Below are 72,089 nucleotides of genomic sequence, written 5' to 3' on the forward strand. Positions count from 1 at the left end.
CTTGTAGATTACAGTGCTGAATTCGACGCGGTAGATTGCGCAAGACTTTGGGGGAATTTAGCCAGTTGGAGGATTCCAGAAGGCTCATTAAAAATGATAATAATGCTGCACGAGGAGACTTGTGTCAAGGTATGATGAGAGGGTAACAGGGGTAACATGGGGTGGATTTACACCAATATGGCCTCGGGCAAGGTTGCATTCTAGCCCCTTTGTTATTTGGCCTTTATCTATCTGACATGGGAAATGCCCTGGCCGATCCGAAGGCTATTCCACCTAAACTCAGCGATCAAGTAGCCTTGTGGATGGGGTATGCTGATGACATTGTCATCCTCGATCTTACCCCTCATCCAAACTACGCTGGATAACCTAGATTCATATTCGGGGCTGAACTCTCTTAGAGTGAACATCTCCATAACCAAGATCATGGTGTTTGATTCTCACTCTAAATGAGCGGCACAAGCTGATTGGAATTTGAGGGGAGTCTCAATTGAAATCATAACTATGTATGTTTATCTTGGGATTGTCTTGGACAATAAACTAAGGAGCGCTCCTCACTTAAACAAACCTAAAGTGTGCTCTGTTTGAACCCTAGGAGCGATATGTTCTTTTGACATCAAGGGAGCAGGCTATTCAGTGGGTACACTTGTCAAATTGCATTCTATGAAAATTGCCCCTATCATCAGTTATGCTGCAGAGGTGTGGGCCTTGGGATCTCTGGGGGTTGCCTCCAAGCTTGGAACTGGAATCTTAAAGAGGCTACTTAGACTTACATCTTTTGTTTCCTCTGAAATGCTTTATTTGGAGTTGGGACTACGGTATCAGGTAATATTATCCCCACCAAAAATATTGCCGTACATATGGTCGTCGGGAACGGCCATAGGCGCTATTTTTGGTGGGAATAATTTATAGGGTAAATGGGTTGGGCGGTTGTGGGGGTGTCCCCCGCTCCCTTTGAAAATATACAGGGGTTGCGGGGGTGTCCCCCGCAGGTTCCATGGGATAATATCCCCGCAAAAATATGGAGAAATTTTTGTATGGCGAAATTTTTGCGGGGATATTATCCCATGGAACCGGGACTACATCCCATCTGAGAGCATATAATATTGAATTGTCTGACTCTCTACTGGAAGTTTGACAATGCTCAGAGGAATACACTTATGGGGTGCCTGTTTGAGGTGTTTACCACCAAAGTTTATTTTATGAAGTGTTCCACCATGGCAACTATTAATCAGTTAGCTGCTCGATGGATTAAGATCTCCCAGGGTGACCCCTTGATGTTGAGCCTTAGTCATTTAAAAAGAAATCATGAAAACATCTCTGGAGAGCTTCATTCATGATCAATTGATTACCACCTTGGCCTCAAAGTCTACAGCAGAAGGATTTGTCCCGTACATATTAGATAAGCAGGCGATTGCCTCTAATAGTTGCCCCTTTATTGGGAATTATTATGTTTGGGGCTATGTGCGTCTAAAATTCAATAGTGCTCTATAACAGAGCTGGATTTCCAAAATGGAAATCTGCCAATTTGAACCTCCTCCATCAAGGTGCAGGTAAACGCTGTAGCATGGCCCCAGAAGTCTTTTAACGTTATTTTTATTTTTCAGAAGGAAAGCACAAGCATGTCCTTTCAATTCGGGGAGCACACTTTTTAATAGGGACAGAGTAAGGGCTACGGGTGAAAAGGTGGGCTTCTCTAAAGCCCACCCTCTAACAACATAGATGCGGTCACAAAGGTATTAAAAATGATCAGCTAAGTGTCCCTGCATGAGGGGCTCTTGAAATCATCAAATACAACACTACGCAATCTTTCCGAAGAGATTGCGCTATAGATCATCGAAAGCACTAATTGCCACCTGTAATCCAACTGGTTAGTGGAACACGAGAATAGGGTTTTGAATGACTGAATCGAATGGGTAGTGGCATATGACTTTGAAGTTGTCAAAGCAGTGCAGGAAAGGATTTGGGCACAACGATTGACACCACAGGGCACAAAGGGGGTGACTCTGTGTCTACTGATGCATGGGAGAAAGGTCCAATGGAAAATGAGACTGCAATGTTTGATTGCCATTTGTCATGCAAGGGAAGAGCAGGCAATTAACAATGGAATCATGACAGGCATAAGGGAAAAGGTAAGGCTAGACTTTATTTAGACAACAGGAAATGTGTGGGGGTGGCATATTTCACAGCGAAAAACGTGCCCAGGCTAAGCAAAGCAGGTAATGTGTAAAAGGAATGTGCACGTTTTTGAGCTGGCAAGGATATTTGGAGGTGGGCTAAAACAGTGTAAAGGTTGACAGTGATACAAAGGGGAATGGATTTTGGGTGGTAAAAGGGAAAGGAGAGAGGTAGGTAACACAACAGGTGTTGATCTGGGTTATACAGGTGTACTGGAGCAAAGTCCAAGAAGTTGTCACAGTGGAAGAGTGTCTCGCCGGTGATGAGGCAGAGGGAGTTCAGTTGACTCAGTAACATCCACTTCTGACGTTTTGCAAGAGTGTAGTTTGGTTGAGATATGGAGGGATGAGTGTGTAAGCTGAAGAGAGGTTACAGGAGACCAAAGAGTGGCATAGATATACAGTCATTCATGGTGAGGCTGAGAAAGATGGTTCATCTGATTTTGTTGTTCATGAGGTGACCCATAGTGTTTTTTGTGAATGGACGATAAAGATGGATATTCATGTGGGGAATACAAATGTTCTGATAGGAGAGGTTTCCTGCTTGTAGATTTAGAGATTGGTAATCGGAATGGTGCTCAGCCAATAAGGTGGCTAGAAACACTGGTGAGAACTGCCAGTGTCCCGCCTGTGTTCCACCAGCCACTCGAGCCTCTTACCCAGGGGCCACCATTTTCTTATTAGGTGCGTTGACACCCAGCCCCTACGCCAGCCCCCGTCCCAGGTTGGTGTTGTTGAAAGATTCAAAATAGTGTGGTTAGTGTTAACCTAAGTATGCGTCAATGGAAATGGGGGTGAGTGTGGCGATAGTCTGATAGAATACAGTGCTTATGTGGGTGTGGGCGGGTATGTGCATGTGTTGAGCAGGGTATGTGTGTTTTGAAATATGCAGTGTATGCTTGTGATTGCTGCCTTTTGGCCATTGGAGATGAGTGCTCTGTGAGAAGGTTGTTGCACCCTTCTGTCTTGTGTTGAATAAAGTATATTTCTTGATAACCCTGCACAACCTAGCCACCAGCTCGAACACCACCATGCAACGTAGCCCAAACCACACAACTGCAACACCACATCACCCATCCATATTCCGCACAACCCTGTGCAGCCACAACATGCCCCTGTGAAGAAGTTGTACCACCTGCAGGTACATTCAATGCGTGGGTGGCATGTGTGGTCTGGCAAGGTCCTTCTCTGCTCTTGGGGGCCTCATTTGTGGAACGGACAGCCACTCCAAAATAACATGAAGAAGTTGCAGTTCAGGAATTTCACGGGAAGAAGGACAAGCGTAGTTATGGCGGGCACACAGGAGGGACTGCATGTCTCCTGATGCCAATCTCTGGATGGTCCTGACAAAGCCAGCTCTGCCCTCAGATGCACACACAATATTAGCAAATTATGAAGGGGGTGAAACTTTCCTTTCAACTCATTAGGCCCTCTCCCCACCCCCCATAGCAACATGCCTTCAGAAGGGAACAAAACCAAAGGATTTGAAATAAGGGTACTAGTGCATAATAACTAGTGCCCAGGATTAGAGCACAGAACCATCAGTAATGGAATACATTCCTAAAACGAATTTCTAACGGCTGTCTTCTGTATTTATTAGGTATGAGGATTACTACATGTTGGTGGACTGTAGGCAGAACTGTGATAACAACAGTGGTTTGGCAAAGAATTTGTGAGCCTCCATAACTGTGGTGGCGGGGAACAAGGAGAGTGCTATAGATGAGTGGCATAAAAACAGAGCAGCAATGCACGGTACCAAAAGCCAAGGGTCAATTACGTTCTTCCCATATTCCCAATGCAACAAAAACCTAATCCTCTTCCCCATCACTCCATTCTGATCCAACCAGCTATACCATAAGCAACACCCATTCTTGGTGTCACACTTAGTGTAGGTAAACTGTTGACATCACCACTTCGTGAACAGGGGCATAGTGCATGCTACTTCTATCAAGACTCCGTGAAGAGACAGTGCTAAGCAAATGTGTAATTGCCTTACATTTATGTGCTTGATGATAACCAGTAAATATCACCTGACACTCACAAATTGAGGCAGGTAAGAAAACCAGTTTATTTTTTTTAACGAAGGATAACTATGCAAGGAGGTTTTAACGAGGTCTAACCTTTTCTTCCAGGAGTGCCTTGCTTTTTTTTTTTTAAATCACATTTTGTTGGCATTTCGATTATAACAACACAGAATAGCAATTATGCTGTTCTCATTAACCCCAAAAATAAAGCACCCCCCCAACCATGGGTTATTCAAATTTAACTCCACCTAAAGTTGGACACATGTTAATGTCTCTTCTCCAAATCAGAGTATTCCTTCTGGGTACGCTAGTATGTTGGGTGCATTTGCCCCCTCCTCTGGTCCCCGACTTAGGCAAGAGGTTCGTCAAACACACTCTCCAATGTGGAAAATTTCTCTGTTCATTCCATCCTCCAACTGTCTCCCAGCGTCACTAAACCAACCTTCCATATTTCTCAAAGAACGGGAGCCACATTACCTCAAGGTGGGTTAAATATTCCATATCATATATTGCACACATTTCGGAGGTCCACTCCTTCTCCCTTGGCATTCGCGGACCTTTACATCATTGGGCCAAACAACACTTAGCTGCCACTAACATAATCTGCAACATGTGACCCTGTTCCACCTCAGACTCCCCTTCCACATTTACACCAAAGAGGATGAACCACAGGGAGGGGTCCCGCTGAATCCCATCCACCCCCTTTATCCGCAATAGGACCTCTCTCCAATACGTCTGAACCTTGGGGCAGTTCCACCACATGTGTATGTAATCCCCCTTTGCACAGTGACACTTCCAGCAGTGGGGGTCATATTCCTCCCTCATCCTGGCTATCATCATTCGGGGGTAATGCCACCTATGCCATAGTTTCAGGGCTTAGTGTCTATATTGAAGCAATCTAGTGGAGCAGTTAGCCTCTCTACACATGCAAGCCCACAACGGGTCCTCGATATCACTGCCCAGGTCCTGTCCCCACCTCACTCTTGCAGGAGGGGGTTCCCTTGGGGCTGCCAGGAGAAGCAGTCTATATAATCTAGCTATCAGTCCCTTGGTTCCCTTCTGCATGAACAGGAACCTTTTTCGAGGTCTGTCAGCCCCCTCTGTAGATTCTCCCCCCATCTATCCTCATTCATTACCCCCTTCAATTGCAGGAAACGAAAGGGTGACAGCTTGCTAAGACCCAGGGCCTCCTCCAGTCCCTTCAAGGATACAAAGGTTACCCCATCCCATAACAGTCCCGCCCTACTGAGTCCACCTTCGCACCAAGGCTGGAACGCCAAAGGCTCCTCGATCCCATCCCACAGTGGGGGGGCCAAATACAACTCAATGGCGATGGCCAAGTCGTAGGCCACCTATTATCACCTCCATCCTTTCCAACAGACCACAGGACCTCGAACACTGGGTGCAGCATGACATTCCGCAGGAGGCGGGTTCTGGGAACCCACAGCCACTCGTCTAACATTACCGGGCACAGTACCTCATTATCCATAGCTGCCGATTGTTTGCCTGAGCCCGGAGTAAAATGGTCCACCAGGACTCTCAGCTGGGATGCCCTGTAATACGTTGCCAGGTCCGGGAAGCCGCCCCCCCTCCTCCTTTGGCCTTGTTAGTATCTCATATGAGATCCTATGTTTCTTCCCAGCCCAAAGAAACCTCAACATAGCTTGCTTCACCTTCATTAAGAAAGACCTGGGGACTGGCACCGGTAGCATCTGGAACAGAAATAATAATGGGGAGAATCACCATCTTTACAGAGTTCAGACGCGCCATCCAGGATAAGCCCAACCCATGTCTCGTTTCACTGCTGACCAGAGGGGGAGAAAGTTGCCCTTGAAGAGATCCCTCAGGCTTTGTGTCACCTGAATCCCCAAGAAGCGAAACATTTGCCTCTGCACCTTAAAAGGAAGCCCTGACACAAAATATCTTTCTCGATCAGATAGCCCCCCCGCTATGAAGCCACTGATTTCCCCAGGTTGATCTTGAAGACTGACAGCTTCTCATAACGTTCTAGACTTTGCAACATATGGGGGATCGATTGGGATGGCTTGGAAATATAGAGTAGTGCATCATCCGCAAATAGAGTTATCTTGCAAAGTATCCCACCCACCGTGACACCTCCTATTTCACTGTTGTACCGGATTGATGCCGCCCATGGTTCCATCACTAGTGCATATATGAGCGGGGATAGGGGGCATCCCTGACACAAGCCCCTCCCTAATGGAAAGGGCCCTGATTAATTTCCATTGACCACAACTCTGGCCATAGGCTTTGAGTACAAGGCCGATATCCACCCCATCCACCTTGGGCCCATTCCCAGGGACTAAAAAAACTCCCTCATGAAGGCCCAACTCACCTTCTCAGTGTCTAGGGATAGCGAGAGTGCTCCTTCCTCCCGGACTGCCCTTGCGCATAGCACGTGGAGAGTTTTCAGCATACTGTCCACTCTCTGCCTGTTTAACACAAACCCCACCTGGTCTTGGTGACTCAATCGAGGGAGACATGTCTCTAACTGCATTGCTAGGATCCTGGTGAAAAACTTTGCGTCAACAATTAGAAGGGAGATGGGCCTGTAAGAGGTGCATTCTGCACTGTCTTTTTCTTGTTTCGGTATAACCGCAATCAGGCCCTGAAGAAACGTTGGTGGTATTGTATCTTGCCCTATTATTCAATTAAACAACTTGCCAGAGGTTTCGCCAGCAAAGTTTGGTATTGCTTGTAAAAATCGGCCGTGAAGCCGTCTCCTCCCGGGGCGTTCCCTATCTTCAGCCTTTTAATGGCTTCCAGGACCTCCTCCCCAGTTATCTCCGCCTCCAAGGCATCTCTCTCTGCCCCCATAAGTTTCGGGAAGGTTTGCCCAACCATGTATTTCTGCATGTCCTCCACCGACTCCTCCTTCTGCCTAGTATATAACTCCCTATAGAAACTTGCGAAGCGTTCCGTTATATCCGCCCCACATTTCCGCATCCGTCTCCAAGTGTCCTGAATACCTTCAACCCTCCTATCCGCACTACAACCAGAAGAGTCCCCACCTATTCTCCCCTTTCATAGTATCTCTGCCGGGTGTATCTCATCTTCTTGACGACCTCTCCAATTAGAATCGAGTGAAGTGCTTGTCTCTTGTCTCTCATTTGCCCCAAAAGGGCCTCCCTGTTTATCCTGCTCTGGTTCAACTGTACTCTCATAGCTCTGAGTTCCTCTCAGAGTTTACCTTCAATCAGGGTCCTCTCGCGTTTCCTTTGGGAACCCTCTGCAATGAGCAGACCCCGAAAAGTGGCTTTGGTTGCCTCACACACTATAGCCATACATGTCTCCCCATCATCATTCATTTCAAAATAGGCCTGTATCTCCTTCCTCAGGAACTCCCTGAACACTTGGTCCCTCAGGAGGGTCTAATTGCACCACCACCCGCAGCTCCGCAAGGCCGTCGGTAGCCACCAGTCTACTACCACAAGTTTGTGGTCTGACCACATATTGGCCTCCACCCTTGGCACTCCAATCTCCCCTTCCACCTCCCTCGGTGTAAGCAGGATGTCAATTCTAATGTATGATTGATGCAGGTGAGAAAAGAAGGTATAGCCCCCCGGCCCAGCCATGATCTACGTCACACATCCACACAAAAGTGGTTTTGCAAAAGGTCTCTCAAGGGAAGGTTATACCTCGTCGACCATCTCACCCCCGTCCCCTTCGCTGACCACCAGTCCAGCTTGGGGTCCAGTATCAAGTTGAAATCTCTGCTTAGCAGCATTGCACCCTTTGCCCACTCATCCATACCTGATGTAGAAATTCCACCTGACCCACATTGGATGCATAAAGGGTGGCGAGTGTGATCCGCATTCCCTCGCACGTGCTCTTTATTCCCAAGAATCTTCCCCCCGAAACCCCTCTTGATCTCAATCCCCATTAGACTAAACGATTTGCCCAGGAGGCTGCTCACCCCTTCCTTTTTAGAGGACTTGTGAGAAGTCCAAAAATTCCTTCCTATCTCTTTATCTTTTATCAGTGACTCTGCCCGTTGTCGATAATGTGTCTACTGTAGGAAGAGGACTGCTGGTTTCTGTTTATGGAAAATATTACTAGTCAGGGACCTTTTGTTTGGAGAATTCAAGCCCTTCACATTTAGCGTACCCACCGTCCCTTCAACCATTTCCCCTCTTAACCCATCACCCTTTACACCTTGCGTATCCAACTAGGCTCCACGTCGTCCCAATCTGCTGATCCCATGCATGCGCTGTCCGCACTCCCTCCTTACCCCTATCCCTCTCCTTCTCCACACTCCTCTCCCCCTCCCTTCTACTTGAAGTTGAGGCGTCCGGATCCATGCACAACTTTGCCGGGATGTTAACCCCCTGTATTCAAACTAAACCCAAAACCAAATCTCCCAACTCCCGGGTCCCCTCCACACCAACCTTTCAGTTTGCCTTGAAAACTTGTTCTCATTCCGTCAACCCTTAGCATTATCAGGCTACTCATTGAGTCCCCCTCCCACTACCCTTAAAGAAGCAAACAAGAGCTGAGCACAGCCGGAACTCAGGCCCCCCATCCTGGACAGAGTGGCGCACACAGGAGGTGAGTGCTCTATGTGAGAGCATAAGTGTTCCCTTCAGGTATCAGCATTCTGATAGGGAGGGGTGTTCATCTTTTGATATTTTGGACCCCCTTTAGCACTTCTCTTTCCACGCATCGATTCCGGGCCTCGAGGTCCCCCTTTGGGATCCACTCCCTGGCCGCCTCGCTCCGAGGACGGGCCCTCTTGATTGCCCACCATGTCCTCCGTGACCTTTTGTATGTTGGCATCTGCCACCAAGTGATGTCTCTCACCGTCCTACTCAAAAATCAGTGAGAAGGGGTAGCCCCAGCGGTACCTCACCCCTTTCTCCTGCAGCCATCTAGGGAGGGTCCCACATTTCTTCTGCCTCAACAGGGTGTGGGCCAATATGTCCTGGAAGATGGTCACCCTCAAGTCACCATAGTTAACTTCTCTCAAATGTTTCGCCCTCTCCAGGATCTTCATCTTATCGCCACTGTAGTGCATGCTTGCTAGGACCAATCTCGTGAACTTGTCTATTGTGGTCTTTTCACCATCTCCCGAGCCCAGCACCATCCTTATTATGTCTTGCACCTTCCACAAGTTCAAAGATCCTAAGGATATTCCTTTGCTCGCAGTGTTCAATATCATCTCCCTTGAGACATAGCTCCTCATCACTGCGCTCTATTTCCATACAGAGAGATTCCATCTGCGTCTCCAGGAGTCCCGTAAATGTTTGACTCACCTCGAGCCTGTCCATTCTGTCTTCAAGGGTGGTCATCTTGACCAATATGTCCACCAATTTCGCCCCCATATTGGTTCTCATACCCCTTATCTCCTCCAAGATGGTCTGTATGTCTGATTTTATGGAGCCCAGCTCCTCCGAGGGTGCAGGAGCGCCTCCAGTCACCATCGTGGTGTCGTCGGTATGGAACTGAAACTGTGCCAAGGTCTCTCTCCAGCTCATGGGGTTCCCAGACCCCCTTCCCCTACAGTCTCAAGGGGTCTAGACTCCAGTTTACACTGTCTTCAGACACCTCCCTCACAGCCCCTGGTCTTCCTCTTGGTTCAGGACTGTCCCTGGACACGCCCCTCCTTCCAGGCAGGAGCTCTAACTCTGCGTAGTAGGGTGCGGGCAACGTTATCTCCAAAAGTAGGCCGTGGTGTGGGGGCACTATATTTGGATTCTCTGTTCTCAAAGGTATCTCTTCTGCATGCACTGGCACATCTGATCTCTCTGTGCCTGGCCGGTGCTGTGCTGCCCCAGCTGTGCTGCCAGGGGAGGATTCACCCTAACAGTGAGGAGCCAGGGAGGAAGGCCCCCACCAGCTTCCCTTGTAACAAAGCCTCCTTCCTGGAGCTTTTAAGTTATGGGGTGTCCACACGTGAGGAGAGCCACTCCTCAGCTGGAAAAAGGCCACTATCTCTCTCCTGAACATTTATTTCAGCAGGTGCTGACTCTCACATCTGCTCACTTGGTGACCTGCCAGTGCATTTGGTAGTAAAGGGCACCAGCGCATTCCTCCCCCAGAGCCCGAACCCCAGCACGCAACAGTTTATCGTTATGTTGCACTGTCCCCCACGGGCGTGTTAACTCCTGAAAATGCTGTGAGGAAGCATCAGGAAGTATTGACAGATCTCGGAGCGTTCCTGGCATGTCATCTTGTGCAGCACCGGTGTGCCCTCCCACTGGTGCTGCACTGGCACTATTCCTCCATCTGGGCTCCCTCTCGCACTTGGGAGTTTGAGGCGGGCAGCACAAGGCCCCCGGACGCCCGTCAGGCTCCTCTCCCACTTCTCATCTGCTAGGCGCTGTTCGGACCGATAACGGTCGGCCACCTCCTCCGCCACCTGCACTGGCTGAGGCGGGCTCCTGCGTCGGCCCCGCCGGCAGGCTGTTGCTTCGCCGAGGAGGGGAGGGAGTGGAAGCTGCCACCCTCCCTCGCCACAGCCCGGCTCAACGCGCCTCCCTGAGCCCAGCGGGACATGGGTAGCTGCACACAGGTCCCGGGCCGGAGGGGGCCGATGGATAACAGAGTATTTATCTCCAAGCCTTTGAGTTCAGGGCAACTCCCAGCCCGGTTCCTTCACTCCCCCTGGGGGCACGCTCTGTCTGTCGCCTTGGGCACTGCTTTTTAGAGTTAGCAGGGACCGCCAATCGCCCTAACGCCGCAATATTTCCAAGGCTAGGGACGAGCTACACGTTCAAGCAGCCATCTTGCCTGCACCCCCTGGTGGTCTCCTGAGGAGTGCCTTTCATAGTGAAATGGAGAGTTAGGATCCTTGGAACCAAGGGCACTAATTCTGGTCAGTGATCTCTGAAACAGAGAATTCCACATTAAGTCTTGACATATAACCAAAGCAACTAAGTAAGAAGGTAAAGTAGTTGCCTCCTTTCATGAAATGCACATAAAGCTGTTCTTTTGTAATATTAGAAATAATAAGCCATATTGACAAGTATACTTTTAAAATGGGAAAGCTGCTGAACCCTGCATCCAGCCTCTATGCCGGTACTCCCAGCACGCCATTGTCTACCCTCTTTCCCTGGTCAGTGGTTAGGTGACCTGCAGAGGGCAAGGGACCTACAAGAACCAACCAGGGTCGATCTATGGGCTGATCATGTGACCTGCAACCCCAAAACACCATCTTTGAAGGCTATTTGAATCCTCAGAAGGGGCTTCCAATGGGTTGAGAGGAACACCAACCTCAGCACAACAACACCAGAGGCACTCATTCCAACTGCCTGAAGCTCCCTGCAGAGGTCAAGGGGCCTACACGAACCAACCAGGGCTGATATATGGGCTGATCATGTTATCCTGGACAAGCTTTATCGAGAAACTCAATTAGGGGTGTCCTGCCTCGGGGCATTCAGTTAAGGCAGAAGGTAGGTTATATTCCCACCACACACTCCCCTCCCCCTCCTTTTGGGTGCCTGAAGCTCCCCTTGCAGTCCGCCATCCAGTTCATTACTAGCATCCTGTGATCCTGCAGCTGCTGCTTTCACTGTCAAAAGAGGATTGGGTTCCTGCTTCTTGTTTATATCTTTTTCCTGCTGAAGTACCTCCAGGTTACTGTGCAAATGTGATTGATTTCCTTACGGTGTCCACAGAAAAGGTTTGACAGAGCTAAGTGTGCTTGCAATTATCTTTGACCTTTTTCATTCTGTGTGCCCTCTTAGTCCCTGTTTGCCACGGGTCGCCTCAAAACATGCCTCATACAAAGTACACAACCAACACTCAAATCAAGCTCCACCACAGCACTCCACTAAAACAACTAATTGCATACACCTGCATTCTTCTCAACTGGCACTCTGCACCTCCTCACGCACAGGGAATCAATTAAATAATTGGCACACACTCACGAGATATACATGGCTCAAACCCCACTACACATCTATTATCTCTGCGATGCTTTCTCCACACTATTCCATATACTACAGAGACCACCCACACACACAAGGTGGTGGCATTGCCATCCTACCTAAAGAGTTGCTCACACTTAGAAACCCCACAAGCCCCCATACACATCCTTTGAAGCACTCTCTCTCACTTGCTCCTCTCACTCACACCCACACCCACACCACAAGTGTCTCCTCCTCATGTACATTCTCCTAACACACAATCCCAACTTCCACAACTGGACTGACTTCACAACAACCTCAGCTATCCATGCATTAATATTTTCCTTGCTGATTTCAACCCTGATAGTTCCCATCCAGACAGCAACCCCATACTAAATAGAATCCTCACTCCACTTACACCCTACAACCTCACACAACTCATCACCTACCCCACACACACAGCTGGCAACAGCCTGGAACCTTTGATTTCAAGCAAAAATAATGTCTCAGTGGAAAATAGAATCTCTGTGTTGTGGTCAGACCACGTTGCTATCCCCCTCATGCTCATACCACACAAGACCTTCCCACCTGCCACACATCTCCCCTCACCTCCCAGCCAGACAACCCAAACACATTAGACACATAGTACCACCCATACCACCCCCCCCACCCCACATGCACTTCCCATCACTCTCCTCACTGATTACAGTAACATCAACACGCTGGTAAAATTACCCTCCTCGAATCAAAAAACCCTGCAGCCCCCACCGTAAACTGTGGTTAAACAGCTCCATCCTCTCTATCAAGCAGGAAGCCAGTGCCTAGAAAGAGCCTGGCAAAAGGACCGATATCCCCGCCCCCGGAACACCACTAAAATACTTGCACAATAAATACAAAACAGCCATAAACTGCCAAAGCCACCCATTACCTACACAAACTTCAATCCGCAACGAGTCGTACACAGAAACTATTCATCATTGTGAAATCCCTCTCCAAACAACAATCCACACTTTCCACACCCACTGCACTACTCAACTCCCTCATGGTCTACTTCAACTCCAAAATACACATCATCAGGCAAGCTCTCCCCTCTGCAATCCAACTCTCACTCCCAACATTCTAACACATGGGACAACTTCCAGCCTATCGACACAGATACCTCATAACCCGTACTCGCAAAACAAAACCTATACACTTCCTGTATGATGCATACCCACCTCAAGCACCATCCAATTGCACCACCAACCATACGGCCCACTGGCTCAACATCAATAAATGGACCAATCTCACCCATTCTCCAAAAACATCTATTGGTCCCCTACTCCCTGAACATTACCACCCGTCACTACCGTGTCATATGTCACAGAATCATAGAAACCTTTGTCACTACACAACTGCACCAATACAACATACAAAACCTACTCAACATCTTACAATCTAGCTATTGACCTGGACATAGGACTGAGACCACTACACTTCATATCCTTGATAACCTTCAAAACATCAGAGACAAAGGACACACAGAACTACCCATACTCCTCGACCTCTCTGCAGCCTTTGCCACCATCAACGATACCATTCTATTTGACATCCTATCCCACAGGATGAAACGCTAACGTACAGTCCTTCACTAGTTCACCTCCTTCCTTACTGACAGGACACACTTTGTCTCCATGCCCCCTTTTCAATCCGACCCCACCCCAGTCAAGTACAGGGTCTTGCACAGATTCTCTCTGTTTCAACTCCTCTTCAACCTATATGTTGAATCCCCTGGATCGCCGCTTAGCAAAAAATGTAATGTCCATTTCCACCAATATGCAGACGAAACACACATAAACTTCCAAATCTCATCCCTCTCAGAACTCTACATCCTCAAAAAACTGTCTGTCCACCTTCAACACCTGGATGGGCACCCACTTCTTCAAGCTCTACTATTCCAAAACGGAATACCTCATCTGCCCCTTCAGACACAAACTCACCCGCGGATCAATGAACTCATCACAGACAACCCACACATATCCCTCTTCACAAGTGTCAAATCCCTTGGCTTCACCATTGACCTCCACCTTTGCTTCACACACCACATAGTTGCTGTCACCAAAACACGCAATCTACAATTATTCCTCCTACGTAAGATCAGACACATCCTTCCTCCTGATGACTTCTTCACCACACTCCAAGCACTACTTCTCTTCTAGCTGGACTATGGTAATGCTCTACTCACTGGAACCAAGGCATACAAAACACAGAAACCAGGCTCTTCCAACTCTACTTACCCAAACATTCACACATTACCCCAGCTCTCACCCAGATCCACTGGCTCCCTGTCCCACAAAGAATTGCCTTCAAAGGACTCAGCATTGCTTTTAAAGCCATCCACCACCAAATCCTATGTTACCTTCAGACACAACTCAAACCCATCCCCCCCACACAATCACCACACAATCACCAGACAAGTAAGTCAGCATCTCTTACATGTTCCACTCTTCAAACTAACATGCACACAATAACAAACATTTACTCACTGGACACCCAGTGCATCGTACACCCTACCTCTTCACATACGCACTGCACCCTCCATCACCATTTTCAGAAAGAGCTGAAAACATACCTGTTACCCCAATGATAACCCCCTCTCCCCTACTACCACTTGTCCTTTTTAATCTTTCTATCCCACCCGGGAGGACACCTCAGGGGCAGCACGTTTGTCAACGCAGAACAACACAGGTTTCAATCCCGCTCCTGCGGTTAGCGACTGGTCCCTGGAATAATAAAAGATTCATTAATGAATTATTCTATCCTGAAAATATTTTAGAACTTTTGTTTCACCTCCCACCTTTTGTAACTTTGTACCTTGTAAGGCGCTCCAAGACCCTCTGGGTAGGGCCAGCGCTGAACAAAAATTCTAATACATAAATAAATGCAACCCTACTGGTCCTGGCCAGAAGAGTTTTCCTTTTTTCTTTAATGTAGTGTATGATTTTTGCAACTACACATAAAAGTGAGATTATTTTTGCTTTTGTCATTTTTAGCTCAGTTATGTTGCCTGAAGGTACTTCTGCCTCTTTCTTGTCAGTATTTTTAAAATGCAAACCAGTTACCCCGTTTCAAATCATTAAATCAAACTCTTATAGTCTAAAAGCACATATTGCACTTGTAAATATGACACCACAGATTAATATACGTGAGCTACCCAATCAAGCCTTATTGACAGATTAGATTTTGTGATAAAAAAACCCCAGTCTACTTACTAAATATCCAGCATTCTAGTGAGGAGCGGGAGGTGGAATGACAGGAAGTGAACATAAAATACTGAAGCGCACAGCAACTCCCCTGGTGAAGGCCCCGACCGGAAGTAGGTGCAGACACCTCTCAGGAATGCGCAGGCGTCTGGGTGTTCCCAGTCCCGTCTGTTCCAAGTCCAGCAGCTACCATCAATCCAGATGCCAAAGAGATGGAACGCGTCCAAACTGAAATGCCTTCCCCAAATTGGTGCGATCAGTCAACGCCTGAATAGGAGACAAATTGCAAAATTAACAGCAAAACAGCATGTCGCAGCTGGGAACTTGATTTCAGCTGCTTATTCTTTGAAAACAGAATCTTTTTTTAATAAGACCCATATTAACTTTGCGCATTTGAGGAATACTGAAAATAAGTTGGGAGTGCAGGCCCGTCAATTTTTTCAACCCTGGGCCCATTACCAAAAAATGTACACTAAAGAATAACAAAAATCACATTACAGCAGGAATTGTAACCCTGGTGTGATTCTATACAATGATGGTTCTTTTTTAAAGTTTTTCATTTGCCATTTATTAGAAATTGCATTAACACTATGCTCATGCTCTCCCATTTTACTTTTGTGTCTCATAGATGCCACTACAGTGCCTTCTGGTGCAGTGAAGCGAAGGAAGATGGAGAAGAATAAATGTCATTGGGCGTATTTACAGTTTATAGTCTATATTTCCTCCTTCTCACTTTTGGTCTGATGATTTATTACAGGCACTCACAGGCCACTTTCTGATGTGCTCTGCTTCTTGTTTTGGCTGGCCTTTGTGTCCATAGTTTTTAAAAGAGGGCAGGCTATTTAATTTAATTTTTTTATTTGTTGCTATAAGGTGGTGCTTTAGCACCTACCTACCTACCTACAAGCCGACACGAATGCACCACAGCACAGCTACGGAGAGATGACATATGGGGAGGGACGCAATGCTTGTAGGTGTTGTTTGGTTATTTACCCACCCATTGACTGCACATGGCTATGCTAATCCCTTTGCCCCCCCAGACCAAACACGCCCTCCTGGGATCCCTTTAAGCTAACTTTATCAAGCCTTAAAATCACACTTTGTACTCTATGTGCCTGCAGAGCATTTTCAAAGCAAACGTCCTAGTGCTAATGATTGAATTGGTGCTACTAATGCACTTCTGGTGCAATAAAAATATCTTTGCCTGGTTTGCCTTTAGCCACTTGATTTATAAGCTGTATGCGTATCTTTCACTGAAGTCGCCTGTTAATAAAAAACATTGGCAGATGCAACAGTTTCCGCTTGTATGTAGATGTTAGATAGGCAATTGACAGGCACTGATATCACATGCCAAGGTACTTGCACCATTTTCAAGCTGTTACCATTAATGGCCAGTTAGTACCATTATGACAACGCCTGGCAAATACCTTTCCTATATGTACACAAAAGCCAAAACTATTGGCATTGCCAATGCTTGTTATTTGTTATCTTTGGAAACATCATGCTCATCATGCTGTCCTCTCCAAGCTTAAGACATCAAATGGTTTGTTTGATTATGCTCTTCTCCATACCCACACTTGTGAATGCTACCTACAATAAGGCTAAGTTACTGGGCCTCATTACAAGTTTGGCGGTAGCCTTGCTGGTAAAACCGGCAGGCTGCCGCCGAACTTGAGAATTATTCCGGCGCCTGGCAATGGGGAAATACAGGGGCATTACAGCCCTGGCAGACCCTGTATTTCCCGATTGCCGGGTGCCGGTAATAATGAATCCCCATTCCCATTTGAGCCCCATAGGGCTCAATGGGCATGGGGAGGCCGGATGTACCGGCACCATTGATGAATGGTGCCGGTGCATCCGACATGGTCTGTTCGCGGGTGCCGGTCCGCCCGCCAGGTCAGTCTTGGCGGGCGGGAAGGCACCTGCGAGCAGAACTCGTAGTTTGCCGGTCCGGTAACAATGGTACCGGCAAGCTTACCGGTACCGTTGTTTTCTGGTACCAGCAAACTTGTAATGAGGCCCATTGTCTGGTTAGCAACCTGACCTGTGTCACACATTTTCTGTTTGGATACCCTTGTCCTTGAAGCAGAGCAACTACTGATGTCCAGCAATGCATGTTGATTGAAGGCAGTGTTCTGTTTGTTTAAATCTATCTACCAGCGCATGCCAGCTGCAGCCATGTTAGGGTTAGGCATTACATCATGGTTCTCATGTCTCCTTTTGTATGTATGAGGCTTTAACTGGGCCGCCATGAGTGTAGCTTGTTGGTGCAGGCTTGTTTCTTCCTTTCTTGCAGCCATTTAAGATGAGGCAGTCAAAGTGGGCTAGCATGAAGAAACGTTTCTCGTGTATATGGTAAAGTTAAAAAATACACGGTTTGGAATTTGTATCTCCCTCTATCACTATGAAGTAGGCAAGTTGGTGAGGTAAATCGCCTTTTTATTGTACATTATTCATCGTTGTCTTTCACTATCAAACATGCAGCAGCCCCAACCTCCTCTTCATCTCTCCAACCGCCCGCCTTCATGTGTCAACACTATATCCCCCAGGCTCTGCTGCAGAACCCGTTCTAGAACTCAGTGGTGTCAGGCAAACTGACAATTCCCATGTACAAAGTATATACGTGCACCTATGACTGCACCCATGACTAACAGGTTCGTAACAGCTATGTACAAATATACATATACAACACACCTCCTTCCCTTCCGTGAACATCATCGGAACATTACATAGAACTGTGCACCTATGGCTGCATGCATGACTAAAAAGTTTGCAACGTACATGTGCACCCATGACTAACAGGTTTGCAACAGCTATGTCCATGTATGCATATCTTGGAGCAGTTCATGAACAGGAAAACTATATACATTTTAAGGACTCCCGGGCACCCACATTCGTGCTACTGTTGTGAACCAAACATGACTACCCTTTCCTTAGTCCATTTTCCCCCTTTGCTAAGTAGCACTTTGCTCCCAAAATCCTTCACTACTGGCAAAAAATCTGAAAATGTTGTGTACCCCTTTTGCACGCCCCACCTTATCTTCGAAACCTTCTTGCATTGTCCGCTCCTTCACACATTTTTTCTATCATACCTCACCTTCGATTTCACTTGACCACACATAATCCTTTCCCGTATCATCACCTCTTGAGAAACTACACTCCGACTACCTCCACATTTTCCCATCCAACCCGGCCTCACCCTTGAGTCAGGCAACCTTCTTCTCAACGCCTCAAACGGTGAAACACCAGTCACCTGATGCGAGGCAATTCTATATTGCATTACCCGCTCCATCACAGCCTGTGACCAAATTCCCACCTGTCGCAATTGCAATGCATATAACCTCCATCAAAGTCCTGTTAAGCCTTTCCACTGTTGCATATAAAGAGCTGTCGTGGTATTTTCCCACCCCATTCTTCACTAGCAAAATTGCTACCATACACACCATGTATGTATCTTGTAAATCCCTCCTTCCAATCATTCCACTTCGTGCTTGGTTCACGTGGCTGGGGCAGGAACAACATTGGCCTCGGGATGTTCATTGTAGCAGGATTTGTAATATTGGTTGCCTGACCAAGCAATGTCTCCTTCTATCTTTTCTGTTAGTGATGCCCCAAAGCCGTCTGCCCTTAAAATGGCTGCCGCCATGTGCTGTCGAACATTGCCGGAATGCTCTTAGACCTTGCCTCCGCAGGCAATGGCTGCTTCTATCTTCTGGCTTGTAGTGTCCTCAAGCTGCCTACCCTTAAGATGGCCACCGCCGTGGGCTGAGGGGCATTTCTAGGACGTTACTAGGCAACTGAACCATTCTCCTGTGTGCCTCGCAAATCAGCTGAGAAGCACCTGGTTTCCTTCCTCTCTTCCACTCCCTCTCTTCCGCTATGCAGCACGGATCGCTATTGTCCCTCACTCACTGTGCACTGTGTCAGCTGTGAGGTGCAGCTGTGCCATGGGCACTCGCAAGTCAGCCTCCCTCCACTGGACCCTCGCTGCACACTTGCCTTTGGGGGAGCGGATCCTCACTCCTTAATCCTCTGTAGGCATTCCAACCAGGCTCTGCACACTGGACTCCTTGCGGTATGGCTCTCACATCTCCATCAAGGGATTAAGGCCGGGGCTGCGGCACTTCCCACAGCAGAACCCACTCTAGAACTCAGTGTTGTCAGGCTGACTGACAATTCACATGTACAAATCATATATGTGCACCTATGACTGCACCCATGACTAACAGGTTCACAAAAGCTATGTACATATATACATATATAACACTTAACACCACAGATCTTCTATTTTGTCGTTATTTTCATGCAGTCTTTTCAAAGTTGATTGTTCTAATCCTCAGTATACCATCGCTCTCCAGCTTTAGGTGTCAAGTTTATGCATGTTGCAATGTCAAGACTGTATGTGTTTATTATAGATTTCAATGAGCTCAGCTTGTTGCTTAGACAGGACATCTCTTTATGTTCTTTATGTGTGGTATCATCTATTTCAGTCTTTACTGATAGTGTGTGTTTGAAGTTGAACCTTGCCGGGCACACTTTGTTGGCTTCCGAGATTGGGCATGAGATCAAGTTCAGTTTCAAAGCAGCTGTGGAAAAGCTCCCTGCAGCTTCAAGACAGATTTCCACATTTTGGTGAGTAAACCTTCTTCCCTTTAAGGCATATCTTATCACCATATTGTCTCAGGAGAGCTTTTATGCTAGTGGTTTTTAGCTCAGATAATCAAAGATGGAAATTCGTAGATAAGGACAATCTCTGGCTTATTGCACTTTCTCCTTCCGTATCCTAAAATGTAACAAATTAATTTCTTTCTGGAAATTCCAAAAAACAATACCTGTGATTTTGCAGTATTCATTTAAGATGGTTTTCTCTGCAGTAGGTTAATTTACTGTATAGCATCAATTGCAGTATTTTGGGGGTTCTTAGCGAGATACCAGAGCTGCCAAAGCTAATAATATTAGATGTCTTCTCATAAGCATTGACAATGCAGATGTATAGGGCACAGCAATACCACCGCCATGTATAGTGATGTAATACAGTGGATCTGGATATGAGCATGATTAGTTGCCACTGACCAGTAGACCCATTAACATAAAGTTGTGCATCTCTGACTGGACATAGCCACTTCAAGCAACCTGTGGTACATCACTCATGAGGGCAGAGTATTCTTTCCTGACAACTGGAAGAGGGGTCAACAGGGTGCAGGTCACCAGACCATGGCTCCTTACGTATGATTGAACAATCTGTCGCAAGCAAAGACTTGTCACATGGGGAGGCTGAATGGAATTGTACAGCCATGTCATGTTACTGTCAAGCCGTAGCCCTCAGAGTTTCAGGATGTTCTGCTAGCTAGCTTATTATTACTCTGACCAAATAAATGCATCTTACTTTTTTCTGTATAAACTTCATTGTGTAAAATTCTTTACAATCCTAGAGAATTATGTGTTTATGGGGGACACGTTTTCAGGATGGGGATACTCTGACAGTTTCTCTGTCTGTTTCTGTACAGCTGTATAGAAATAATCCAGATTCTGCTGCTGCCATGGTTATTGTATTGGAATTATTAGACAATTTTCCACGGTGGGTCTCTTTGTGTTTCAGATTCCCATCATGTATACCAATCAAGAATGCCCGGTACATAGGATCCCTTCTCTAGATACTCAGTTGCCCAAAGAGATAGCTATGGTCAAATGTACTGCCCACCAGATTCCTAAGGACGACATTGCACGGGGGAACACCCTGGCCATTAAAGTTGCAGTGTAGGCCGTACTTTCTCCTTTTCCCTTGACTGACAAACCGAGGTGAAGTGACTCACACCCTCTTCATCTACCCTATATGTATTTGCTGAAATTCAGTGAAGTGCTTCAGATGATGAAAAGAATGCCTGAAGTAAGACAGGATGTACACATCATACAAAGAAACTATGACACTCAAATAATAGTCTTTTAGTTGTACCCCAATCACCCCTACAATAATCCACATGTGTACAACATGAAATTACACACATAGGCAAAAGGGGAGAGCATCCTCTGGGTTTTTCGCCAGTAGCAGTACAATTATGCAAGGAACTTCAAGTGTACTAGTGTCACAATGTAAGCGCGTGGGCAACTGTTAGCCAAGGAGCATATTCTGTACCTTGTTAACCATTTGTTAGACTGCATTATGATGTCATACAATTAGCCAAGATGTCATGGTGGGAGTGGGTTCTCGTGATTGATGAATGGTTTTCAAATTGGGTAGAGGCATACCCCTGCAGCTGGGCAGACACACAAGCAGTGGTAAAGAATATAATTAAATATTTTATTTTCAAGTCAGGGGTGCAAGTGAGCATTGATGTTGATAGTGGAACACACTTCACAGGGAAAATAATTTCAACACAAAGCGTCAAACATTCAACAAAAGCTCCATTGTCCCAATTTCCAATGATTAGCAGAAGCAATGGAAAAGCAAAACGGCATCCTGAATTATATAATTTCTAAAAACAGTGCCAAAAATGGTCTGAAGTGGGCAGATGTGCTGCAACTCGGTTTAATTTGCATGCACGGCCTGCAAACAGGAAAATTGGCTTCAGCCCATATGAGATTCTCACGAAGGGACTGATGCACTTACCGAAATCACCCCTGCTGCCATTGAATCAGGGGAATGTGCCTCTTCTAGGCGATGATGTATTACATGAATCTGGTAAATGTTGTCAGGTATATTTATCCGCAGGTCCAGGAAGCATTGTCAGAAGAACTTAAAATGCCCTTTCACCCCTTCAAGCCTCGGAGCTCAGTCTTTGTCAAGAGCCACCACTAAAAATATAGTTTTATGGCGAGGTAGTGGGCCCCATATAAGCTGATTTTGTTAATGAACACTGCTGCACCACTATTTGGGAATTTGTTCTGGTGATATTGAATGTAGATTTTCTCAAAAAAGGATGGCTCTGAAAAGCAAAACAATTTCCCTAAAATCTGTGTTGCAACTCTTAAATACCAAGACAGAAAAGTAATTTGACTCCTTCCTGTTCAACCAATCTCTATTTTCTAGAGCAAGGGAAGTTCCACAATTGAGAGATCCAGTGGATGAATGATGGTACATCAACGTTGATAACAGACAAGGTGATGGTGAGGCATTCTTTCAGGGCGAGTTATTTAATTGCATGCAAGCAATGGATCAAGCAGACCGTAATAGCCCTTGGCCTGTGCATACCAGATGAGGAACAGAGTGAGCAAAAAAGAAAATACATACACAGTGCACAATGAATTTACAGCCTAAAAACATTGCATAGCAGACGGAGAAGTTGCCTGCCTAGATAAACTGTCTGTGTTGCAAATTCTTTGTACCCTGATCCAAAGTGTGTTTTATGACTCCCAAGAATTAACTTTTAAGAAACTCTATTCTTCTGAGAACCAACAATCCATGGTATAAAACATTGATTAATGGTCCGCACCCTGAAAAATGGTTGATAGTCAATCCAACGTTAGGCTCAATGCAATTCTTCTTGCCAATGTTGAACTTCCAAGTGACATGTAATTTTTCCAAATTTGTTCTGCAGAAGCTGCAATATGCTTGTCACCTCATAAGGATATTCTGGCAGTGAAAAGCAAGAAAAAGGGATCTTAAAGGTTGTATGTGGGATGGGGTCAATTCAGTAGCATCTGCTTCAAATGTTTATCACAACCAGGTACATGAGGAAAGATTAGGTCAGCTGAAAAAGTCAGCAGGACTGTTAACAGGGGCTCACCGCTAAAATATAGATGCAAGCATGAGAGAACCAAATATAAATCTTGGAGATGTAAGTAGCATTATTCAAAATGTTCTAAAAAGACTTGTATTCAAATCACCTCGGCCTTCGTAATATCGAGCGGGATACTGCATTTAGTGATTTTCAAGACTACCTGAAAGATCATCTGTGAATGATCCAAGATGACATCTCACATTAGTCCTGGCCAGAAATGATGAGTGAAGATGCAGGAGTCCTGGCTTTGGTGTGGCACTGGTAGAATCTGTGTACATTTTCAGTCTGGCAATGTATCACTGAAACAGTGCAATATTCCTTAAACGTCTTTTGGCACATCAAGGGAGTGTGGGCCCCCATATATCAGATAATGCCTTGCTTGTGGCCTGGCTTCAAACGGCATTGGGTGATTCATCGTGACGTTTGGGAGCGCCAAATTCTCAAGGAACCAGTTCCTACATCGTGAATGTTTCCAGAGTGAAGGGAGATGTAGGGATTGGACTGGAAAACTAATGGACCATGTTGCTGAAAGAACCGCTGCATTGTCAATGTATGGACAAAGCTAGACCTGGCCAGGTACTGACTGTCTAGAGACAAATTTGCTCGGACGGTATGGTAAAGATCCATGATGAATGAACTTGATTATTCATTGTGAGTGACAGCTGGTTCCACCCTCTGGCAGGACTGTTACATGACATGAATTTGTGTTGTATACACAGACTGAAATACATCATATTTACCAGCCCACAGAACTGGAGCAGAAGTGCATTTGAAATATGTAATAAGTTTTAACTGGTCATCCATAGTTCCATAGATAATCTGCCTGAATTGCTGTTGCTGATACATAAGATGGAGGACGTTAGTCATGAACTGTATTTGCTTAAAGCAACATTTGATACCGAGAAGAACGCATATGTTAGCTCAACAAACAGTTGCTCGTTGCACCTCAAAGGATATACTATGTCATGGAGCTTAGATGTTCAAACTGGCAGACCCATATATGTGGGTCACACTTATTGCAGTATTTCTTGCCACCATAGCTACTTTCCTTCTTTGGTGGTGTTGTTTTTGAAAACCTGAACTAATTCTCATAATAATGAGAACATTTTACCAATGGTGATAAGCAATGCATGTGCAGCTTTATCAGGCAAAGCAAAGCCACATATTGATGTAATATGATAAAATGTCATATGAACATGATTAGTTGGTATGTAACAGAAGGCTGTGCAACTGTGAGGATAGTCTCTGCGAAATGGGCATGACCAGTGACGCATAACACATCACACATGAGGGCAAGGTATTCTTGCCTGAGAACTGGATTGGGGGTTACATGAATGCATATAACCAGACTGTGGCTCGATATGCATGATGGAGTGATCCGCTGTGGACTGAGACTGTGCCACGTGGATAGGTGAAACAATTGTACAGCTATAACATGGTGCTGTCAAAACATCCCCCGCAAGGCTTCAAGATGTTTTGATAATGTAACCAACTATATGTGTCTTACTGTTTCTCTGTATAAGCCTCATTGTGTAAACCCTATGAAATCCCCAAGAAACCATGATTCTGTTGCTACCATCTTGGTTATTGTATTGAATTTATTTGGAAACTTTCTACAGAATCATCTGTGTGTAACATCAAAGGGACACCCTCACCATACCATTGATATAAAGTGTGTAAAAAGTTGGGGCCCAAATGCAACCCTATTTTTCACCCTTCAATATTGGAAAGGACGTAGTACCTTGGTAGGGAGACTGGATTTATCTAAAAAACAATGGATCGATGCTCCTTTTAGCAAACTCATATCAACCTTTTGAGAGATTTACCGGGTCAAATGTGAAGATCTGCGCTCTAACCTTGATTCCAGCATTCCTTCTGTCCTAGTCCTCCTTGATCTTTCCTCTACTTTTGACACAGTTAACCACATCATCCTGATCAATCGACTATGTGAGAACCTGGGCATCACAGATCAGGCCCTGGAGTGACTGACCTCCTTCCTCTTGGACTGCCTCTAACTTTCATTGTTATGCGGATGACACTAAGTTTTCCGTCAGGCTCCTCTCCTCCCTCGCTCATTCCTGACTGTCTATCTGCGATTCAGGATTGGTACACCTCCAACAATCTCTGCCTTAATGCCAGTAAGACAGAGATCCTTCTCACTGGGGACCCTGCCCATGCAGTCCCTCTCTTACTCTGTCCACCCGCCTTAGCCCCTCTTCCTTTGGCTTCCTACAAGGCAAACAACCTTTGTGTCATCTTCGACTCCACTCTCTCTCCTCACATCTTAGACGTCACCAAGAAGTCCCACTACCAGCTGAGCTGCTCCTCCTCAAATGGACTCTTCCTTTTCTCACTTTCCCCAGAAGCTCACTGTCTCCAGAGCCTTGTTTCTCTCTAGGCTGGACTACTACAACAACCTCTTTCTCAATCTGCCTTCCTGTACTCTCTGCCCTCTGCAACTAATCCAGAACAGGACTGCGAGACTTATCCTTGGCCTCAAGCCCAGGGATTGTATCTCTCCAGCCCGAAATCTCTCCACTGGATCCCAGTGGCTGCAAGGATCAAGTTCAAGACCATTTGCATTGTCCACAAGGCTTTCTTGGGCCGGGGCCCACACTACATCCAACGCTCTCTTCCAAAATACCTTCCTTCTCGCCCTTGCCCCAGCTATCTCCAACTCTCTAAGTGTTAGACGCTTCTCCAGGCAGAGAGTGTGGGGTAGATCTCTCATCTGCAAGTGCCTCCCTCTGGAATGGCCTCCCTGCCCCTCTCAAACTTGAGTGGGCCACCTGAATTTCTGGAAGCAGCTCAAAGCGGTCCTCTTCTCCTCTGCTTTCTCTCTCTGCCTCCCCTGCTGACCTACCTGACCTGCCAGTCTGCTGTAGCGACTGGTTGCTTGGCTACCCTCAGAGTCTCACTGGGTAACAGGCTCTTTCTTGATCAATCACCCTTGCATTGCCTCTGGGCCTACCACGCACTTAGGGGCTGTAACTGTAACCCTACAGGCCTGTGTTTTCCTTGCACTACCCAGAGCCGCGCTGCACTTACTCAGGGCATTACTGCCCTGTTTTCCCCTCCCCTCTTCCTTGCACTTCCCCCTCCCTTTCTTTTTGCATTTCTCGTTCTCGCACTTACATGATATGAATGACACAAGGCTTAGTAAGATTGTTTGTCTTGTCCTCCTTCTGTCTTCCCTCCCTTGTCTTGTCGCACCTAGAAACACTTGTGTACAGGCGTGTTATAAATTACTTATATCACATCATTTTATCACAGATGTCCAGAAAAATATACAATGCTGCAGTAAGAAAAGGCTAGACTGGCAGTACCCAAATGCCAGTCTAGCCAGGTAATTACACTTAGCAGGACTGATTTATCTGAAATGCACAGTAAAAAAAAGTCATACTAAACTGAGGAATGACTAGACCGACTGCACCAAAATGACTCTAGCCACTAATACCACATATCATGCCCGCCTAGCCTGCACATGGACAACCATTATGATTTATCGCACAATCCCGTGCCCACACATCCCCTCTATCTCCCAGCTCCTACCCCAACCTCCAAAATCAACTCCTTAGCCCAGAATTACCTTCATGTCCCTCTTCCTTGTCCCAGAGCTTACATATTAGGCTCCTTGCCTCATAGGTAAGTACTGGGATGAGGAAGAGTGGGACTAGGAGTAATGAAGATTACAAGTAGCAGAGTCAGGCATTACCTTCATGCACCTTTACCTCACCCCAGTACTTGTGTATGAGGCAAAGTGTCTCATTCACAAGTACTACCTCATACACAAGTACAGGGACGAGGAAGAATAGGGCTAGGAGTAATGACAATTACCAATAAGTAATCAGGGCATTAAACACACGTAGTGGCGTAACACCATTGAGTTGACTGGGCTTCAGCACTCCCCTCTGAAATATTGGGCTATGTTGACTCAACCTGGCTGACCTTCAGAGCAATTTCCAGAAAGAACAGGACACAGATGTTAAACGGCACCTGGGTTTCGCTGTTAACAAGGGCCCAGCAATTACTAACGTAAAGCATTTCACTGTTCGTACCTGCATGCAAACACTACATTTTTTAGACAATTTAAATCGTGATGTGGGTTTAGTACTGGCATGCCAGGGAAATGATTGGAAAGGTAGAGAGGGAACAGGAGACCGCTCATTCTCACAGCAGTCCATAAGTGGGTGATTTCAGACTTGAAGGAGAGAGTTAACTGCTTGTAACATTGAAGTTGCACTAGAATAGTCTCATTAAAATGTGTAAAGAAGTTAGATGTCCCAACACAAATAAGTTTGCCCTCCCCCACCGCCCGTGAAGTTAGCACCTCTTCCAACATTTGAAGAATCAGCCCTTTCGAAATGTAGATTTTGTTGAGCCCTAAACACAGACACAAACACCATTCACCATATACGCACACGCACGTCCAGCCATCCATACATTTAAGTGTGCACTCTTTCACCATACAGGCACACCCAGGCAGCCACCTGTACATTTAAGAGTGCCCCCTTTCACTCTAGAGGCATACACACCCAGGCACCCACCCATACTTTTAAATGTGCACCCTTTCACCATACACTCACACAGGCAGCCACCCATACATTTACGTGTGCACCCTTTCACCATGTAGGCACACTCAGGCAGCCACCCTAAGTGTGCACCCTTTCACTGTACACGCACGCATGCACGCACACCCAGCCACCCATACATTTGTGTGCACTCTTTCACCATACACTCATCCAGGCATCCACCTACACATTTAAGTGTACACCCTTTCAAAATACACACACACACACACACACACACACGTCATGGGGTTGAGGAGAGCCCTATTACTTAAAAAAGAAATTGTTTCTTTTTGAAGTTACTCTGGCTTCATAAAGAAATTATTTCTGATACGGACCGAACCGTTTTGCAAATCATTTCTTTATGAAGGCAGAGTGACTTCAAAAATAAACAATTTCTTTTTGAAGTCATAGGGCTCCCACGACCCCATGAAATGGAGGCCTCCAGCCTGTGGTCTCCCATGTCATGGGGTGGGGGGAGACCTCGGATTTCAAAAAGAAAGTTTTTTTTTAATAGAAATACAATAATTAATTACAATAAATAATACAAAAAATGTATCTCTGTTACAGAAATTATTTCTTTATGAATGCAGAGGGAATTCAAAAAGAAATATTAAAAAAGTGAAAAAATATTTTTTTTCATTTTATTTTCTCCAAGTGGGGCCCCCTCCCAGGACATGAGCTAGCAGCCCACCGCACTGCGGGTGCTGTGGGGGCCCCCGTTACGCCAGTGTTTTCTGGGCATGCTGTGTCCGTTGTGATTGCTTCCCACTCTTTCATTATAAAGGTTTCATAACAGCGCCAACTGTGCATGGTTATCAAGATGTAGTCGATTACAGAACTGTAGCCCCTAGCATGGCATCAAGGGGTTCCTAGAAAGGCTGGTCCACCTGATGTGAAAGCGCTAATGTAATGGTTTTTGGAGCAGAATGAAACCAGTGCCAAGCCTTGTTTATCCTTCACCCTGAAGAGTTGGCTGAACGTTGGAATTCCACAAGCCGCCTTGTTTTCTGCAATAATTTTGTCTTAAAAATCTACTCCCAAGATTTAGCATTGAAATCTCCTCCCACCAAGATGTCAAGGCTCACATTTTCCGGGAGAGTTGGCACGGGATATTGTTCTATGGTAGAGAGCAACTTGTCAAAAGTGGTCATGTGTGATGACAGTTCATGTGCATTATAACTAGCAGCTTCGTACCCAAAAGCAGAAGAATATATGTGATTAGAATGCTGTTTGCCACTGTGATGATTTCTGTTATCTTGCAGCCAAACTCTGCTCTACAATCTATTAGCAGCCCCCAGAGTTGGCGGCCTGGAGGTTTGGTGTGGCCTACCTGAGGAGTGAAGTAAAGCTAGTTAGTTCCAAGGGTTCTCGTATCCAGGGCTATCACACTAGTGTGATATCATGGCTGGCTAAAAGAAGATGTAAAATCTCGGTCTTCTAAATTTGCAGGCAGGCCTGCCACGCTCCAACACGGAGTAGTGGTTGGTTTCCATAGGAAACATAGCTCTTCCTTCAGTTTTTCCTTGCCTCGTGTTTCTCTGAGCAAGCCTTGCTGAGGCTTACCAGACAGCTTGCAAGTGACCCATTTCACTATGCTGGAGTTCTGCTTACGGTCACTGCTACTTTGGACCCTCTATTTGCCTTAAGTGCTAGTTGGTCCAGGTGGCAAATGCCTATGTATTCCATTCGATTGTTTGCTTGTGATTCGTGCACTCAACAGCACTGGAAAAGGTGTTTCTTGTGCTTGTCTCCGCATCTTGTGCTGTGAGTTTGACTAGTACTTGAAGGCTGTTTCAAATGAGAAGCCATGGCTACTTGCATATCCTGCAGAGGGCTCATTAGGACCTTGTTGGCTGTGTGCCATTTGGTAAGTTTTACTGGCCACACCCTACCATTATAACATTATTTGTAGAGGACCACACTTTGATCCAAGCCCTTTTGGCAATTTAGGTCAGAATACATCACAACATTTCTGATGTCTGCCCAGTTTCCTGTAGAGCCATTTGTGTAGTTTGGCAAATACTCATTGACCACCTGTCAGGAATTTGCGTCATCCCCCAGGACGCATACCTCTGCTGTTTTCCTCACCCTTTTACAAGGCACAGGGATGTCCTCTAAATCATTACATTTGCATGCTCTTATATGGGTGGCTCTGTTGGCAGTTTCTTCTTTGCGTGCCACAGGAATCTCAAATCGTGTGAGATGATATGATTTAAGTCAATATTGGCAGGAGGATCAAGTAACTTCATGCCAGTGCTGCCCCAATCTGGTTCCTCTTCAAGCTGGTAGGTAGAGCCATGTGACCGTGTCTGTGTGAAGGCATATGTCTTTTGGCCCATTTTGGAAATGTGCTTTTTTCTCCATTGATGACACGCATCTTTTGCAGGTATTGCCTAATCATAATTAATTCTGTCTTAAGCTTGTCCCACAGGGTGAGCATATCTTTGTGTGCCTGGATGTCATTCTCTGGATAATGCTTGCGTACACATGAGATGTCATGTAGCTGTCTACTACACCTAATACGCAGCTGCTCTTTGGATGAGGCTAAAGGAAACTCTGAGGTCTTTTGGCTGTATAACTGATTTGACTACTTTACTCTCTTTCCTTTCTGTCGGTTATTTCCGCACCGTATCATCTAAGTTAACATGTGTGGCTAGTCTTGGATATTCCTTGGTTCAGCCCAAGGTGTTCCTGGGGAGTGGGAGTCTGCCATCGCTATCTATAGGTGTAGTGAGCTGGTTATACCATCTTTACTCTGGGATGGCTCTCTCCTCACAATTGCCATACTCTTTAGTGATAAGAGTAGAAATTCCCTAGGTAAGGAAGAAACAAATGTTTGAATAATGTTTCTCCTTCAACGCGCCTATATTTTGGAATTCCATCCAATAATGGTATGTCTAAGTCCATCTCGCCTGTCATTCAGGAAATAATAAAAACTGTATTGTCTTTGTTTTTATTTTTTTTAAATAGTTGTATTATATTTTTGTATGATTGCATCACAAAATGTGTTTTGGTGCTCCGTTAAGCTTTTGAGTTAGGTTTGCACCTATGCAATTGATAAAATAAAAATAAATACCTGGCAAATGATGCTACTTCTTACTCAATAAAATGTCAAAAGCTGCCAACTTCATGTAAGCTCCTGCGAATTTGATGGCAGTGCCTTATGAAAGCTTATCCACTGTCTGCACTTAAGCCAAAACTGTTGGCTTTGTCGATGGTTGTTTCAGATGGATATATTTAACAATAACAAATGAAAAAGCATTTTAAAAAATACTATTCTGATTGCTATGTTTTACCTGAATGCACTGGACCTTTGAACAATTATTCCACAGTATAGATGCTCTGCAAAATCTTTATGTTAGATAATACAAGGTACTTCTGACTCAACAGAAATATGACTCATCTCATCTACCCGAGAAAGCTAAAAAAGTAAGTTGACTTTCCTGTGCTTAGATAATTTACTTGCACAGATTACAGATCAAGTTGTGAGCCAGCTAACTGGCTGAATGTTGATAAAGCCCTCAGCTAGGGATGGCCTGGAGGAAAGCTAATCCCCCTTCTTCACACTCGGAGCTGCAAGTAATGTGTGATAAATTCAATGTATCCATGTACTGCTAAATTGGGTGTGCGGATTGGAGAGGTTTGAAAGCCTGTAGATAGAATGCATTGCTAACATGAATACTCCCCACGGGAGGTGCCACAGTCCACTGAAAAACTATCTCGCTGATAGAAATGTAATTAACTTTTTGATTCCTTCAGGGTAAAACTTAATTATTTTGTCGAACAGCTGGACTTTCGACCTCCATTCAGGCTTCTGGCATCTGGATTTGTTTATTGATGCATAACTGCACAGGACTGTATCTACAGCTTCTATGAGGATGACCTTTCTGCGCCCCAGCACTAGCTGTTCTGTCTTTGTGCAGTGCAAGAACCTCTTACTGAACTATATTTGTGCATTTGTGCATGTACACACACACAAATATCATAGGGTAGAGTTATGATAAAAATCAATGTGCATTGTCTTTTCCTAAACTACTTTTGCTAATAACATTTGACTCAGTAGACGGATTTAAATTAAATTCGCCAAACATACTTCCTATAACAGCGCCCTCCAAACAGGACATTTTGGGAACAATACGTGAAACGGTTCAAATTTTATTAAGAAAACAATTTACAAAGTTGTTTCGGCATATTCCCATTCATTTCCCCAACGGGCAGAAAGTATTGTGAATGTGCCTTTTTTTAGTTTGGTGTAATTTTGTTCAGTGCTTTTGAAATAATTTGACTGAAAACAGGGTGATATTGGTCCCCAAAAAAAATGATATGCAAATCCCGTGGTGGGTTGCACCAGTGAGGTTTTTCAGAAATGAAAAGTCTTCATTTGTATTCCTTGATGCAGGCGATTCCTACGGAAATCCAAAAAGCAAAGCTGCTCAACATTTAAGAGGTGGGAATGAGGTGGCTTTACATGAGGAATTGAAGTGGGGAGTGGGAAAGAGGGCGACTTGTTTAGAGAGAGAGTCAGGGGTGGCCCATGGAGCCAGATTGTGCAAGAACGTTTTTGTTTTACCAGAGGAATCCTGCAGGATTATCATGAGATTCCCGGATAAATGTCACAAGATGCACTATAAAAGCAAAAATGTGTTTCACAAACCTGTGAGTGAAAGGGGGTATTAGGAGATTATGGGGGTGGATTTACAGGATTTACACTATTCGGGCACCTAGAAAGTAGGAAGGATGCACACAGAGAATTCCAGTGGGCAAGGAGAAGGCTATTAAATTGTCAAGCTTTTTTCGATTCCCATAATAATCGGAAAATTAAACATTACATGGGAATGATTACCGGTGATGGTAACCGCAGGATTAGAACGCAGCCTGGGGTTGACAGTAGGAATTGAAGGTTGCTGCCCAACATGCACGTATATCCAATAGACCAAAATAAAGGACACACCCCACTAGGGAATGAGACTAGGATAGTAATTGCAAGTGAAACAACTTTATGTAAGATATGAAATGCAAGCAGAGAACTCTGCTGCCGGAGAGCGCTCTGCCAAACAATACACAGGCAGCACATTATGAACAAAAATAACATCATGAGTTATGTCACTACATATAGTATGAAATAACAGTTTCAATTGGTAGGCTCACATGGCACAGCATACGGTATAGGTGATGTCAGGCTGCGATTGGCTGCTGTTTCTGGGTTGATCGGCTGGAACATGGGTCAGGTGGGCTCGTCTTCGCAGTGTGAAGGTCGAACTTAGTTCATGAAGAGTTACATTTCTAACTAATCTAAGCTAAACAGCAATCATCGGCATACAGAGAATAATGGTGGACATAAACTATTGTGTGGATGGGGGGCCTTTGGAAATATAGACAGATGTATGAGTATTCTAACCCTTCATTTTATGGGGGTTGGGTGCTCTGGGACCCTCTCCCAGGTGCCTTATCTGTGGGGTTTGATCTATAATGTATGCTCCCTGGTGCCTCACGACTTAAACGACTATATAGATGTTAATCTAGGAGAGAATATACTGCTGCACGGGGTTATGCATATGGTGGGTACTCTGGTGTGATTGTTGGGAGGGGTCATGTAGGTAGTTACCTTCAAAGAGAGTGGAGGTCAGAGGGCCAATGGCCATGGCCTGGCAGTGAGAGGTTAGAGAAGGTATGAGCAGGTCAACTGAGATGAATGGGCCCAGGGTTTGTCACTTGCCTCGGTCTCACACTTTGCAGTGAGCACATTCTGTCAGCATTTGATACTAGCTAATTGAAATAATAAATGTCTGGACCTCCGTGAGAACAAGGCTTGCGTGGAGCTGGCAGGAGGTGGAGGTGTTGTGGGCTGTCTGTATGTGGTGCTGGGGAAGTGAGAGCTGACATCTCAGTGTAGTGGATTTGGGCCTAGCAAAGGAAGGGAGTTGGCAGGACACAAAATGGAGTCTCTAAAAAAATGCATACATTAGGTTACTGGCATACAGATTAATGTTATGTTGTGTGAATATGACTCCCCCTTTGCTTACACGTGGTCTACCTGCTGCGGGAATGCTAAAGGGGGGTGAGACGATGCCACTTCTCCCCCAACATTTCCCCTTTTCATTACTACTAATGTAACTAATACTTTGTCCCATTCCGTCTACGTTCCTCTGCCACTCTTACTGCCTCATCCCAGGCGGGGGTAGCTTTTATTGGCATCCATGCTATGCACACATTTCATAGGCTTTCCCGCGGCGGGTATATTCTTCAGGAGTGCATGACATGTATATACAATCCCCACCCCGTCTAGGTCCACCCACACCTCCATGTGACATTCAAGATCTTGGGGCTGTTTGATTGTGGTGTGGTAATAATGGTCTACTACATCTCCTGTTTGGTATATTGCCACCATACAATATTTGAGCTTGTCACTTTCTCCTGTTTGTACTTGGGCTTCTCTAGTATCGAGAGGCACCTTACCATTACAATTCTTTCTACCAATAGTCACCATTATCATTGCACTACTAGGAATCGCCTTAGCACAGCATCGAACCCCTAACTGCCACACACAAAAAATCAGCAGGAGGAAGACGAAGATGGGGACCAGCATTTACATCAGTGTCCTGTGCCATGATGGCACCCAAAAGAATGCTGCACTGAACCAGTCGTTCTGCTGCACGCCACCTTCTTTCTTCATTCGCACTCCGAGTTCATGCACTGCTGATATTACATGTGAAAGTGTACCGCTCTCAGCATCTAAAGAAGGCACGAACGTGCAACATGCACTCCTGATTTTTCAGCAAACACCACCTTCCATAGCTGTGAGGAGCTCGAGCACATATCGGTTTTGCATCATCATTAGTGTCAGTGCTCTTAGTTCTACCTTGTTGACATTGAACCCCTCCACGTTGTCGTTTGCCAGCTGGATCAGCTCCCAGAGCACAATCTGGAGCCACTTGGCGCTCGCTCGGGTCTGGATACTGGGGATCAGTGATGCAAAAAATGTCTCTGCTGAGTTGAAAAGTTTATACTCGTTGGGGATCTGTGCCAAAAGGTCAGACGAGTCTTTAGAGAGGTAGTTGGATGCTCTCTTTTTGCGTGACACTTGATCCTTTAGTTCGTCTTCAGATAGTATGTCGAAGATCGGGGGTGCTTCATTTGTCGATTGGGGTGCCTGTGGCCAGTGGTCAAAGTGAGTGGCAGCAGTTGGGAGCGGTGCTCCTCTACTTTTTTTAATTAAGTTTTACTGCTCCTATACTTTTATTTTAAAAAGAAACCATTCCGGAACGGTCTCGTTTTAAAATAACTGTGTAGGAAGAAGTTGAAACTTGCACTTTCAGTGCACTGCACTGGACGATCCATTAAACAGCAGGTGCATGTGTTTGGGGGTTTATATCGTGTGTGGGAGGTGGTGTGATGATGGGGTTTGTGGGGAGTGGGTGCAGGCTAGCAGGGAACATAGTTCCACTACTTCTTTTCGTACACTTCGACCACTGCCTGTAGCTGTCTGCTGGGCACCCCTTCGCCCAGGACATGCTCTTCCGGAATCACCAGTAGTGCAGAGTGCAGCGTTGCCAGAGCCCAGTTGCCCCTCCATGATGACGGAAGGTGCAAGTATGCCTGTTTGATGCACACCTATTAGTGGTCCATTAGGGCATCTGATCCTTTTCGCATATCTGGGATCACAAGGGTTCTGTTGCAGCAGATGTTTGAACCCATGGGTACTCTTCCTTCCCCGTGGAAGCACAGTTCATATTTTTCTTCATGCTGGATCTTGATTGGTTTTTCGAGTGCGGTGACCGATGTCAGCTTTGTGATGTGCTGCGTCCATGTCTGTGCACATGTGTCGTCCATCCATTTCAACCTTTTATCTGATAAACCACACAGAGCTTCAGCTTTGCACATGACGGTTGCATCTTGCTATTTAATTTCTGCAAACATTGTCCCTTTTATTGAAAGGAAATGCCTCCTTAAAACACGTTGCACCCTGAGGCTTGTTTTTGCATATTTTCTCACCTGGAGGTAGCAGTTGTAGTTTTACTGTGTGTGCCTGGAAGGTGCTCCTGATTCTGCATAGTGCGAGATGAACGAGACATTGGGCTCCTAATATTGTGGTCTCTTGAGGTACCAAACCTTAGGTGTACCTGACGCATGAGGTATCAGTGAACATACATAGCAGCTACCATTCGTGGCCTGTCTCCCAGTGGTACTCATCTGAATGGTGGAGGTCCTCTACTTTATCTAACCCCAGTCCGTTATACTCATCATACTTGTGCTGTTGTACTTGTCTTCTTTTCCTACCTTTTGACAGAAGAGGTTTGTGTCTCGTTAAATCCCTTTTACATAACTTATTTGTAGTACAAGGTGACATTTGTGCATTAAAGGGCGGTGGGTGATACATTGGGAATGACTCAGTATCTATCTGATCTACATTGGGAGCAGTATTTTGTTGCCATTATGGGGTGTCCAATATGACATTTGGAACAGAAGTAGGGAATATATCATACAGTTCAGTACGCCATGAGGTAGTTATGCTATCAGGTTGTGAGGTAGGTTGTAGTGTAAGCATTGGCTCCATACCTATCACTACATTAGAAACACTCTTATTTTCATTATATAAAATTTTTCAGTCTTTGGAGTTACTTTGGTAATGTTCTTGTGCAAAGTAGTGAGGTTAGGCAGCATTGTGTTATCCCAAATCAGCTTTACCCAATCACATATTAAGCTTCCTCCTTCTCGTATTAGTTGTCCCCCCTTCTTCTATGTCTCCCATAATAAAAGATGCCCCCCAGAAAATCATCAACCCCAACATAACAATACTAAATACAATGGCTACAAAATACAAGCCACAATCATATCTGCATGCCCTTGTGGCACTTATTCTATTCCTACTGCTATCCATCTGAGGTATTTGAGTTGTAAGTGGCGCTGTCTCCACCATTGTGGCGCCTATAGAAAATAATATATGGTGACAGGGGTTAATAAAAGGTAGATGTTAAATAACATGTAAGACCAGATAGGGAGAGTGAGAGAGAAAACATGGAAATATCGAAGAGAAGAGATATTTTCACATAACGGCATAATCATTTACTTCAAATAGATATCATTGTACTCCTGTAGTTTACACCTGTGTTTGTGCAAGTATCTTTTCTGTAATTACTAATGGCCTATCTATTGCCCCGCTGCGACTTTTTCATTTTCCTGCAGTGCTTCTGTGATCACACTATCATGGGCCTTCCTCACATTTGAGAGGTGCACCCGATACTTTAACCCCTTTACCTTTACTGCTAAAGGGGTACAATAGATTACCTCATAGTGACCGTGGAAACTTGGTGAGTTCAACCTTCTTACGAAACTCTGAACATATACTAGTTCTCCAGGCATTAGTGCTGCAGTGGTTGTATCTGTGTCATTCTCTCATGTGAAGGGTGGAGCAATTTGTTCGGTAATACATCTTACTGCTCTCGTTAGTTGTGTAAAGTACTCCTTAAACACCTCCCCTAATACTGTTGCTGTTCTATGCGCATCTGACATTCTTCTCACTGGTGACAGTGGCATTTGCATGTGTCTACCAGTTATTATTTCATGGGGGGACAAGTGGTGGTCCTTGCTGGGCTGGGTGTGCAACTGAATTTGGGCTATAGGCAAACAAAACACCCAATTCATTTTTGGAGTATGACATAGTTTAGAAAATATACTTTTGAGGAGGCCGTTGATTTTCTCGACCCTGCCATTCACTTGTGGGTGGTAAATCGATCACATTTTGTGTTTTATTCCCAGTAAGTTGTTACCTCTTTGATGAGATTGTTTACAAAATGTGTTCCATTGTCAGATCGTATGACGTCACATATCCCCCAACGTGGGAAAGCTTCTCTCACTAAAAAGTTTCCTGCACACTTCGCGTCTGGGTGGGCGCAGGGGCCTGCATCCACCCAGCGTGAAAGGGGGCAGACCACTACAATCAGATATCTTGCTCCATTGCACCTCTCTCCCATGTCTGCATAGTTGATGTGCAGCTCACAGAAGGGTCCAACTGGGCGTGGCAATGTTCCGCGTATATTCTGAGGGTCATTCCTGAATTGAATGTTTGACATGTCATACATTCAATTGCTGTTTTGTTAAGATATTCCTGGAGGTTTGGTACAAACCAATCCTCCTTGATACCTGCTGCAATGTGTTGTTTTGATTTGTGGGCTGGAAAATGTAGTTGTTGGAAAGCTATGAGTAACAGCTCTACAGGCATTACTACATTTCCTGTGTTATATTGTCTACATAGGAGATCAGTGGGGGACTAGGGGCACCCCCTTTTTACCCACAGTTCTTGTTCTTCTGAGGGCACTCTCTTTTTTATTTGTGCCAAGCCATTGGTTACTATAATCAACAAATAATAATTTCTATAGGTGAAAATGAATAAGGTGTTTCTGATGTCCTTCAACGAGCAATCGCAAACTTGGTCTCAACCACTCTCCAGCACCATTGCTAACAAAGTTTGCCTACTCACCAATTCATAAATACCGTTGGGAACTTTGGAGTTTTGTTTCCCAAGCAAACCATGTGTCAGGCTACAGGATATAACCGATCAATCAATCAAACGGATTGATAGCACAGGTGCCCAACACTACTCCAAACTCCAGATCTTCCTACCACATTAAAAACAGGCCCTAACTTTTTAAACATATCCGCTACCCAACTACTTCAAAAAATAAAAGACACAGATGAAGTTTTGCATTTAAGCATCACAAATCTCTTGGCAAACATGCGTGGTTCAGAAGAATACTAGTTCTGACATCATGTACGTTAGAATGCTAAGGAACCTAGTCCCACCCACATGGTTTGTTACATTAAGTTGTGCAAAGTACACATGGGATGACTTGCATGACTTCTTACGCAATGCAAACCAATATAAAGACAGAATACATATAAAAACACCAGGATAACTCTGTTCTCTTGACCCTGTCATGGTATCAAGGTACCTTCAGCATCGCTTCATTGCCATGCTGCACTTTATCTGCAATAAAACCACCCTTCTGGTCAGAGAAGTGCAACACTTCTTTTCGAGAAAAGAATATCAATCCAGAGGAGCACCACACATCCACATGCTTTTGTGGATAAAAGATGCTCCTAAATTTGGCCATGATAGTGATGCCACTGTTTTACAGTTTATTGAAAAATACATTACCTGCAACAACCCTTCAGAAACCACGGATAGTGAGCTACATACACAAATCTTACACTTCCAAAAACATAAGTGTGACAAATACTGCTGACGTGGATATAAAAACAAAGGCAAATACTAAACCAAATGTTGCTTTGGCTTCCCTAGACAAATTAGCACAAAAGGACAAGTAAATAGATTGGAGTTTTCTGCTAGAAACAGTGTAAAAGGCAAATCATTTAAAAACAACATTAAAAGGGATGAAGCATCCAAGTACATCAATGCAATCATTGTAAGTGCCTGGAAGTGCTTCAGGCTGTTTGGCTGTGGACCCTGCTGGACTGAACTCGGACCTATTGTCTGTTTGCATGAGCGAGAGCCGTCGGCAAGAGGAAGTGCCAGCTTCTCCTAACGCGCTGCTACTTGGACTACCTGAAGTAAATAGTTTCGTTTGAATCTTGTTATAGCGTTTCTTCTGGGGTTTAGGTTTAGCGTTTGTGTTTGTGCTTGTGCTGTGGTGTTAGTGTCTCTACAACGTTAGTTACTACCCTCCTCTTTCTTACAGCCATAATTCACAGTGTTGCAGGTAGCCCCGCCCCCTAGCATCGGGTTTTGTGTGCTCCATTTGAAAACGTCTGTGCACGCGCACTGCGCACGCACTGTAAGTGCCTGGAAGTGCTTCAGGCTGTTTGGCTGTTCGGCTAAGCGGATGAGCGAGTGGGCGCCCTTGGACTAAGCACGCATTAAGCATAGGTCCTTTTCCTTTTGTGTTGGTGCAAGCACTCACTCGCAGAGTCCTCTACTGCATTCTAAGGTAGGATCTTGCTATTGAAAATCTTTAGTTATCTTGGGAACTCTATAAAAACTTACCGTGAGGCATTTGATTGGGCATTTATTTAGCCATCATAGATGATGGCCAGTGGTCTGAGGAGTAGAAAGTGCTCTGACATGGCGGTTCCCTCTAATCTTACCGACCAAATTAACAATGGGGCATCTTCTACAAGTATTGTTGATATGGATGTTACAAAACATCCGGTTGACTTGAACATAGAATCTAAAGTGCCTAATGACTTGTCTCCAGGCTTTACTAATGAACTGCAGCCTCATAATAGCGATTTAGATCTTAAAATCCTGGCTGATTTGGACTCACGCATTAGGTTATCCATCGGTTTAGTGACTCCACTAATACCCAGAAATCGTGATTCGCATACGAATGCAGATAATTCTGATGTATATCTACCATCAAATTTACATCTGCCATTGTCACCTGCTAATGCTATAGCTTTAGATAATGCCTCTCACCCGGAACTTCCTATAAGCCCTGATCTCCATGTTCCATACTCACAAAATAATGGGAGTGAACTTAGCTCATCCCATACTTCTAAAGACCAAGAACCATTCACTTTCCCAGTGATAATACGGATACTGGATTTGCTGGACAAAGGACATGATGTCACTCATTTAGAATTAAGGGATATAAAATATTCTATGAGTGAGATTGTGCCCAAAGTCACTAGGATGGAAGGATTTATTCTTGCATTGGAAGGGCTCCATATAGGGGTAAAAAATCCCAATGAGGCCAAAGCTAAAATTTTTCATGAACAAAGTACACAAACTGAAGTAAATTACTCTTTCGACCTACAAGGTTTTGCAAATCAACCTTCTAAAGGACTTGACTTGCTCCTATGCGAATTAGGTACTATCAACTCTACAATAGTTGAACTTAAAAATAAACTTGAACCTTCAACCCCTAATATTTTGCCAGAGATAAGTGGGAATACTGCGGATAGCCCATCAGCCCTAATTAAACTCATAGAGGAACGAAAACAAAATGCGGGTACTGCGGGCAAAGATAGGAAAGGCGAAAGAGTCAATAGATACAACACCGCCATCAATTCCTAACAATCATGTCAAAATGGTTAGTGTTGAAGTACACTCAACTTGTGTAAACCCCTTAACTATGCCTGATATTCCAATTGACTCTGTTAAAACAATTGAAGATGAAGTAGAAGTACAGACAATTCAAAAAATGCTGCCGACCTACTTTAAAAGTGTAGGTAGGGAACAGACCTCAAACAGATCTGTACTATCTCATAATCCTCCTATTGAACTGAACAATTATATAATCTTCTGTTGTATTACCTAAAATGGCCCCGTCTTTGTACTCCGAAACTTTAAAAAAACCTGTCATGGTCCCAACTACTACGATTGTTAACGTACCAGTTATCTAAAACGATGCAGGGAAACTTACCACTATTCATAATCAGTTGCATAATAGGAGTTCTCTTCATCAGAACTTGGGTGATGGTAACAGTGCCATTTATGGTATACATGAAAAAGATAATCAACCAATGCCATGCATAAATAACGATGTAATGAATGTACATGATTCTACGATGAATATTCAAAAAGGTGGAACTCCATCATCTGAGATTTCTGGTGATATCAATGAAAAAGCTAAGCACATTTTGCCTTGTATAAATAATGATGTAATGAATGCGCATGATTTTATGCTTAACGCTTTAAAAGCTGGTATCCCACTTTTTGAAATAATTAATCAGTTTTTGAAATTTCAAGAGTGTGGTGATGAAAATATTGCCCAGCCTAATCCAACTTGTCAATCTCTTGTAAGCATCCCTATATGCAAAGAACTTAATTCATCTGAACTTGCAGATAGGCATCATAATGAAACCCTAATCAATTTGAAAAGCGTGTTGAATTTAGATGAACATATGGCAAGGTCAAATGGTTCAGCAAATGCTAATGTGGGTAACTTACAATCTGAACAAGGTAAAATTACCGGACATCTGCCATGTCACACTACGGTAAATAGTAAGAAATGCATTAATATGTTGGGCCTGGAAGGTAAGCAAGAAATTCTAGGTGAAGCACGTATTAATAGAAAATATCTTTTAGATCTTCTATACACAATTCCATCATTGAGAATAATTGCGTCTAGTGATATTGACTGTATTTCTTTGGCTCCAACTAATAATTACCGTATGACATGTCATTTATTTTCTGAATATGTGCTGAAACTTATTTGGTCCTTTAGAAGGGAACTACATGCAATGGGTTTCTTGTTATTCACATTCAATGATGAAAAGTTGGCAGGAGAATTCTTATTTGATAATCAAAGATCTGTATCCTCTGAGCAAAATACAAATGGAGACTTGACGACTAGCGCAAGAAATCAAAAAATGTGTATATCCCAACTATTAATGACTGCTCGCACCAACAGTGAAATGGCGTGGATTGAACCACTATTAAAAACGATATTTGTGGCAAGTCCTAACTTATTTACTTCATAAGTAAAGGATAAGACAGTACTTACAGTACTGTCATGGAATTCATGTGGCTTTAAAAATATCACGATTTGGCTTTCCACTCTTGTTAAATTGCCATCAATTTTCATGTTTCAAGAAACAATGAAAATTGAACCACTTGTTATCCCTGATTATCGATCATATTGTTCTCCTGCCAGCAAAGGGGTTGAAGGAAGACCTTATGGTGGGCTAACAATTTCTGTCAACAATTCCATTGCCTGTACTATAACTCTGGTGTACTCATCTATACATGTTCTAGCGGTCTTCTTGAATTTAAACAAATATGACACAAGGATTATTCTAGTCATGAATGTATATTGCAATCATTTGAAATACAAATTATTGGAGATACTTGATGGCATAGATTGTTGTTTTGACCAAGCGTCAACATTATACTCCAATTACGACACTATTATGGGTGGTGATTTTAATTCACAATGTATTGGAACACCAGCATATTATAAAGACCACAAACAGGCAAATTTGAATAGCTTTAAGAGAGGAACTATATTTCGGGATTATTTTGATGATTGCGGTATGTCATCTGTGAAGTTTGACATGGATTCCAACAAATATACTTGGAAAAGGGGCAATACTACCTCAACGATTGATTTCTTTTGTGTCTCTGATTTGTTGTTATCGTGCATTGATGCTGTCACAATTGGGGACATTACCTATAGCGATCATGCTCCCATTACCCTTAACACTTCTATTGTTACAAATCAATGGCATGTTATCAGTGTCTGCAAGCCATTGAGATTAAAAGAGAAAATATATCTCTTAGATGGAATCCTACCTTATGCAAGAGATTAGTAGAGAATGTATTAAATCATCTAAAACATGTGGTCAATTTTCTAATGCCGGAATTATATTCTATAGAATATCTAAATCAGATGATTAATGATTGTATCAGAGAAGCTCTTAATAAATTTGGAATAAAACAAACTCCTTTTTTGACAAATCACAAACATAGATATAATTATAAGATTAAAATTCTGAAAAGATCTAGAAATCGCGATGTACGAAAGCTTGAATTAGCGAAACTTCCTGCTAAACTTTATTCACTAAAAAAGAAGAGTATTGCCCTAGAATACAAATTTAAAGTAAAGGGAGTACATATTGAGCAATATAACAAAGAAAATTGTGATATGATCAAAGCCATTTGTTGTAGAAATTCACGCGATATTTGGGCTGCCCTTAAAAAAGGGGGTACGGCGGATTTCCATAATGGATCTATAATTAATGCTGAAACTTGGATAGCTTATGTTAAGCAAAAATATGAATTACCAGATCGCTTTGCTAAAATCCAAGATGACGTGGAGCTATCATCTACTGACATGCAATTTGTATGGACCACCTTTGATATTATGTGGGCTATCAAAAAATTATCTAATTCCCGTGCCCCTGGCCCCGACGGGATTCCATCGTGCGTATATAGGTCCGATCCTATTTTTTGGAGTATGATCCTAAAAATTAAGTTCGACAGTATTCTAGTGAGTGGCACTATCCCGTCTTCATGGGTTACTTCCGTTCTTATCCCATTGTATAAAAAAGGTGATCCTAGATTGCCTGAGAACTATAAACCGATATCATTAACAGATGCGGCGGCAAAGGTGTTCGCTATCCTAGTTATCTATGAGCTTGATAAACATCTAGCAACTTATAACACCTATTTGAAATGCCAAGTGGGATTTAGACGTCAAATGAGAACAACACACAATGCCACCATAATGAAACATCTGATTGCCGGAGCGAATAAAAATGAACTGAGCACAATTTACATTGCATCCATTGACATGTCTTCTGCGTTTGACACTGTCGTGCGCAATGTATTATCGATCAAAATGCGTAAGTTAGGAATTCCAGAATATTTGATATATTGGATGAAGAAATTTCATACCAATACATCTTGTAGAATTCGTCTAACTCAGGGTGGTTCTTTAACTGAACCTGTGCAACTTCATCTTGGTTTAAAGCAGGGCTGCAATTTTGCAGCCCTGCTGTTCAACCTTTATCTCTCTGACATAGACAAACTTTGGGAATCCACTCTTACATTACCAGCAAGGCTATGCTCACTAAGAATGCACTGGCTAGCCTTTGCAGATGACCTTATCTTTTTCGATTTAACACCTGCCGGTCTTCAGACTAAGATAAATATATTCACAGATTTCGCGTATGGACATAATCTTCGACCTAATTCATCCAAGACATGTATAATGATTTTTAAATCAAATAAGAAACTCAAGAAGTTCAACTGGAATATCGGGGGGACTCGTCTGTGCGAACTACAAGAATCCATTTATTTAGGATATCGCCTGAGCATCGCGAATAGTATAAAGTCATAGGTGGAATATTTAAAGCTGAAAGCCAGACCACTCTTAAGTCAGATGAAATTTATTTGTTATAAGTTGTGTAAGTTTTCAATGACTCCGTTATTAGAGTTTCTTACGTTGAAGGTTGAGCCTATTCTTATATATGCTATGGATATTTGTGTTGGTAATTTACATAAGCAACTTGATTCCATACAGGGTACTTTGGTGAAAAGAGCTTTATGTTTATCTAAATCAATCCCGAACTGTGTTATTAGACATGAGTTGGGACTGATTTCTTCATCCACTAGGTTCACCTGGCGGGCTCTCTCAAACTATTCCAAAATTCTTAACTATCCTGATAATTCTTTACATCAGGATCTTTTTGAATTCACGAAGGGTTGTTCATCCAGTTCGTTCCCATGGCTAAAATTATAAAAAATGTGGGCACTGATCTTGATGATTTGCTTATCCGTCCTAACTATGTTAAACATAAATTATTTGCGAACGACTGGTGTAAAACTCTAGATGAAATATCAACTCTGAGTACCTATAAGGAATATGCAAAATTCCTACATAAAAGAGATGGCTGTTGTGATTATATAGCGTTATTTCCGTGTAATAAAACCAAAATGTATTACTGGAGATTTAGATTAAATCAATATCATACTCTCGAACGAACACAATTCTGGGGAACTGCAGATACTAATCTAGGCGCCACTAAGTGTCGCTTTTCGAGGTGTATTGAACAGAAGGAAACGTTAAAACATTTGATTTTAGAATGCCCACATTTTAGAGATGTACGGACTAAGCTTTTTCTACGATTCATAAATGTGAATTACGCAGATTGTATGATATCTCTTTGGACTCGACTCATGCAAGGAAACGAGAGAACATTCATCTTTGCTTTGGTAGAGTTTTTGAAAGTAATTGAGAAAGATATTTTGTTATTTCAGTGTTAAAATGTGTTTTTTATTGGGTTGTTTTCTTTGGGAAACTGTGTTAAAGCTTTGTTCTACTTTTATCAGTTTTATTGAGATGTTTTGTATTTTGTCTGGTTTTTTTAATTTTTTTGTATTAATGTGCTATTTTGTAAAGGTTCATTGAACCATATACAAATAAAAAAAAATAAAAAATGCAATCATTGCCCTCTTGTGTCACAGGTTTCCCCCCTTGTCACCTGTCTATGTTGCCTGATGTCCTCCTTTGGTGGAGTCTTCTTTCGTATGGTGCGGGACTCAAATAAGCCCGCTCGGCCATCCTCGGCTTCCAGATTACGTTCAGCTTCGATGTCCAGGATCACGGGAACTCCAGGAGTATTCAAGAAGGTGTTGGAGGCGCGCGGAAGCGGCACAGAGATTCTGGAAAGTAGAAAAGAGGGAAGAAGTCGAAAGAAGGGAATCCAGGGGCCAGGGGATAGCAAGTAGCACTAGAGAAGTTCGGAACACACATCCGATCACAGCTAGTAGCAGTGTTGAGACGTGCGGGCCGCGGGGTGTGGCTTCTTTATAGAGGACGCTGCGTAGAACGTGAAGACTGGCGAGCAGCGTGCTGGTAGTATTATGGAGTGTAAGGCCCGACGTGACAGGGACCAGGCAGCCCAGAAGGGGCGAGTTCGATGGTTCATGACAGCATGCCTCCTCAGGAAACTCGTTCCACCGGGTTTGCCCGGGTGTATGAGATGGAACCTTCTGAGTAGCCTGGGGGTATTGAGATTTGAGATAGGTTCCCAAGTGCGTTCACTAGGGGGATATCCTTTCCACTCCACTAGGTACTGGAGTTTGCCACGTCTATATCTAGAATCGCAAATCCTGGAGACCTCATACTGAGTTGGTCATTGATGATTACTGGTTTGGGCCAAAGGTTAGTTTGAGAGGTCTGAACATATGGCTTTATTAAGGACGTGTGAAAGACTGGGTGGATTTTCTTCCAGAGTCTGGAAGCTTGAGTCGGTAGGCCACTGGGTTGATGATTTCCTTTATAAGGAATGGCCCATAATATAGAGGAGCCAATTTATTTGGTTGCAAATGCCATGGTAGTAGTTTTGAGGACAGCCAAACCTGATCCCCTATTGTGCAGGAGGGGCTTGGTCTTTGTTTGGAATCTGCATACAGTTTGGTCTGGGTCCTGTCCTTTTCTAATTGTTCTTTGGCTTCTCTTTGAACATTAATGAGCATTTCAATCCAGGAATCGACTGTTGGAACTGGTGTAGGATGAGGAAGGATGGAGGGTAGAACCGAAGGGTGGAATCCTTGGCTACAATACAGAAAAAAGGGCTGGTCTTAATAGCAGAGTGGTCCGAATTATTATAGGCGAATTCCACCACTGGTATTAAGAGGGACCAATCGTCCTGGACCTTGGTAGAGAAGCAACGGGGGTATTGTTCCAAGGTTTGGTTTACGTGCTCTGTGGCTCCGTTGGTTTGGGGATGATATCCTGAGGAAAGAGCGCGTTGGATTCCTAGTATTTGGCAAAGATGTTTCCAGAACTGAGAAATATATTGGGGCCCTCTGTCTGATATGATCTTGGAAGGGAGTCCATGCAGTCGGAATATGTGTTCCAGGAAAATTCCAGCAAGTTCTGACGAGGATGGCAGTTTAAACAGAGGTGTAAAATGGGCCACATGGTTGAACAAATCAATGGTGACCATGATGGTTGTGTATCCCCTGGAAGGTGGTAATTCCATAATGAAGTCTGTTGCTATGAATTCCCAAGGCCTTGTTGGAAGTGGAGGTTGCTGCAATAAATCCGCTGGTCTCTTGTTGTCATGTTTGTTTTGATTACAGACAGAGCATGCCTGGATATACCTTTGTACATCAGTTTTCACTCCATGCCACCAAAATTGCCTTTGTATTAATCGGAGGGTATTGGTAATACCATGGTGCCCGGAGTAAAGAGTATCGTGACAGAGATTTATTATCCTTTGCTGTAGTTTTTGTGTTGGGATGACCAAGGCATTGTCTTTGAACAAGTATCCATCTTTGGTCTTCAGTTTCCACTGGTTCCTGTCCGAGATACCTTTCCAGAGTTCAGAGGATTGAGTCTGACTGCGGACTTCATCTAGGAGGCTTGTCGCCTGGGCTACAATTATTGTGTGGGGAAACATCTTGGGAAATGCTCGGTCATCAGGAGGTTCATAGTCAGGGCGCCGAGACAAGGCGTCAGCAATTACATTTTGTGTTCCCGGAACATGGTGAATTTGGAACTGGTATTGAGCAAAGAAGAACGCCCAATGGGCCTGACGGCTGTTCCTGCATTCCAGGGCCTGTAACACTTGGACATTTCGTTGGTCCGTCAGAACCTGGACAGGATATTTAGCTCCTAGAAGTAAATGACGCCACTCGGTGAAGGCTTGGCGGATGGCTAGAAGTTCCTTTTCTAAGACTGAGTAATGAGTTTCACTGGAGGTCAATGTCCGTGAAAGATAGGCAATAGGATGTTCCAGCCCGTCATCTAGTTCCTGTTTCAGAACTGCTCCGATGGCATAGTTAGAGGCATCTGTTTCCACTAAGAATGGTCGATTTATATCAGGTTGAACCAGGATGGGGGCTTGTGTAAATTCTGTTCTTAGCCGTTGGAAAGCCTTCTCCTGGGCTGGGGTCCATCGATAGGGAGTATCTTTTTTCAACAAGAAGACGATCGGTTGAACAATCTCGGAGAAGGATGCTATAAACCTCCGATAGAAATTGGCCAAGCCCAGGAAAGATTGGATCTGTTTTACGGAGGTCGGAGTTGGCCAGGATAGTATGGCTTTAACCTTGGATTGATCCATGCCTATGCCATCTGGGCTAAGGACACATCCTAGATAGTGAACAGTGGAAACATGAAAAAGGCATTTCTCGGGTTTTGCTAGAAGCTTGGGTTCACGTAGCTGTTGTAACACTGATTTAACATGTTCTTCATGCTTGAGAGGATCCTTAGAGAATATCAAAATATCGTCCAAGTAGACGATGACGAAAAGAAATAGCATATCCGAAAACACCCGGTCCATGAAGTGTTGGAAGATTGCCGGAGCATTAGAGAGTCCAAAGGGCATGACCAATATTTGTAATGACCGAAGGGTGTTCTGGGTAATGGGCAGATTTTATGATATCAAACTTTATCCTTTCTCGGTGATGGTTTATAGCAAGCTCAATTTCCTTAGTCTGAAGGGTTATGGGTCCAGAAGAAAGAGGTCTTCCATCAATTGCTTCTACAGGTTGCTGGACGTTCCGGGATTCCTAAGGAATAGGGTGTTTAAGGACCCATTCCTGATCTATGAATATTCCCATGGCCCCACAGTCCACTACTGCCAGAATGGGGTAGGATTCCTTCTCAGTTGACGATAGAAAAGCCTGTAAGACTACCAGGGAGTTTTGTCCAGGAGAGTTCAAGGATGGTATAGATGTGGAGCCTGCATCTTTCTCCCGAAACTGAGCTCCATCTAGGATCGGGAGCTGGCATTTCCCGGACGCCGTGGAGTGGCTAAGGGACATTCTCTGACTAAATGCTTGTCCGAGGCACAGTACATGCATAAGCCAGTATGGATCCTTCTCAGCCTTTCTTGGGGGGATATGGGTCCACGGAAGGCCCCTAGCTGCATGGGTTCGGGTTCATTTGTAGGAGAAGGAGAATCTTTGGATTTTGAAGGGCTTGCAAGAGGATTTTTTTGGATGGTTGACTTCGTCTTCCTTTTCTCTGCCTTTCTTTCCTGGATTCGGAAATCAATTTGTAGAGCAAGATCCATAAGTGCCTGGTAAGAACTAGGACGTGCTACCCTGGCTAATTCATCCTTAACATCTTCATTTAGCCCTCTTCGAAAGAGTGTGAAGCAAGCTTCAGAAGGCCAACCCGCTTCTTTAGCCAATTGCTTGAATCGAGTTACGTAGGTGAGCATGTTCTGAGAGCCATGCTGGAAATCGAGTAAGCGTTCTTGAGCACTAAAGACCTGTTCTGGGCGGTCAAACATAGTTTTTAGTGCTTGAATGAATCCATCATAATCATCCAAAAGAGAATCTCCGGTGTTAACTAATGGTGTGGCCCAGGCTAAGGCATTCCCGGAGAGGTGAGAAATAATAAAGCCCACTTTAGCCCTGGGGGTGGAAAAATAATAAGGTTTACAGGTAAAGTGGACCAAACAAGAATCCAGGAATCCTCGGAGGGTTTTTGCACAGACGTCATATTTGTCAACAATGCAGCCCAATAGCACGCTGTCCTTAGAGGCAAAGTCGCGTGAGAGTACCAATTGTTTCAGCGCGGCGTTCTCCGCTTTCCAGTTCTGTACTTCGGTTGATAATTCTTGCATGCCACGCATAAGATCCTGGATGGCCGCCTCCATCTCTGTATCGACTTCGATCAGGTGGCGTCTCAATCTGTCACAGGTATCCCCCCTTCTCACCTGTCTATGTTGCCTGATGTCCTCCTTTGGTGGAGTCTTCTTTCGCATGGTTCGGGACTTAAATAAGCCCGCTCAGCCATCCTCGGCTTCCAGATTACGTTCAGCTTCGATGTCCAGGATCATGGGAACTCCAGGAGTATTCAAGAAGGTGTTGGGGGTGCACGGAAGCGACACAGAGATTCCGGAAAGTAGAAAAGAGGCAAGAAGTCGAAAGAAGGGAATCCAGGGGCCAGGGGATAGCAAGTAGCACTAGAGAAGTTAGGAACACACGTCCGATCACAGCTAGTAGCAACGTTGAGTGCACGGGGTCGCTGGGGTGTGGCTTCTTTATAGAGGAGGCTGCGTAGAACGTGAAGACTGGCGAGCAGCATGCTGAGCTTGCCGCCATGTTGGTAGTATTATGGAGTGTAAGAACCGATGTGACAGGGACCAGGCAGCCCAGAAGGGGCGAGTTTGATGGTTCATGACATCTTGTGGAATGCAAACATAGACATACAATACATTGCAGACAATTCCACTGCAATTGCAAGAGATGTCACAGCCTATCTCACGAAAGCTGAGAAAACTGAGCTAAAAGACCTCTGGGATGACATACCATCTGACAAACACTATCACAAAAATTGCACAGTTTCGGTATGACAATGCTCTCCCATAGAGAATGCAGGTGCTACGAAACTGCAGACCAGTTAACAGGTACAGCCTTATATGGCAAACCTTGGTTCATCCTCATCCCGAAAATAAGTACTAAAATCCTACCAAGAGATAGAAAGCATAGCCACAAATTATCCCAGCAGCAAGGACATTTTAATTGAGACATACTGCCCAAACAGAAGTACTGCTTTAGAAAACGTGTCTGTACGACATTTCCCAAAACTACACTACAAAAATATCACACCAAATGAGACAACTAGCAAATATTCAGTCTAAACCTGTAAAGAAAGCCTAGTGAAACTCATGGAAAACAGTCAAGAAGAAGAATTATTAGGTGACTATGACTCATTTGAAGATGCCTTCAAAGCAAACGAAAGCAGTATAACAAATGACAATTTCAAACAATACAAATAAATGTTGGACAATGAATGCCAACAAGAGGAAGAAATTAAATCTCAACTAGATACAGACACTCCTCAGGGCAGTCAACCTTCCCTTACAGGAGGCTAAGAACCTCTTGGAGAACTACTCATTCTAAATGAAGCAGAAATAGCCATGACGGAGATATAAAATACCATCTATCAATATAAACAATCTGAGGAAGACTTGACAGTGCTCAAATCACAGCTAAATGATGAACAACTCACCATGTATCTAGACGTGATTCAATAAATTGAACATGGTTTTAAACATGAATCTAAAACCTGTAGGTGTAAACATTATAAACCTCTGCTCCTGTATGTAAGTAGTGAATCTGGATCTGGTAAAACATTCTTAGTTAAAATAATCAGCACATTTCTACAAAACTTAACAACTAACAAATAACAACCTTTCGGCTGTAATAACAGACCCCACAGGTTTAGCTGCCTACAACATAGGAGGTGTAACTTTACACCGACTTTTGCTCCTCCCTGTAGAACACCAAAACAAATACTACAAATTATCAGCAGAAGGTGCTACTGAAGTATGCAGAATTCTGAAACAAATGTAAGTGCTTGTGATAGATGAGGTAAGCATGGTTTCCAACCTCATATTGGCTTTAATTCATCTCAGAATGCAGGTAGTCCTAAAAACCAACTACGAAGAACTGTTTGGATGAAAAGATGTTCTTGTATTAGGAGACCTCCTACAGTTAACACAAGTAAGAGGTCAACATGCCAGCCTCACCTTATCAATATTAGCAAAATTGTACTAAGTTTGCATGCTTCTCCTAGAAAATTGTATTTAGATGCTATGTAAACATGCCTGATTACTAGCTACATTAGCAAAGTGCATTTACTTATCAAAGATTGCATCATGCACTGTTGGAAAATTGCATTTAGATTGCCTCCTTGGTAAATTGCCTTCAGAGTATCTAAAATTTGCATAACTTGCATTTAGAACAAGATTTATTTCGAACTGTCGCAAAACTGCATCTAGATTGCCTTGTTTAGTAAAGGGACTGTTTCAAATTGCATCTAGACTGCCTAGCTTAGTAAAGGGACTGTTTCAAATTGCATCTAGATTACCTTGCTTAGTAAAGGGACTGTTTCAAACTGCATCTAAATTTCCTCGCCTAGAAAATGATTACTGGCTACACTACCAAAGTGCTTTTAATTATCTAAGATTGTGTCATGCACTGTTGGAAAATTGCATTTAGATTGCCTTGTTTAGTAGATGGATTGCCGGAGAACTGCATCTAGATTGCCTGCTTAGTAATTTGCATTTAGAGTATCTAAGAACTTGCCACCCTTTGGACTGTTTTAGATAATGGTATCCAGATTACCAGACAGCCTTAGAAAACTGTAACTAGACTTCTCACTGATTGGTTACTGTACTATAGCAAAATTGCACATAGTGTGCCTAAGAAATTGCTACACAAGGTACTGCTTCTAGGAAATTGTATTTATATTGCCTGCCTGTTTTAGCAAATAGTACCCAAACTGCCTGGAAACTCGTGTGATTACTGATTACTATAGTAAATCCAAACTCTATCTTTAGCAAATGAACCTGGCTGCCCAACTACCTTAGCATACAATACCTAGTTTATTAGCTTACCAACCAGACTCCCTAACGACCTTAGCATAAAATACCTAGATTATTAGCTTACCAGCCCCTGACTACAATAGCACATTTGTAGCTAGACCATCCAAGAAACTGCCATATCTCAAAAGTGATAGCCACATAATGTCAAGATTACGTAGCATCCTTTGCCTAATAGCTATACCTACATTCTTTGCCACTAGCCAACTGGATTATCACAGCAGAACCCTCTATTGCAAGTCAACATCTACCCATCCAAATATGTCAGCCTCCATCATACCAAACACACCTAATTTATGTAACAACTTTGACCTTGTCGGATTAAAGTACCATACTACACCAGGAGCCTATGCCTCCCAGCCTAGCTCAACGTTTGACAGAAATAACAAATTACACACCAGACTCAACAAACTCTATGAGTTGCCAAGAAGACACCTCGCTCCTAATATACGCGAAATGAACTCCCAACACATTAGGGATCAAAATCCTATTAGCCTCCCTCTTGCTTCACTAGCCACATCATCAAATTCCCGTCTCCTTAAATCTAAGCTCTTGCCTAATACTAGAAGTTCTCCAAACATTGCACAAATTAAAGTGGAAACAGAAGCGCATTGCTATAAAGGAGCGCTCCTTAATGTAAGATCATTAGTTGCACATGCCCTCGATAGAGCCGACTTAATCACTGAAGCCAACCTTGACTTCATTGCTATAACCAAGACCTGGCTACATAACGCGGCAGGGCCATCACTCTTGCTGGCCATCCCTGATGGCTACACTATAATCAGGCAAGACCGAGAGGGCTCCCGCGGAGGTGGCATCACCATCATTTCCAAAATAAACTTATCTTTATGGCTAGCCCCCACCCAAACAATGCAATCTTGCGAAACCCTTACGGCTAAACTTCCTATAAATAGCACTCAATCACTAACCATTCACCTGGTCTACAGACCACCAGATCTGCTTGGGACCTTTGAGGAGGATCTGCACAGTTTAATATCCAATAATGCCAAACCTACTTCACAACTGTTGGAATTAGGGGACTTTAACCTAGGATTGAATGACCAAGCAGAGTGCACGCCTCGACCATCGCTAACACTCTCAACTCATTAGGTCTATCCCAAAAAGTGAAAACTCCTACCCACTTGAAGGGCAGAATATTAGACTGGGTTGCCGACGCCAATTGCACAGCAGCCATTTCCTCCATCACTCCATTACCTTGGACTGACCACTCACTGGTGTCCTTCAAACTCTTTACCTCCCGACCTTCTACCTCAGCCCTACCCATGGCACCATCCTGTCTTACCAGAAATAAAAACAACATGACAGTGGATAACATCATTCCTGCCATCCTCCCAACGCTAAATGCTCTACCAGATAGCTCAGACCCTAGTGCACTAGTTCATGAATACAATAAAATCATGCTTGACACTAAGAACACAATTGCCCTGCTCAAAATGCGAACAAGCAAACCTAAGGCCCATTTAAACAAATGGTTTACGCCCAAACTCAAGGCTTTACGCCTTAAAAAAAGAAAAAGTGAAACGACCTGGAAATTATGCCCAACCAATGAGAACAAGGCTAACTTAACCACTATTTCCTGCCACTATAAACAAGAAGTCTGCCTGGCAAAGCGAAACTCTTATAATGATCGCATTGCCAATTCTAATTCAAGCATGAAGGAACTTTTCTCCATACTGAAAGAATTGGAATCTCCTTTTGCTATACCAGACACCTGCACCATAGACCAGAATTGGTGTGCAGAGATCCAACATGCATTAGCAAACAAAATAAACACCCTCCAAAACAAAATACAACTAAAAACAGACTCGCTAAACCTCCCTAATCAGACTCAGTCACTGCCCAGTGCCACCTCCAATGAACAACCCAACAAATGTTCCTTTACCAAAACTACCACTATAGAGATAGAGAAAATTATCCTATTTCTCAAACTGTCTAACTGCAAAGGTGACATTTGCCCTGCACAGATAATAAAAGACGCTGCTAGAGATTTATCCCCTTTCATTTCAAAACTAATCAATGCCTCCTTCACTACAGGTAATATCCCCACCAACTTAAAACAATCATGGGTGCTCCCGCTTCTCAAAAAGCAGACTCTAGACCCTCTTATCCCTACCAATTACCGTCCTATCACCACGGTACCATTCCTTCTGAAGATACTGGATAAAGTGGCCTACACACAAATTCAAAAACACCTTGAATTACATAAGCTGCTGGGAGCTAGACAATCTGGCTTCCGTCCGTTACATGGAACCGAAACAGCCCTTATTAATTTGAAGACTCAAATAGATGAACTGAAAGATCATGGCAAGACAGCACTCCTACTCTTACTTGATCTATCAGCCGCATTTGATCTTGTAGACCATAAGGTTTTCTGCAGACATTTGGACACTGCTGCTCATTTCTCTACCCAGGCCATTAAATGGATAGAATCCTTTCTGAGCGAGAGAACTATGCGAGTTTTCTCCCCCTCATCTGCAGCAGACTCCATACCAATCACATGCGGAGTCCCTCCGGGTTCCTGACCCACCCTTTACAATATATTCACCAAACCCCTCTTCGATGATTTGGACCTTCTAGGTATCACCTACACTAACTATGCAGATGATACATATATGCTCCTCCCGCTTTCTGGAGATCATGGTAAGGACAGGGAGTTGGTGAATAGGGTATATCTCATCATTCAGGCATGGATGGCTTCTCTTGGCCTCTGGCTGAATGATGACAAGACAGAGCTGATTATTTTGGGTACACAGGCCAATATCAACAAACTAGGGCTTGACTACTCTGAGTTTAGCATCGATGGTAACACTATTAAGGTCTCTAAGGAAGTAAAAACTCTTGGCTTCTATCTTGATTCTACTATGTCACTCACCAAACAGGTCAACTCCTTAGCATCAACCACTGCATATACCTGTAAACTAATCAGAGCATGTAAACCCTTCTTATCAAATGACAGTTGTATGATCCTTGCGAGAGCTTTAATACTCTCCCGCCTCGACTACTGCAATGCCCTTTACTGCAGCGCCAACAAAGCCATTACTCAAAGGCTTCCAATTCTACAAACCAATGCCCTCAGAGCTGCACTTGGCATAAACAAAAGAGAGCATATCTCCGTTATCAGACGCCAACATAAATGGCTCTCTACTGTTGACAGAATCTATCTAAAAATGATCTCCCTGACACATAAAGCTCTCAATAACGCAGCTCCTAGCTACTGGACGGATAAAATAAGGAGAAATATATCTAGCAGACCGACAAGAACTATCAATTCCAACTGTCTGGTAGTACCTAGATATAAACTTGCCAAAATTGGCAGCACTAGTTTCCCTGTAACAGCCGCCAAACTATGGAATTCCCTACCACACAATTTGAGAGCTGAACAACCATTCTCACAATTTAGAAAAAACTTGATCAAACACATTAACACCAAAACTAGCAGTCATCCCTAGATCCCTCCACACCCTAGAATAACTGTATATATACTGAATTAGAATTTGTTCTCTTATTCTTTTACTACCTTTATATCTTGTAACTTAACCTACCATTAAACTGTTGTCTATATTGTATCTTTGTAAATATGTAAGTGGCTTTCTCTGTATTATTGTAAATTTTGTAACATTGTAAGGCCCATATTCTGTAACATTGGAAGTTTTGCATATTCTTGTTGCTGTGCCCTGTTACCTCTGGGTGTGGTGCACATTATAAATAAATAAACAAACAAACAAACAAACCTATTTTAAAAACATAAGAAAACAAACAATGCTGCAATATGCTCAGCAGCATTGGAAATGTAAATCTCTGGCAACATTTTCACTACAGAGAACTAAATCAAAACATGCGTCAGTCTGCAGACCTCACCTATGAAAACATTTCAAAAAGCATTAGAACTAGTCTGCTCACTAAAGATGCAAAATCCATCTTAAATGGTAGACTAATCAATGAGCTATATTGATGAAACACATCTGCTCCTGATGACATGGAACAATTAATTCAACAAAATCTAAAAGGCCAACCTTTGAAAGCTGTAGTCAATTCAATGAGACAATGTTGAAAACATAAATGCAACCCATACTGCATATCAGCTCCACAGACAAACTAGAAGTGCATGGCATGACATTTCCTATGGGTCAACAAGCAACAGCATGACTAAATAGCTTAGAAAAATGTATCTACAACACAGCTGGATTGGAGAAAATATTGACTGTGTCTTAACTGCAGAGTAATTCCAAAACATAAACTTGACGTAGAACAAGGTTTAGTCAATAAAGCAATTGGTACAGTTGTTGGCTTCCAAAATATCCACATGACAACAACCTTGTTTGTCAACATCCACTTTGACAAGCTTGCAGACGTTAAACAAATTGGCCGCACAACAGCACGTTACCTTCTTCTCAAAGATATGTACGTACGCAGAGAACAATTTTCTCTATCTCTTGCAAATGCTGTCACTATTCACAAATCACAAGATCAAACCCTAGATCAAGCATTAATTGGCATTGGCATCAAAGTCTTTAAAGGTATGAGTATCATAGCACTTTCACATCTGCATACTCTCAATGGTCTATTCCTAGTTAACTATGATGCAAACAAAGTCACTGCTGACATTCCTTCCATCCTGAAATACAACAGGCTATGTGCACTATAAACCCCATATAGATAAGTACCCTGTAACTCAAAAAAAGAAACCTTTCAAAAGAGGACTAATACAAACAGAATCTATAACAGATCTCCCAACAATACAGCTAAATAAACAACTACCAACTCCTTCCACATCAAAAAATAAAACCACAAAACAGTCTAGTACAAAGTCAACTACACCACCATCAAAAACCAAAGGCACAAATGTCTCTGCTACAGAAACATCTGCGGGCCCATCAAACGACCCACAAACAGAACTCTCTGGTCCATTTAAATTCAGCAACACAACTGGAGTAAAATGTTATGCTAATGTAACAATTAATGTTCTTTTTCAATTGCCACCAATTGTTCAGAACATTTACTTAAATGCCTCGGACCAGTTGTGATTGCAAATACTCGTCCTTCATAGAAATGCCACAAATAATCCTCAAAACACTTGAAGTGTCTCAGGTATAAGAAAAGAATTGGACTACTGTGCAGGGAGTGTAAAAATGTACAATAGACACACAGGAAGCTCCACAAGAATTCCTAATGTACTTACTACAAGTACTAGAAACCCAAAACATCCCTATAAAAGAAATCTTCCAGATTTCATACACGTGGAAACATACATGCACTCTCTGCAACCATATTTCACAAGATCACATACCTAATGAACAATTTGTATATGTATCCATACCAAATTCTGAATCCATTACATTTTTCTAACTTCTGAAGAATACAAATCATGGCATATTATGCCATTTTTGCAATTCAGACAATCGTTCCACCATACAAATGAACTCACATAGCCAATATGTCATACTAATGCTTCTAAGGTACAAGGCTGGTGGTATTAAAAATAACTGTAAACTTACAGTCTTCACACACAGCCAAGTATCTCCTGGAAAGAAAACCTTCACAGCAGTAGGTATAATATACCACACTGGTGCCACAACCACTTCAGGACACTATACTGCCTATGTCAAAAAAGAAGTGGTTGGTTTGAATGTAACAACACCTCTGTTAGGTTACCAGCAAACAAATGCCTACTGAATATTCCTTCAACCCAGATTTAGTCACTAAACTGTACCACAATGAACAGTTAGAATACGCCAACAGGTAGCATAAACCAACAGGTATCGAACTACATCCATAATGCTGCAATAGTACTTTTAAAAGTCAATATAGTTGGAATATGCCAGCAGGTATCTAACTACTTAAAAAAAACCCATTGCAAAACACTTCAAATACGCCATGACAATTCCTATATGACAATACATCTTCTAAACTCTAATGTAGTTAGAATATGGCAACAGGTATCTAACTATTTTTTTTAAGCAATCCCTTAATCACAACATACTTCAAACAAACATACTATGACACTTACACTCACATAATTATAATCAGTTTTTTTTAAAAATCCATTATGGATTTCTTTTCCCAATGGATCAATGATTATTTAATGTCAATGCAACAACAGTGTGTGTCATACACTAATGTTGTACCAAACATGGTACTTAGAATGTACTGTTTATGAGGGTCTAAAAAGGTATGTAAATGTGTATACAATTAAAGCTTTTAAACTATCCTGCTTAACAACTTATACTGAGTTTTTTCCACAGAAAATTAACCAGAAATTCCAGCTTCATAACTCTATGGAACTAGTAACTGTAGTGTCCTTTAACAATTACCTGTGCACCGCTCCTGTGTGAGTGTTTGTGTTAGAATGTACAGTGTGTGCGATTATTAATGTTGGTGTGCAATGTTCCCTCTAATTATTTTTCTCTATGTGCGGAACTGGTTGGCTGTTGTGCACACATTATTTTCCATGTGCGCAACTTACTAATGAGGTAAGCCACTTTGTGGGCTACCGTTGAAGAAGAGGGTTTGGAAACGAATTTCCTCTACCGAGTCACTGAAATTCTTTACAAATCTTAGAACACGTTTTCCAAACACATAGGGTAAAATAAAATGTCATATGTGTTTATAGATAAAACTCAACAACCAGTCCAAGACTTTAACATCTGCCACAGTACTTTGCAAACGTACTTCTGTGCAGAGAAAAAATTATGTTTTATGCAACTGGAAAATCACTCATGTGTATTACAAAACACAAATATCTCTTGGCATAACTGATGTGGCTGTCAAGAATTTCAGACAATACATTACTTGCCGATGGATTAATGGCAATTAAAAGCAATGTGTCAAAGAACATGCTGATAGGAGTTCAAGTGGCACTTTAATTAAGTAATTCAAGGGCCAGGAGAACATGCTTTTAATAATGTGTGTAAGGATGATAATTGCATCAGAATAACTGTCCCTCAGAATATGAGGATCACAAATTAATGACCCCAGAAGAGCAGTGGCATAGGAAGGCACTCTAATAATATTAATGCCTGATCTCAAGAGGAATTTTAAGCAGAAAGTATCCCTATTGGCAAAGCTATTTACTTTTTTACTCCCTGAAAAATCATTTTACTCCAAGTAGGGAGCAGCATCTGATTAGGCCCTGCTTGAACCCCTACATAGGAAGTGAAATGACAGGGCATATAATAAACAGGCCGATTCATGGAATCAATGTGCGCCGAAAATTCTGGCGCAAGCGTGCGAAAACGTGCGATTGGCAGTGAAAGAGCGAAAATCGCAGTGCAAGTTGCTTATATCGCAGGGAAACCATCGCACATCTATTCATGGAAGTCCGTGCGCGAGTAAAATCAGGGATGTGGGCTGAAAAAGTGCGTGGCACACGCCGGCGCACAGGTCATCTAACGGGGTGCGCCAAGGCCACAGCGAAAGCGGACATAGCGCGGCGCACATAACAAAAGTAGGCGGAACACGGGGCGGAACACTTGGAATGGGGAACAACTCGTGAAAATGTGGGCGTCACGGGGGAAGTACAGGAGGCAAGTGCGCGGAACGCCCACACGCTCGCCTACAACACGTATTCATGGAATGGAATAGGGCAAACCAGCACACGGGCAAAGATGCGCACTGACCCAAACCCTTCCACCACAGGAAGGCAGGCAGTAGCGTCCCTGCGCAGGAAAAAAATGTGCGCCAAAATGTGCGCTAACAAAAAGCACGAATAAACAGCTCTGATGAATGTCCCATATTGTGGCCACCTAGGACAAATGACGTGCAAAGGTGTACGCGACAAACAGCGACACCCGCTGTGTGAAAAATTAGCTAGTGCGTGTATTTCGTGTGTGCGCGTGAAGTTTCACACGCGATCGGGCATGGGGGAGCGGGGTATGTGTATTTCAGGGGTGTGCGTGAAGTTCCACACGCGATCGTGCCTGGGGGAGCGGGATACGTGTACTCCTGGGGATCGCGGGAAGTTTCAAATGCGATAGGCCCTGTGCGAGTGGGGTGCGTGTATTCCTGGGGTTCGCGTGAAGTTTCACACGCGATTGGGCTGGGTATGTATAAATCTGGGGTGCGCAGGAAGTATCACACGCAATTGGCCTTGGTCAAGCAGGGAACGTGTATTTCGGGGGTGCGCGGGAATTATCACATGCGAATGGCCCTGTGCGAGTGGGGTACGTGTATATCTGGGGTGCAGGGGAGTCCAACACGTGATTTGGCAGTGTGGGTCCTCCCAGGTGTTCCCTCGACACCCTCCACGACCCCTGCAGGCAGCCCACACCATAGGGGACTTCATGTTCCGCAGGCAGCCCATCCACCATGGGCATGCCCCCCAGGCAAGCCACATGTCAGCTTGCACCACTACTACTACTGATCACCAACGCATGACCCCCTGCACACCCACCCCCCAGCAGTGCGGAGCACCTGCCAGCAGGCCCCCACTCATGTTCCCCTGCACCCCCACCCCCCACCAGTGCGGGGCACCTGCCAGCAGGCCCCCACTCATGTCCCACTCATGTCCCCCTGCACCCCCACACCCCACCAGTGCGGGGCACCTGCCAGCAGGCCCCCACTCATGTCCCCTTGCACACCCACCCCCACCAGTGTGGGGCACCTGCCAGCAGGCCCCCACTCATGTCCCCCTGCACCCCCACCCCCCACCAGTGCGGCGCACCTGCCAGCAGGCCCCCACTCATGTCCCACTCATGTCCCCCTACACTCCCACCCCCCACCAGTGCGGGGCACCTGCCAGCAGGCCCCCACTCATGTCCCCTTGCACCCCCACCCCCCAAGAGTGCGGGGCACCTGCCAGCAGGCCCCCACTCATGTCCCACTCATGTCCCCCTCCACCCCCACAGCCCCCACTCATGTCCTCTTGCACACCCACCCCCCGGCAGTGCAGGGCACCTGGCAGCAGGCCCCCACTCATGTCCCCCTGCACCCCCAGCCCCCACCAGTGCGGGGCACCTGCCAGCAGGCCCCCACTCATGTCCCACTCATGTCCCCCTGCACCCTCACCCCCCACCAGTGCGGGGCACCTGCCAGCAGGCCCCCACTCATGTCCCCTTGCACACCCACCCCCCACCAGTGCGGGGTACCTGCCAGCAGGCCCCCACTCATGTCCCACTCATGTCCCCTTGCACACCCACCCCCCACCAGTGCGAGGCACCTGCCAGCAGGCACCCACTCATGTCCCCTTGCACACCCACCCCCCAGCAGTGCGGGGCACCTGCCAGCAGGCCCCCACTCATGTCCCACTCATGTCCCCCTGCACCCCCACCCCCCCAGTGTGGGGCACCTGCCAGCAGGCCCCCACTCATGTCCCACTCATGTCCCCCTGCACCCCCAACCCCCACCAGTGCGGGGCACCTGCCAGCAGGCCCCCATTCATGTGCCCCTCATGTCCGCCTTGCACACCCACCCCCCAGCAGTGCGAGGCACCTGCCAGCAGGCACCCACTCATGTCCCCTTGCACACCCACCCCCCAGCAGTGCGGGGCACCTGCCAGCAGGCCCCCACTCATGTCCCATTCATGTCCCCCTGCACCCGCACCCCCCCCAGTGCGGGGCACCTGCCAGCAGGCCCCCACTCATGTCCCACTCATGTCCCCCTGCACCCCCACCCCCCACCAGTGCGGGGCACCTGCCAGCAGGCCCCCACTCATGTCCCCTTGCACCCCCACGCCCCACCAGTGCGGGGCACCTGCCAGCAGGCCCCCACTCATGTCCCCTTGCACACCCACCCCCCACCAGTGCGGGGCACCTGCCAGCAGGCCCCCACTCATGTCCCCCTGCACCCCCAACCCCCACCAGTGCGGGGTGTTAGGCGGAAACCTGTGCAGTTCCCTCTTGGACCACTGCAAAAGATTTAGGACTACAGGCGTTGGCGGTGAACCCACTTGGCAGCAGTCTGCACCACACAGATTCACTTGGTAGCTGTGGCTGAGCAGTCAGACTTTCTCTCAAGAAAAGTTGAGCAGTATGTGGAGTATACAACATAGGGCAATTCTTTGAAGCAAGACAAGCAAACACGCAACGAGGCTTAGTGTAAAGATAGTAAGGTATTTATTTATAACACAACATCTATGGAAAACACTAAAGCAAATCACGGCAAACAAGTCAAACACAATTAATCTACGAAGTAGAAAACGATCAATCCCCCTAGCAAAATATCGACAACTCTAGGTTCTACCGGTACCACTTATTTTCAGACAGAGGTGTATACCTCAACCTAGATGACACTCGAATATTAGTTAGGACGGGAGAGAAAAAGATAGGCAGGTTATGAAATCAACACAGTTCAATCCTATGCGGATAAAATGCAAGGCAGGAAGGCAAGAATCACAATAGATCATAAAGTTCAGAGGCCAGGCCCACTCGGAGAGAGGCAAGGCGCGATGTCCCAAAAAGTCTCTAGTGGAGATGCATTCAAGTCTTTATAGCAAATTGTTATCGGCAAATTGAACCAGTTCAGAACAAAGAATGAGCAAAGCTTGGAGGTGACCCAGCGGAACGGAGCGGATTAAGACACCTCACTCGAACCGAACGAAAGGGAAGCCAGGCAGACACGGTACCTTGTTGTGGAGGGCAGCTCCGGCGGGGGCAGTTGTTCCTGGTGGTGGATGCACGTCGGGTCTTGGCCAAGAGTAGAGATGATCTCGTCGTCGAAGGAAAGTGAAGTCCGGTGCACCACCAGGGAAGAGACCAGCCGCGGAGTGCTCCGTCACAAGGCACCACCTTTTGGTCGCGGTACAGGGGTAGTGGCTATCCGGTTGACGAGGTGTTCTGCACGGGCAATTCGACCCTCGTCCTGAGGCGAATAAAAAGCAAAGGGGACTGGTTGTTCCCACCAGTCAGGGGAAGAGACTCTCCAGCAGGGAGATCTCCTCTGTCGTCGGGAAGTGGTGAGTCGGCTCAGCAGGGCTCCACCGGAGGTGTCGTCGTTGCAGGTCGGCTCAGCGTTACCCTCGTCGGATTCTTAGGTCCTGTGGCGACTTCTGAAGATCCAGTCCCAAAAGCCCTGCTTTTATGGAGAAGACCCCCATTCATTCAGCCTAGCTGTCATTCAACACATGCTAAGTGGTGAGCGAGAAGGCTCACCACCTGGGCCAATCACTCCAGAGAGCGACCTGAGTTGGCAAGGCAACTCGGTCCAGGGTGCCTAAACCCCCTCCCACACCCCTGAGGTCCCAGACAGAATGGCACCACTTTGGAGGGCCTCTGTACACAGGCCCGCCAAAACTGGAACAAAGGGCTCAACCTTTGGTTTAGGAGTCACAGAGACGAACACAGACGCCATTTTAAAACCGAGTTCTGGCAGAAAATACCACTTGATCAACTTATTTAAGATAAGTAGATCGGTGGTACGTCAGAGATAAATGAGAAAAAGTATCAATCTCCAACAATGGGACGAATCCCATAGGGTTATGTTCGGGATCGAACATAACAAGTAGTTTCCACTGCCACCAGCCAAAACTCGACGAGGGGGGACGGGACAGTGCCCCCTCGAGTAACAGATCCAGGAGTAATCGAATTACCCCTACTAGTACGTTCACAATAAGATGGTTGGTACTAGTTCTGTTAGTAAATTTAGGTCTAGTAAAGCCAATGGTGACTTTACATGCCCGGGGAGACAGTAGTCAGTCCCCGGGTATGGAGTCTATGGTGGGGGACCCGCTAGGGCGCCCCCGTGTTACGACACGTAGGGTGCGGTGTAACACACATAGAAAAACATATGAGACCCTATGGAGTAAAAGACCCCACAGCCCATCGAACACATTGACATTTCAAAGGAATTACACACATACATGTCCAAGAGTGGGAGAAAAGAGTCTCACTCTTGGCAGGATGGAAAAAAACAAACTCCAGAAATCCAGCAAAGCTGCTGGGGTACTCACTAGGTTAGGAAATTCAGCCTAAACAGAGAATTCTCCCTAACACTCCCCTCCCCCCCCCAGACTAAGGGACAGGAGGATTTAATCCACTCCTGGATGAATCTCATACCTCTATTCGATGACATACATCCTAGAGAGACCATCAGCATTTTGGTGGTGACACCCTGACCTGTGCTCAATGGTGAAATCAAACCCTTGCAGGCAGATCGACCATCTCAATAGTTTTGGGCTCTCCCCTTTCATTTGCATTCACCATCTCAAGGGTTGGTGGTCAGTCTGAATAACAAAAGTAGAACCATACAAGTACGGCCTAAACTTCTTCAGAGCCCACACGATAGCAAAGCACTCTCTTTTGATTTTTGCCCACCTTGTTTCAGGATCCTTCAGCTTGCGGCTGATGAAGCAAACGGGGTGCTCCCTACCTTTCCCATCCAGTTGACTGAGTACGGCATCTATCCCTACATTGGAAGCATCTGTCTGCACAATGAAGTGTTGGCGTTAATCAGGAGCTCTGAGTACTGGGGCTTGTCAAAGAGCCTGTTTCAGGTTTTCAAAAGCCTGATTGCACTCCTCGTTCCATTTAACCTTTTTAGGAAATTTGGGCGAGGAGATGACATTCAGTGGAGAAGCTATGGTCCCATAGTTCTCTATGAAATTCCTGTAATACCCAGTGAGGCCTAGGAAGGCTCTCACCTGGGTTTGAGTAGTCGGTGTTGTCCAATTTTGCACAGCTTCAATCTTACTGAGCAAAGGCCTTATTTCTCCACCGCCTACCTCATTCCCAAGATAGACTACCTTACTCTGTCCAATTTGGCATTTACTTGCCTTTATGGTCAGATTGGCTCGTCCAAGAGCCTGCAAAACATCTCTCAGGTGGATTACATGTTCTTCCCAGGAATTGCTGAACACTGCGATGTCATCCAAGTATGCCATGCAGAAGTCCTCCATCCCATTCAGAACCTGGTTTACCATCCGTTGAAACGTAGCAGGTGCATTCTTTAGTCCGAAAGGCATTACCTTAAACTGGTATAAGCCAACAGGGGTAGAAAATGCAGTTTTCTCCTTGGCATGGTCTGCCAGGGCTATTTGCCAATAGCCTGACGTCAAGTCAAATGTGCTGAGGAACTTGGCGGCGCCAAGTTTATCCACCAACTCATCTGTTCTTGGCAAAGGGTGGGCATCAGTCGTGGTGACTGCATTAAGAGCTCGATAATCCACGCAGAATCTAAGTTCTTTAGATCCGGCCTTTGGTACTAACACAACTGGGCTAGACCATGGACTAGTAGAGGGCTGTAATACCCCGAGATCAAGCATCTTGCTGACCTCACGTTTGATGTGGGTTCGTACGTTTTCTGACATGCGGTATCCTCTGCTTTTGACCGGCAGACAGTCACCAGTGAGTATGTCGTGCTGGCCCCAAGGGGATAAGCCTGGTGAAAGCGAGAACAGAGAGGCAAACTGATTCAACATAGATTTGCACTCTTCTTGTTGCTCGGGTGTCAGATTGGAGGAGAGATTCACTCCTTCAATTTTTTCATCTAAAGGTAAGCCTCTGAGGAGATTCGGAAGAGCTTCACTCTCTTCTTCTTCCTCGGATGATGCTAGAAGCAACGCTCCTACATCAGGTCGTGAGACATACGCTTTAAGTCGGTTGGTGTGAAAGACTGTCGGAGCCTCCATGGGATTGCCCAAGTCCACCAGATAGTTAACCTCTCCGAGTTTACCCACTACTCGGTAGGGTCCCATCCACTTATCTTGCAAGGCCCTCTGCCTTGTTGGGATCATAACGAGAACGAGCTGGTCTTGAGAGAACTCAACCATGTTAGCCTTTTGATAGTGCCAGTGCTTCACCAATGCTTGTCCAGCTTTCAAGTTATCGCTTGCTTCTGTCATCATGTGCGACATTCTCCTCCGGAGACCTATCACGTAGTCTGTCACTCTGACTGGCTTGGGGGAAGGAGCACTCTCCAACCCATCCTTAATCAGGGCCAATGGACCTCTGACGGGATGACCATAGAGTAGTTCGAAGGGAGAGTAAGCTACTCCCTCCTGAGGGACTTCTCTATAAGCAAAGAGAAGGCATGGCAATAGAAGGTCCCACTTACGCTTAAGGGGTTCCTCTAGAGCACCTATCATGCTCTTCATGGTTCAGTTGAACCGTTCTACCAACCCATTGGTTTGTGGGTGGTAAGCCGTTAAGAACTTGTAAGTTACTCCGCAGGTTTTCCACATGGCTTTCATGTAGTGGGGCATAAAGTTTGACCCCCTGTCAGAGATTACTTCCTTAGGAAACCCGACCCTGGTAAAAATACCAAGGAGGGCCTTAGCCACAGCCGGAGCTGTAACAGTCCTCATAGGAATTGCCTCAGGATACCTAGTAGCATGGTCTACTACAACAAGTATAAACCTGTTGCCTGAGGAGGTTGGAGGATCAAGGGGACCAATGATGTCAATCCCTACTCTCTCAAATGGGACTCCCACAACCGGGAGAGGCACTAACCGTGCCACGTTCTTGGATCCAACCTTACCAGAGATCCGGCAGGTGTGGCAGCTCCTGCAGTGTTTTTCTACTTCGGCCCCCATCTTTGGCCAATAGAAGTAGAGCGAGAGCCTTTCCTTAGTCTTCTTGAAACTCAAGTGACCAGCCAAAGGAATCTCGTGGGCTAACTGCAAGAACTGTGGTCTGTTCTCTTGGGGTACTACAAGGCGTTTGTAGTCTCCCGGTGCAGACTCGGTCGGTTCACTGTAGAAGAGGCCATCTTCCCAGTGCAACCTGTATTTCCCAGGCTCTTGCCCTTCAGCCTGAGCTTCTGCCTGATGGTGAAGACCTGCCAGAGTTGGACATTCTCTCTGTCCCTTACTGAAGTCTGCCCTGCTGGGTCCACCTTCTGCCAGTAAAGACTGCAGCTCAGGATGGTCAACAGGATGCAGATCTCCAATGAGTTCTTGGCCTTCCATTAGCTCTTCCTCAGAGTCTAATTCTACCACGCAGGGTTGTACCTCCTTCTCAGCCTCGGCTGGAGGTGGAGTTACGGGTGTGACGTTGGACAACCGCGGGGAAGTCCGTGTCGGCTGCACTGGAATGCTGGCTGCTGGTTTCGGGATAGAAGTCTTAGGTTTCCCTTTCGCTTCTGATTTCTTGGAGACAGCGGCCGACAATTCCAGTGGAGCAGAAGTGATATCTTTCTTCATCATCTCCTGGAGAGTTCCGCGCATGGTCCTCTCTCTTGCGGGTCTGGTTAGCTCCTGTAACCGTTTACTAGGAGGTCTGGGAGTATGCGATACAACTCAGAAAGTTTTCAAATCGTTACCCAACAGTGCGCATCCTGGTACCTCACTCTGTATGCTGACAGGTATCTTCACAGTCATGTCATTACACTGGATGAGAACTGGTAATTGGGGAAGCATCTGCACAGGCCCTCCAGCTAACTTGGTGAGGCGTTTGGGTGCCTTAGCAACATCCTGAGCCTGAAAAAACGATTTATCCACCACAGTTATGCTGGCCCCAGTGTCCCTAATGGCAGGAGTCTCCTGACCATTCACCTGGACACTGTCCTTATAATACTCTTTAGTATTATCGGGGATAGAATTATAGACATCTAAATTCTGTTGTTCCCACAACCCCAGAGATACTAAAGAAACGCTGGCTGAGACTCCAATGGGTTCGTCAGCTAGCAGTAGAAAGTTTCCACTTGCCATTTGGACTTCCTCCTCTGGAGCAAAGGCTAAGGAGACAAGCTGGACCCCTGAAGGTTTACCCTTACATCTGGGATCTCCTTTCACGTGGTCAGTCGAGCCACAAACAAAGCATTTACCGAATGCTTTCTGGAATGGTGGCTTGTTCTGACCTCGTTCGGGTTTGGCACCAGAAGACACACTATTCTGCTGTGGTTTTCCCGGTGGCTTACCCTTCTGGTTTTGTTTGGGGCCCTCTTTGGAATGTGAGTTATTCGAATTCTCTTTTGAGTCTTTTTTAGGCTGTTTTCCCTCATCCTTTTTCTGAGTTGCCCCAGAATCCTTATGAGTAGCCCTGTTGGCAACCCACAAGTCAGCAGCCTTAGCTAGTGCCCTGGAATCCAATTCCTTCGAATCAGCCAAGTGCTGTCTGAGCTCAGGAGAACAGGCATCATAAATAGACTCCAATATAAAAAGATTTCTCAAACCCTCATAATTGTTCACTTTGTAACCCTTAATCCATCCCTCTAAGTTTTTCAACCCTTCACTCACCCAGGTAGCCCAAGGGGTACCATCATGCTTTTTGAAGGTTCTAAACCTCTTAAGATACTGGGAAGGGGTCTTCCCGAATCTAGCTATCAAAGCTAGTTTCACACTTTCGTAATCCGTCTTATCCGCCTCCCCCAACTCCATTACCACAACAGGAGGGAGCCTAGAGAACAACCAGGGAAGCAACGCATTCCCAGTGATGTCCTGGAGCCCATGATTGTATTCAAACAGTTTCAACCAATCCAACACATCCAATCTCGGTTCATACATACCCACTAATTCCTTCGGCATCCGGGGTCTTTTGGGACTGGAGCTCCTAGAGGAACCAGAGGAGAGAGAAGCATTTTCCATAGACAACTTTTTCATTTCTAACTCGTGATTAAGTTCTATTTCTCTGAGTCTTAAATCAGCTTGCTTCTGCTTAGCCTGGGCATTCATCCGTCTGAACTCGAGCTCTTGGTTTCGTTCAGATTGAGCCAAGAACCGTTTATATTCTAATTCGAGTTTCATTTTTTCAAGTTCAAAATAAGCAGGGTTACTTGTGGGACCTGGTATGGGCCCCGTAGGGACAGCTGGTAAGGCAGGTAGAGGAGCGGGGGAGACAGTTTCGTTAGCCTCTCCGTCCTCGTCAGCCTCTTCATCGCTATCATCAGAATTACGATTCAGATCAACACCATCACTGTTATCTACATTCGCTGGGGAGAGTGGTTTCTCTGAACCAGTACCCAGACTTTGGTTTGCCAGCAATCTCTCTATTAGTTCTAACTTCTTGCCTCTTACAGAAAGATTCTCTTGCCTACAGAGAGCTCGCAACCTCTCAGTATTTTCACCTGACAAGGATTCTTGACTGCAAGTTTCCATCGTAGACATGTTTTTGAAAGTTGCCTTTTAGTGCTAAGTTTTGTGGTTAGTTATCCTACAGCGTCGAAAAGCACTCTAAACTGTATACTCAATACAAATCCCACCGCTGTACACCAGTGTTAGGCGGAAACCTGTGCAGTTCCCTCTGGGACCACTGCAAAAGATTTAGGACTACAGGCGTTGGCGGTGAACCCACTTGGTAGCAGTCTGCACCACACAGATTCACTTGGTAGCTGTGGCTGAGCAGTCAGACTTCTCTCAAGAAAAGTTGAGCAGTATGTGGAGTATACAGCATAGGGCAATTCTTCACAGCAAGACAAGCAAACATGCAACGAGGCTTAGTGTAAAGATAGTAAGGTATTTATGTATAACACAACATCTATGGAAAACACTAAAGCAAATCACGGCAAACAAGTCAAACACAATTAATCTACGAAGTAGAAAATGATCAATCCCCCCAGCAAAATATCGGCAACTCTAGGTTCTACCGGTACCACTTATTTTCAGACAGAGGTTTATACCTCAACCTAGATGACACTCGAATATTAGTTAGGACGGGAGAGAAAAAGATAGGCAGGTTATGAAATCAACACAGTTCAATCCTATGCGGATAAAATGCAAGGCAGGAAGGCAAGAAGCACAATAGATCGTAAAGTTCAGAGGCCAGGCCCACTCGGAGAGAGGCAAGGCGCGATGTCCCAAAAAGTCTCTAGTGGAGATGAATTCAAGTCTTTATAGCAAATTGTTATCGGCAGATTGAACCAGTTCAGAACAAAGAATGAGCAAAGCTTGGAGGTGACCCAGCGGAACGGAGAGGATTAAGACACCTCACTCGAACCGAACGAAAGGGAAGCCAGGCGGACACGGTACCTTGTTGTGGAGGGCAGCTCCGGCGGGGGCAGTTGTTCCTGGTGGTGGATGCACATCGGGTCTTGGCCAAGAGTAGAGATGATCTCGTCGTCGAAGGAAAGTGTAGTCCGGTGCACCACCAGGGAAGAGACCAGCCGCGGAGTGCTCCGTCACAAGGCACCACCTTTTGGTCGCAGTACAGGGGTAGTGGCAATCCGTTTGCCGAGGTGCTCTGCACGGGCAATTCGACCACTGCGTCCTGAGGCGAATAAAAAGCGAAGGGGACTGGTTGTTCCCACCAGTCAGGGGAAGAGACTCTCCGGCAGGGAGATCTCCTCTGTCGTCGGGAAGTGGTGAGTCGGCTCAGCAGGGCTCCACTGGAGGTGTCGTCGTTGCAGGTCGGCTCAGCGTTACCCTCGTCGGATTCTTAGGTCCTGTGGCGACTTTTGAAGATCCAGTCCCAAAAGCCCTGCTTTTATGCAGAAGACCCCCATTCATTCAGCCTAGCTGTCAATCAACACATGCTAAGTGGTGAGCGGGAAGGCTCACCACCTGGGCCAATCACTCCAGAGTGCGACCTGAGTTGGCAAGGCAACTCGGTCCAGGGTGTCTAAACCCCATCCCACACCCCTGAGGTCCCAGACAGAATGGCACCACTTTGGAGGGCCTCTGTACAGAGGCCCGCCAAAAGTGGAACAAAGGGCTCAACCTTTGGTTTAGGAGTCACAGAGACGAACACAGACGCCATTTTAAAACCGAGTTCTGGCAGAAAATACCACTTGATCAACTTATTTAAGATAAGTAGATCGGTGGTACGTTAGAGATAAATGAGAAAAAGTATAAATCTCCAACAATGGGACGAATCCCATAGGGTTATGTTCGGGATCGAACATAACAAGTAGTTTCCACTGCCACCAGCCAAAACTCGACGAGGGGGGACGGGACAGTGCCCCCTCGAGTAACAGATCCAGGAGTAATCGAATTACCCCTACTAGTAGGTCCACAATAAGATGGTTGGTACTAGTTCTGTTAGTAAATTTAGGTCTAGTAAAGCCAATGGTGACTTTACATGCCCGGGGAGACAGTAGTCAGTCCCCGGGTATGGAGTCTATGGTGGGGGACCCGCTGGGGCGCCCCCGTGTTACGACACGTAGGGTGCGGTGTAACACACATAGAAAAACATATGAGACCCTATGGAGTAAAAGACCCCATAGCCCATCGAACACATTGACATTTCAAAGGAATTACACATACATGTCCAAGAGTGGGAGAAAAGAGTCTCACTCTTGGCAGGATGGAAAAAAACAAACTCCAGAAATCCAGCAAAGCTGCTGGGGGACTCACTAGGTTAGGAAATTCAGCCTAAACAGAGAATTCTCCCTAACACGGGGCACCTGCCAGCAGGCCCCCACTCATGTCCCCCTGCACCCCCACCCCCCACCAGTGTGGGGCACCTGCCAGCAGGCCCCCACTCATGTCCCCTTGCACCCCCACCCCCCACCAGTGCGGGGCACCTGCCAGCAGGCCCCCACTCATGTCCCCTTGCACCCCCATACCCCACCAGTGCGGGGCACCAGCCATCAGGCCCCCACTCATGTCGCCTTGCACACCCACCCCCCACCAGTGCGGGGCACCTGCCAGCAGGCCCCCACTCATGTCCCCCTGCACACCCACCCCCCAACAGTGCGGGGCACCTGCCAGCAGGCCCCCACTCATGTCCCCCTGCACCCCCACCCCCACCAGTTCGGGGCACATGCCAGCAGGCCCCCACTCATGTCCCCTTGCACACCCACCCCCCAACAGTGCGGGGCACCTGCCAGCAGGCCCCCACTCATGTCCCACTCAT

Source organism: Ambystoma mexicanum, chromosome 5p, assembly GCF_040938575.1.
Source record: "Ambystoma mexicanum isolate Mex_15411 chromosome 5p, UKY_AmexF1_1, whole genome shotgun sequence".
Lineage (NCBI taxonomy): Eukaryota > Metazoa > Chordata > Amphibia > Caudata > Ambystomatidae > Ambystoma > Ambystoma mexicanum.